Consider the following 72,089-nt stretch of genomic DNA (forward strand, 5'->3'; position numbering starts at 1 on the left):
TCTAAATTGTGTTTTTATTATTTATTCTATTATTTAATTGGTTATCTATTTACTTATTTATTTATTGAAAAATAAATAAATAAATAAATATATAGTAATATTGATTAAATAAATGAATAAATAATTATGACTTTTCAAAATCTGGGTTCAACACCAAGTATTTCTTTCTTAATTCGATTAAATCATTCTCAATTTGATTTGAGTATTTTCCCAATTAAGTTTAATGCTAAAATATTTTCTTAAACAAACACGAAAGAAGAAGATTTTTGGAGTCTCGCCTTCCTTGAATCTTAGAATTAACGCTCTCGAGGCACACGTCTTGGATTAGTCGTTCGTTCACTCGTATTTCTAAAACACTTAACATAAAAACTTGGACGAAAGGAGGGGTCGTTGGAGTCTAACATTTCAGTGGAACCTTTGAGCAATCTTGTTGAATGTTTGTTGTCCATCAAACAATTTCATAAATACATTGAACGAAAAAGAATCATTGGAGTCTAGCATTCCAATAATACCCCGAATAATTGGTCTTGAGGCTCACGTCTCGTTCTCACCGAATATTTGTCATTCACTTAAAAAAACACACAACACATCAAATTTATTCTCTCGCCCCAGTGCGATTGAAAATCTTTCACAAGAGAACATTTGTTTAATCATTTCTAATGTGTATACAAACTAGCGCTTAAGTCTCCTCTGCGAGCATGCAAGTAAACATTTAACCGTTAGAATGCGATCTAAACATGTGCTCACCATAACAAACTTTAATCAATTAAATCTTTTCAAAAGAACATTGCTTAATAATATCTAATGTGTGTACAAACTAGCGCTTAAGTCTCCCCTGCGAGCATGCAAGCCCATGTTTAACCGTTAAAGTAAAATCTAAACACTTGTTCATTAAAAAACACAAACAAAAATTGTTCCTCATTGTACTCGAGGATACGTAGGAGCGAGACCCGCAATCTCGTCAAGCACCTAAGTAAAAAAAAAATTGCGACCCCTTTTCTTTTCCTTCTTACACTTTCATTACTCGAAGACCCCACCTAGGATAGACATTTTCGTCATTCTCGTTATAAAACAACTAGCATGTTGCAAGATGTTGATACGATTAGAGTCCATGACCTTGGGGACCTTACCCATCAATGTAGAAACTAATATGTGAGTCATTTATGGATATAAAAAAACCTAGAACTATCCATTGTAAAGTCTAACTATTAGGTTGTTTGGAGTTACTTATGATGCCCTGGATCCAAACATCATGCATTCATAACATTTGCATAAACATCATGACACTCATACAAAAAAATTGTTTTTAGGAAATCCTTTGTATCCATATTTGTTAGTGTAACACCCCGTTTTCTACCCCAAAATACTTAACATATAATCAGAGTAAATAAGCACGCATATAAACAAAAAGGCGTCACATCGACGTTTTCAAAAACTAAAAGCTTTCAAAAACCAACATCATCCATCATCAATGTACAATACACCTGGTCATTTCAAATAACACATCTCATTTATCATGAATATTCAAGCATATGCGTTCGCAGTGAAAAATAATGAATACTCATGCATTTCATCAAATGATCCATATCCCATATCATGATCATCTCTCAATAATCTCTTCAAATAAAATAAAACAAGTAATAACATAATATTTATCCAAATAGGATACGAGTTCAATACTACTAATCTACCCAGTGTTACATGACCATAGCATTGACTCATTACCTAGTCTTCAAACTAAAATACGGAAACTCTTCGGCTAATCTCGAGCGAGCTACCGTCCACTTACTTCAATAATACTACTCCGGAGTATCTGCACGATACCCATGTAAAGGTAACATTCAAACAGAAAGGGTGAGAATTCCAATCATTATGAAGAAGTATAATAAGGCACAATGATTAAATCAACAATTAAAGGAATTCATCGCACTTCGTATAACCATGTAAATAATATTAATCAACATTTATTTCATATGTCTCAAACATCCATCAAAACTCAAGGAGTACAATATTAAAATCCAATACTATATTCCCAAAAATACACATAACTACAATTATCACATAATCACATACTTTGCCAAGTTATGTATCCAAACATCATCAAATTCAATTACCATATCTCATACACACATCACACTCACAATAATGCATACACTCAATTATCACCTAACTCTAATGTGACTCAATGCAAGACATGTGACTCTATGCATGTGGTACCTCAATGTGAACCCAACGTTTCACCGCTTTCCGATTCAATATCTAGAATCCAAGCCACGCTTCCGATCCGGACAAGATCAAAGCCACTACTACGCCTATTTCCAATTAAGGATCAACGTATGCTACGCCTATTTCCAATTAAGGATCAACGTCTATCTACCACGCCTATTTCCAATTAAGGATCAACATGTGCTACGTCTATTTCCAATTAAGGATCAACGTCTATCTACCACGCCTATTTCCAATTAAGGATCAACGTGTGCTACGTCTATTTCCAATTAAGGATCACCGTCTATCTACCACGCCTATTTCCAATTAAGGATCAACGTGTGCTACGTCTATTTCCAATTAAGGATCAACGTCTATCTACCACGCCTATTTCCAATTAAGGATCAACGTGTGCTACGTCTATTTCCAATTAAGGATCACCGTCTATCTACCACGCCTATTTCCAATTAAGGATCAAAGTGTGCTACGTCTATTTCCAATTAAGGATCGTCGTCTATCTACCACGCCTATTTCCAATTAAGGATCAACGTGTGCTACGTCTATTTCCAATTAAGGATCACCGTCTATGTGAACCCACAGTTTCACCGCTTCCACTATGAAGCCGACCATGCCATGAATGAATGTACAAATACCAACACATATGCAATTAAGATCATCTCTACCATCTTAACATTCCACATATCACCATAATTCAACTCTATGAATTATCCACCAATGGTACATATACACATTCATAACAATATATCATTCATAATCCACCAATGGTACATACACACATTCATAACAATATATCATTCACAATCCACCAATGGTACATATACACATTCATAACAATATGTTGGTGTAAGCCCTAGAGGCCAATACTTTTGGTACTTGTATCGAATTATTTATTAATAAAAAAGGCTTATTCTTTATTATGGTTGATTAATAAAGTCCCTGGAATAGATAGTCCGTTTAATGTATCAAGTGTGACTTGATCATGAGAGCACATTAAACATAGGGACACTATTCTTAAAGTATCCGTAGTCGAGCTTTGTTGTGAAGTGGGATAACATTAAAGCATTAAGGCTATTATGTTTGTAGACTGATGATCACATCTCGTGGATCATGGATAAAGAGTTATCAAGTCTTAAACATAGGTATGAATATTAAGAGTAATATTTATACCGGATTGACCCGCTATGAGAATACTATATAGAAAGTTATGCAAAGTGTCATAAGTTATTCTCATGGTGATAATGGTGTATACCACTCTTCGACCTGAAACCACTATGGATCCTAGATGTAGACTCGAGTACTTTATTGCTGATCCAACGTTGTCCGTAACTGGATAACCATAAAGACAGTTGATGGGTACTCCACGAAGCATGCTGAGGGACATGAGTGACCTAGATGGAATTTTCCCATCCTGCGTAACAGGATAAATGTCTATGGGCCTAATATTGAATTGGACAAGGATGACACGGTCTATACCTTGTGTTCAATATAGACATAAGGGAAAAGGGGTAATTATACACATAACTATTATCACAGGAGGTTTTGTCAGATCACATGACATTTTCGTGTCTTGGGTAGCAGTGATGTGTTGCTAGATACCACTCACTGTTTATTATGTTAAATGCGTGATTTAATATAATTGCCAACGTCACGAAAACCTACAGGGTCACACACAAAGGACGGATTGATGAGAGATAGAGTAACTAAGGAACATCGTAAGGTACGGTGCACTTAAGTGGAATACGAAATATGGTAAGGTACCAAATACTTAAGTGATTTTGGCATATTATGAGATATGGGTCAAAATACACTTAAGTGGGCTTTTTAGCTTGAAGCCCACACAAGTGGTTCTATAAATAGAACCCCTTGGGTAGAAGCATTGTCACTCCACTCAGACTGAAACTCAAGTAAAGACTTGGAATTTTGTTTCCCTCTCTCTCACTCAAAGCCTTCATTCGTACCAGCTAGCACTGAGATTGAAGGAACCCGTTCGTGTGGACTGAGTAGAGACGTTGTCATCGTTCAACGTTGGTGATCGCTCCGTGGATTTGTATCCAAGATTTTGATCGTTACAAGAGATCTGCACCAAAGGTTTGAATCGCCACAAGAGGTAACGATTCTATCACTGATCATGCCCATTCGTAAGGATCACTAAATGGAGAAATTTTTAAATTCCGCTGTGCCTTGGATGGCAATTCTCCTTCAGTGGTATCAGAGCCACTTACGAAACCATGAATCTGATAACTGTTTTTGTTCTGTAATAATATGATTAAAGACAGAATGAATCAAAGATTAAATTGAGATCGATCAAGTTATATATATATATATGATATATGTAATCCTGATGCAAAATATATTATATACGATATAGTGTTCTCGTTTCGTTCATTCAAACACTCAATGATTGTTTTCCTTTGAGCGATCAATGGTCGTTTGCTTCTTGATCCGACATTAGTATGGTGAAGCAATGACGTGTTGATCAATCATACTGAATTAACAATGAGATGTGTTTGACGGTCTGAAATTGGTGCATCAGGGTTAGTGACGGCATAAGGGTTGTGTTGTCAGAGCGTTATGTGATTGGGGTTATGACTGCACAAGAGTTGTGCTTTCTAAACACTTTTTGGAACAGTGTTAACCGGTTAACGCGTATGGTTAACCGGTTAACGCAATACGAAATAAAATTTTGAGTTTTTCAAATAGTGTTAACCGGTTAACGCTTTTGGTTAACCGGTTAACGCAGGATGGAAAACAGTTTTCCAAGAGATTTTCAAACAGTGTTAACCGGTTAACGCATTTGGTTAACCGGTTAACGCAAGGCAGAAAACAATTTTTTAACAGATTTCAAACAGTGTTAACCGGTTAACACATATGGTTAACCAGTTAACGCAAGGCAAAATTCACTAACTCAGTGCTTTAAAGTATCAAGTGTTGATGCGAAAAGCAACGTCGATTTTAAATGAATTGTTCATTAAAAATTTCAGCCAGGGGCGCTGCCCCTTCAACACTCGTTCCCGCTGACCGGGCAGCGGACCCCCGGCTAACTCTGCGTAATGTGATCGGTCGTCGAAATTAAATTTGATTTTAATTAATTAAAGGAATTAATAATAATAATAAAGTGTTTATTATTGTCTTGTGGTGATCGGTTATGGCCTTAGTTTTCCTTTATTCTGATTTGGGTTTTAAAATACGACCTGCGTGTCGTGCCTCTCTCTTAATCTCCCATATGTAACTTCTTTTCTCATCTCACTCCCTCGTATGTAAAACGAGTTTCTTTATGTAATGTAATGTTATGAAGAAAGCAAAGAAGTCAGTGCCAAAGGAGGACAACCTTGGAGATCTTGCTTGGAGAAGCTTAGATCGCTGTTAGGTTAACTTAGGTTCTCTCATTGGCTTGGGAGAACAATTGCGCTAGGGGCCATAACTGTTTCATTATGTATGTATGTATGTTGATGCATGTGAATGTATGTTGATGCATGTGAGAGGCGATTTATATGATAAATAAGCCGGTGAGATCAGAAAAAAGAGCAATTCCCTCAAATTAAATATTAAGTTTATGCTTTCCAAGTTTTAACACTCATCAAGACTAATATCGGATAATGTAGGTTTCGCCTACGCGAGGTGCATGATCTATATATTAGTAAGGTGCGATGGGATAATTGTAATATCCAACTGTTAAAACAATGGGTCAAACTTAACTAAAAAAATTATGAGAATATTATATATGTTTGCTTTCCAAGTTTTAGCACTCATCAAGACTAGTATCGAATAATGTAGGTTTCGCCTACGCGAGGTGCATGTTTTGTATTAGTTAAGGTGCGATGGGATAATTGTAATATCCAACTGCTAAAACGATGAGTCAAACTTAATTATAATTTTATTATATATGTTTAGAAGTAAGAGTTGGGAATGATCCATATGATGGATTGGAATAAGGAGTTATTCACCCAACTGAAATTTTCGAGAGTTGTATGAGATACAATTGGAAGGAGTTCCTACCTAAATAACCTAGTTTTGTGTAATCCGCCTACGCGACTTAGAACGAAGTGAAATATGGATCTCGACCCACTAGAAAATCTTCCAACGGGATTTTCCGAATCAAATGATGAGGGTCATTTGTTTTGAGTAAAATAGTGGGAGCATATTTAATTAAAGGCCTAATTAAATATGTCAATGATACTTATATTTTCATTAATCCTTGTGTAGATTACCATGACAGCAAACACCTCTAACAACATCATGCGATCAATCCTTGATAAGGAAAAATTGTCTGGGACAAATTTTCTGGATTGGCACCGAAACGTGAGGATTGTCCTCAAACATGATAAAAAGCTGTATGTCTTGGAGACACCTATTCCTGAAGAGGAACCTCCTAGTTCTGCACCTAAGGCAGAAAGAGATGCTTATAAGAAGCCTGTCGATGATGCCAATGAAACTGCTTGTCTCATGCTAGCTACCATGAACTCAGAATTGCAAAAGCAACATGAGAACATGTCAGCGTTCGATATGATCGAACACCTGAAGATGCTCTATCAAGAGCAAGCAAGGAATGAGAGGTTTGAAGTTTCAAAAGCCCTTTTTTCAAGGCAAGTTAGCTGAGGGAGCCCCTATAGGTCCCCATGTGCTCAAGATGATTGGGTATGTGGAAAACCTTGAGAGATTGGGTTTTCCCCTCGAAAAGGAACTTGCGACTGATTTGATCTTGCAATCGTTGCCAAATGGATTCAGTCAATTTGTCCTGAATTTCAATATGAATGAAATGGACAAATCTCTTCCTAAACTGCTCGCCATGTTAAGAACTGCCGAGTAGAATCTGAAGTCAAAAGGGAAGTCCATTCTGATGATCGGAAGTGGAAAGAGACAGAACAAAAGGCCCACTAAGCAGGGTGATAAAGGGAAAGGCAAGGAAGTTGCCAAACCCAAACCCACCGTTGCTGCTTTAAAGCGTAGTGGAGGCATAGCAAAAGAAGGCACCTGCTTCCATTGCGGTAAGACCGGACACTGGAAGAGGAACTGCCCAAAGTACCTGGAAGATAAGAAGAATGGAGTAGAGACTTCAACTTCAGGTATTTTTGTTATTAAAATTAATTTATCTACTTCTGCATCATGGGTATTAGATACTGGATGCGGTTCTCACATTTGTACAAATGTGCAGGGACTAAAAAGGAGTAGAGATTTGGCAAAAGGTGAAGTCGACCTACGAGTTGGAAATGGAGCAAAGGTTGTTGCCTTAGCCGTAGGAACTTATGTATTGACTTTACCTAGTGGTTTAATAATTCAGTTAGAGAACTGTTATTATGTACCTGCAATTAGCAGGAATATTATTTCCATTTCTTGTTTGGACAAGTTTGGTTTTTCATTTACAATAAAGAACAATTGTTGCTCAATTTATTTGAATGATATATTCTATGCTACTGCACAAATGAACAATGGACTATATGTCCTTGATCTTGAAATGCCTATTTATAACATTAATACTAAAAGGATGAAACCTAATGAGTTAAATCCAACTTACCTTTGGCATTGTCGATTAGGCCACATAAATGAGATGCGCATTTCCAAGCTCCATAAAGATGGACTCTTGGACTCTTTTGATTATGAATCATATGAGACATGCAGATCTTGTTTAATTGGAAAGATGACAAACTCTTCATTCACAAGAAAAGGTGAAAGAGCTAATGATCTTTTGGCCCTCATACATACTGATGTATGTGGACCACTGAACATACCAGTCAGAGGAGGTTTTCAATACTTCATCATATTTACTGATGATTTCAGTAGATATGGTTATGTGTATTTAATGAAACACAAATCAGAGTCCTTTGAAAAGTTCAAGGAATTCAAGAATGAAGTACAAAACCAACTAGGTAAGAATATTAAAACTCTTTGATCAGATCGAGGTGGTGAGCATTTAAGCCTAGAGTTTGATGACCATCTGAAAGAGTGTGGGATCCTATCCCAGCTTACTCCTCCTGGAACACCCCAATGGAATGGTGTATCTGAGAGAAGAAATCGAACCCTGTTAGACATGGTCCGATCCATGATGAGTCACACCGATCTTCCAAAATCCTTTTGAGGACATACACTATTGACATCAGCTTATACACTTAACCGTGTTCCATCCAAAAGGTTGAGAAGACATCATATGAGATATGGAGTGGTAAGAAACCACATATGTCTTACATGAAGATTTGGGGTTGCGAAGTTTATGTGAAACGACAAATTTCAACTAAGCTTGAGCCCAAATCTAACAAATGCTTATTTGTGGGGTATCCTAAAGAAACAAGAGGGTATTACTTCTACAATCCTTCTGAGGGCAAAGTGTTTGTCGCTCGAACTGGAGTTTTCCTAGAAAAGGATTTTATTTCCAAAGGAACCAGTGGGAGGAAAGTAGAGCTTGAAGAAATTCAAGAATCACAAAGCATCGATACACCTATGGAGGAATTAGAGCAGGAAACACAAGTGGTTGTGGAAGAGCAACCTGCTCAAGTAGAACAAGACCAACATAGGTCAAGCAGGATACGTCACCTACCTGAGAGATATGGATATCTCATAACAGATCAAGGTGATGTATTACTCATGGATCAAGATGAGCCTGTGATCTACTCATGGAATCTTCATTTTGATGAAACAGTAAAACAATATGGATTCATCAAGAACAAAGATGAGCCTTGTGTCTGCAAGAAGGTTAGTGGGAGCATGATCGTGTTCCTGGTATTATATGTAGATGACATATTACTCATTGGAAACGATATCCCTACCCTGCAACAAGTAAAGTCTTGGTTGGGGAAATGCTTTTCTATGAAGGACCTAGGTGAAGCAACCTATAAATTAGGAATCAGAATCTATAGAGATAGATCACAAAATGCTTGGCCTAAGTCAGAGTACATAGACAAAGTGCTGAGACGCTTTAATATGAATGGTTCCAAAGGTTATGTGTTTTGCTTAAACGGTGGCGTTGTAAGCTGGAAAAGTTTAAAGCAAGATACAGTTGCTGATTCTACAACCGAGGCCGAGTATATTGCTGCCTCAAGTGCAGCAAAGGAAGTTGTTTGGATCAAAAAGGTTCATTAGTGAACTTGGCATAGTCCCTAGCATTGTGGATCCCATTGGTCTCTATTATGATAACAATGGTGCTATCGCACAAGCTAAGGAGCCTAGATCTCACCAACGATCCAAACACATACTCAGGCGTTATCACCTCATTCGAGAGATAATAGATAGAGGAGATGTGAAAATATGTAGAGTACTAACACTTGACAATATTGCTGACCCACTAACAAAGCCTCTTGCGCAGCAGAAGCATGATGGCCATACTAGATCAATGGGCATTAGGGGTATGCCTGATTGGCTCTAGTGCTAGTGGGAGATTGTTAATGTAAGCCCTAGAGGTCAATACTTTTGGTACTTGTATCGAATTATTTATTAATAAAAAAGGCTTTTTCTTTATTATGGTTGATTAATAAAGTCCCTGGAATAGATAGTCCGTTTAATGTATCAAGTGTGACTTGATCATGAGAGCACATTAAACATAGGGACACTATTCTTAAAGTATCCGTAGTCGAGATTTATTGTGAAATGGGATAACATTAAAGCATTAAGATTATTATGTTTGTAGACTGATGATCACATCTCATGGATCATGGATAAAGAGTTATCAAGTCTTAAACCTTGGTATGAATATTAAGAGTAATATTTATACCGGATTGACCCGCTATGAGAATACTATATAGAAAGTTATGCAAAGTGTCATAAGTTATTCTCATGGTGATAATGGTGTATACCACTCTTCGACCTGAAACCACTATGGATCCTAAATGTAGAGTCGAGTGCTTTATTGCTGATCCAACATTGTCCGTAACTGGATAACCATAAAGACAGTTGATGGGTACTCCACGAAGCATGCTGAGGGACATGAGTGACCTAGATGGAATTTGTCCATCCTGCGTAACAGGATAAATGTCTATGGGCCCAATATTGAACTGGACAAGGATGACACGGTCTATACCTTGTGTTCAATATAGACATAAGGGCAAAGGGGTAATTATACACATAATTATTATCACAGGAGGTTTTGTCAGATCACATGACATTTTCGTGTCTTGGGTAGCAGTGATGTGTTGCTAGATACCACTCACTGTTTATTATGTTAAATGCGTGATTTAATATAATTGCCAACGTCGCGAAAACCTACAGGGTCACACACAAAGGACGGATTGATGAGAGATAGAGTAACTAAGGAACATCGTAAGGTACGGTGCACTTAAGTGGAATACGAAATATGGTAAGGTACCAAATACTTTAGTGATTTTGGCATATTATGATATATGGGCCAAAATACACTTAAGTGGGCTTTTTAGCTTGAATCCCACACAAGTGGTTCTATAAATAGAACCCCTTGGGTAGAAGCATTGTTACTCCACTCAGACTGAAACTCAAGTAAAGACTTGGAATTTCGTTTCCCTCTCTCTCTCTCTCACTCAAAGCCTTCATTCGTACCAGCTAGCACTGAGATTGAAGGAACCCGTTCGTGTGGACTGAGTAGAGACGTTGTCATCGTTCAACGTTCATGATCGCTCCATGGATTTGTATCCAAGGTTTTGATCGTTACAAGAGATCTGCACCAAAGGTTTGAATCGCCACAAGAGGTAACGATTCTATCACTGATCATGCCCATTTGTAAGGATCACTAAATGGAGAAATTTTTAAATTCCGCTGCGCCTTGGATGGCAATTCTCCTTCACAATATATCATTCACAATCCACCAATGGTACATATACACATTCATAACAATATATCATTCACAAATATAGGTTAATCATCAACTACACATACTTAGATTGCACTTCAAAATAAATACAACTTTTAAAATCTCAATTCTTAATTTTTCAACAGTGGTAACCGGTTAACGCTCGGTGAGTAACCGGTTACTGTAAAACATATTTAACAGATTTTTAAGCAAGTAACCGGTTAACGCTTGGTGAGTAACCGGTTACTGTAAAACAGAATTAACAGATTTTTAAGCAAGTAACCGTTTAACGCTCAGTGAGTAACCGGTTACTGTAAAACAGAATTAACATATTTTTAAGGAAGTAATCGGTTAACGCTCGGTGAGTAACCGATTACTGTAAAACAGAATCAGATTTTTTTTGCGTTTTTCATCGTTGGAGGACTTTCGGACCTCCGATTTCGATTCCGTAAAAAGCCAAACATTCAGAAAATTATGACTCATACAATACTCTAAGTATATAACGTTAATTTGCAGTTTAACACAATCAAATCACCACAAATCAAGAATATTCATCAAACCTAACAATTTCAAACAACCATACAAAATTAGGGATTTTAACCTAAACATACATCTACTTATTGCTCCATTTATACTAACCCATAATAATAAGGATTCCCCCCTTACCTCTTCAATTTTCTGGAAACCCTAGCTCTTCTCTGTACTTTTCCTTTCCTCTTTCTCTATTGTTGTCAAATGCTCAAATGAATCTTAATTCTCACTCTTCTCCCTTTTATATACTAGTATTCTATTTGGGCTTAAAGCATAATACCTATCATTTAATTAATAGGCCCAATAAGACTTAATATTTAAATATTTCTAATTAATTCATTAAATTAAACTAACACAATATGCACACCAAGTTAATTAATTCAATTATTCATTATATCTCATATCAACTAAATAATTAATTAACACACCAAATCAATTAATCTAATCAATTATTACTACCTAACAATCAATTAATTAATTAATTAACACTCCAAATAAATAAAATAAAATATAGTAATAATAATATAAGAAATAATTACTAAAATTGGGTTGTTACAACTCTCCCCAACTTAAAAGATTTTCGGCCTCGAAAATACCTCAAACGAACAACTCCGGATACAATTCCTTCATCTTATCCTCGAGTTCCCAAGTAATATTGCCATTGGCGACTCCGCCCCATATCACTTTCACCAAAGCAATCTCTTTACCACGAAGCTTCTTCACTTCTCGATCTTCAATTCGCATAGGTGATGTATCAACCGTCAAATTATCCCGCACTTGAACATCATCTAATGGAACAACATGCGATGGATCCGCAATGTACCTCCTCAATTGAGACACGTGGAACACATCATGAAGATTAGAAAGTGATGGTGGTAATGCAATCCGATATGCCACTTCACCTATCCTCTCGGAAATCTGATAGGGACCAATGAAACGCGGTGTCAACTTACGCGACTTTAAAGCTCTACCAACACCCGTTATTGGCGTAACTCGAAGAAACGCATGCTCATCTTTCTCAAACTCAAGAGCTTTCCTCCTCTTATCATGATAACTCTTTTGACGACTCTGAGAAGCCTTCATCTTCTCTTGAATCATCTTAATCTTATCCGTAGTCTCTTGAATCAACTCGGGTCCAACCACAACACTCTCTCCCGATTCGTACCAACATAAAGGAGTTCTACACCTTCTGTCATAAAGAGCCTCAAAAGGTGCCATTCCAATACTCGAATGGAAACTGTTGTTATACGTAAGCTCGATCAAAGGCAAGAAACTATCCCAATTTCCTCCTTGTTCCAAAACACAAGACCTCAAAAGATCTTCAAGTGACTGAATAGTCCTCTCCGCTTGACCATCAGTTTGCGGATGATACGCCGAACTCAAACGCAACTTCGTACCCAAAGCACTTTGCAAACCTTCCCAAAATCTCGAAGTGAACCTCGGATCTCTATCCGAAACAATGCTCGACGGAATACCATGCAAACACACAATCCTCTCGATGTACAACTTAGCAAGTCTCTCCATCGAATAATCCATCCTTATCGGAATAAAATGAGCATATTTCGTCAACCTATCCACAACGACCCAAATCGCCTCACAATTACTCGATGTTCTCGGCAAACCCGAAACAAAATCCATAGAGATACTATCCCACTTCCACTCGAGAATAGATAACGGTTGCATCAAACCAGACGGCTTTTGATGTTCAATCTTTGACTTTTGACAAGTCAAACACGAATACACAAATTCCGCTACATCCTTCTTCATACCTTGCCACCAAAACATCTTTCTCAAGTCTTGATACATTTTAGTAGCACCAGGATGAATACTCAGACCACTTCTATGTCCTTCCTCAAGAATCCTCTTTCTCAAATCCGGAACACAAACTCGATCACGACACCTCATGATACCATTCTCATCAATCCGAAAGTCACCACCTTTGCTTTGATTAATCAATGTCATAACATCGACTAATTTCAAATTTGACTTCTGACCTTCTCTAATCTCGTCAAGAATGCCACACGTAAGCTTCAACATACCAAGCTTAACACACGAAGACGTCGCTTCACAAGCCAAACTCAAATCTCTAAATTGCTCCAACAATTCAAATTCTTGAATCATCAACATAGACATGTGCAATGACTTCCTACTCAATGCATCGGCTACAACATTCGCCTTTCCAGGATGATAATTCAAACCAAAATCATAATCTTTCAAGAATTCCAACCATCTCCTTTGCCTCATATTCAATTCTTTCTGGTCGAACAAATACTTCAAACTCTTGTGATCACTAAACACATCAAATCGCGATCCAAACAAATAATGTCTCCAAAGCTTCAACACAAACACAACGGCGGTCAACTCTAAATCATGTGTCGGATAATTCCTCTAATGAACTTTAAGTTGCCTTGAAGCATAAGCTACCACTTGCCCTTTTTGCATCAAAACACCTCCCAAACCCAACAAAGAAGCATCACAATACACAACGAAAGTTTCTAACGGATCCGGTAAAATCAAAATAGGAGCCATAGTCAATCGTCTCTTAAGCTCTTGAAAATTCGCTTCACACTGCGAAGTCCAAATGAAAGCTTGACCTTTCCTAGTCAACCGCATCAACGGTAACGACAACTTAGAAAATCCTTCAATGAACTTCCTATAATAACCAGTCAAACCAAGGAAACTTCGAATCTCAGCAACAGACTTAGGAGCTTCCCACTGAGATACAGCTTCAATCTTCGTAGGATCCACAGAAATACCACCACTCGAAATCACATGTCCAAGAAAACTTACTTCACTCAACCAAAACTCATATTTAGAGAGTTTAGCAAACAACTTCCTCTCTTTCAACACCGATAACACAACCTTCAAATGCTCGGCATGATCCTCTTTACTCTTGGAATAAATCAATATATCATCGATGAACACAACAACAAACTTATCCAGATAATCATGAAAAATCCTATTCATATACTCCATAAATACACCAGGTGCATTAGTCACACCAAAAGGCATCACGGAGTACTCGTAGTGACCATACCTTGTCCGAAAAGCAGTCTTTTGAATATCCTCAACCTTTACATGGATCTGATGATATCCAGACCTCAAATCAATTTTGCTAAACACACAAGCTCCAACCAGCTGATCCATCAGATCGTCAATCCTCGGAAGTGGATACTTGTTCTTAATCGTCACTTTATTCAGTTGTCTATAGTCAACACATAATCTCATAGAACCTTCTTTCTTCTTGACCAACAGAACAGGTGCACCCCACGGCGACACACTAGGACGAATAAACTTCTTCTCGAGCAAGTCTTCAAGTTGACTCTTCAACTCTTTCAACTCAGAAGCAGACATTCTATAGGGAGCCATCGATACAGGACTAGTTCCAGGAACTAAATCAATCGAAAACTCAACCTCACGTTCCGACGGTAAATCACTTATATCTTCCGGAAATACCTCCGCAAACTCACGAACTATTGGCAATTCTTCAATCGTCCTCTTCTCACAAATATCCAAAGTTGCCAACAAAATAAACAACTCGGCACCATCTTGCACCGATTCATCAACTTGCTTAGCAGACACAAACCAATCTTCCTTAGCACCAACCTCAGGAAAAATAACCGTCTTCTCAAAACAGTTGATATACACCCTATTAAATTCTAACTAATTCATACCCAAAATCACGTCAAGTTGCTCTAAAGGAAGACAAACTAAATCAATTCCAAAATCCCTACCAAAGATACTCAACGGACACTTCAGACACACATAGGAAGTAGAAATAGAACCCATAGCAGGTGTATCAATAACCATACTTCTACGCATATCAGATAATATAAGATTCAATCTCTTAGCACAATCCAAAGAAATGAAAGAATGTGTTGCACCGGTATCAATAATGGCAGTCAAAGGTGTACCATTAATAAAGCACGTACCTTGGATTAGCCTATCATCGGTAGTGGCCTCCGCACCAGACAATGCAAACACCTTCCCCTTCGCTTGCTCCTTCTTCGGCTTATCACATTGGGTACTAATGTGACCTTTCTCACCATAATTGTAACAAGTCACGCTCGAACCAACTCCACAATTGTTTGCTCTGTGACCACTCTTGCCACACTTGAAACACGTCACAGAATCCTTACTACAATCAACAGCACGATGACCTTCAACGCCACAGTTGAAACACTTAAGTGGAGTAGAATATCCTCCCCCACTTGGCTTCTTGCCAAAACCAACTTGTCTCCTCTTGTCATCATACGGTTTCCCACGATTCTGGTTTTTCCCCTTCAAACTCTTGTAGAAATAAGCACTTTCCCTACTATCCTCATCATAAATTCGACTCTTGTTAACCAATTCCGCAAAACGAGTAATCTGTTGGTACCCAATGGCCTTCTTGATATCTTGTCTCAAGCCATTCATGAACTTCAAGCATTTAGATCTCTCAGCATTAGCAGTATTGTAATGAGGACAATACTTGATAAGCTCCTGAAATCTAGCAGCATATTCCGCAACAGTACCATTTCCTTGCTTCAATTCAAGGAACTCCACCTCTTTCTTCCCACGACAATCTTCTGGGAAATAGTTCTCCAAGAAGACATCACGGAAAAGAGCCCAAGTAACCTCAATGTTGTCTTCTTCAAACCTCTGAAGAGTGTTATTCCACCAATCTTCAGCTTCCTTCTCAAGCATATGAGTACCAAACTGCACTTTCTGAGCATCAGTACAGTTCATGACTCTAAAGATCTTCTCAATTGCCTTCAGCCAAGCTTGAGCTTTATCAGGTTCATGCCCACCCTCAAAGACAGGAGGATTGTTCCGCTGGAATCTCCCCAAAGTACGGAACTCATCATCATCTCCATTTCGGTTACCATCATTCGCTTGAGGGATCTGACCCATGGATTCAGCCAACATCCTCAGCGCCTCAGCAATGGCATCATCATTCCTGCCTGCAACCATCGTCCTGAACAGTCCGAACAATCAGATAAACAGTATCGATCGTGTCAGATACACAAATCAAATACAACAGGATGGAGAACCCTAACGACTATTGACCAACTGGTCGACCATGCTCTGATATCACTAATGTAACACCCCGTTTTCTACCCCAAAATACTTAACATATAATCAGAGTAAATAAGCACGCATATAAACAAAAGGGCGTCACATCGACGTTTTCAAAAACTAAAAGCTTTCAAAAACCAACATCATCCATCATCAATGTACAATACACCTGGTCATTTCAAATAACACATCTCATTTATCATGAATATTCAAGTATATGCGTTCGTAGTGAAAAATAATGAATACTCATGCATTTCATCAAATGATCCATGTCCCATACCATGATCATCTCTCAATAATCTCTTCAAGATAAAATAAAACAAGTAATAATATAATACTTATCCAAATAGGATACGAGTTCAATACTACTAATCTACCCAGTGTTACATGACCAGAGCATTGACTCATTACCTAGTCTTCAAACTAAAATACGGAAACTCTCCGACTAATCTCAAGCGAGCTACCGTCCACTTACTTCAATAATACTACTCCGGAGTATCTGCACGATACCCATGTAAAGGTAACATTCAAACAGAAAGGGTGAGAATTCCAATCATTATGAAGAAGTATAATAAGGCACAATGATTAAATCAACAATTAAAGGAATTCATCGCACTTCGTATAACCATGTAAATAATATTAATCAACATTTATTTCATATGTCTCAAACATCCATCAAAACTCAAGGAGTACAATATTAAAATCCAATACTATATTCCCAAAAATACACATAACTACAATTATCACATAATCACATACTTTGCCAAGTTATGTATCCAAACATCATCAAATTCAATTACCATATCTCATACACACATCACACTCACAATAATGCATACACTCAATTATCACCTAACTCTAATGTGACTCAATGCAAGACATGTGACTCTATGCATGTGGTACCTCAATGTGAACCCAACGTTTCACCGCTTTCCAATTCAATATCTAGAATCCAAGCCACGCTTCCGATCCGGACAAGATCAAAGCCACTACTACGCCTATTTCCAATTAAGGATCAACGTATGCTACGCCTATTTCCAATTAAGGATCAACGTCTATCTACCACGCCTATTTCCAATTAAGGATCAACGTGTGCTACGTCTATTTCCAATTAAGGATCAACGTCTATCTACCACGCCTATTTCCAATTAAGGATCAACGTATGCTACGTCTATTTCCAATTAAGGTTCACCGTCTATCTACCACGCCTATTTCCAATTAAGGATCAACGTCTATCTACCACGCCTATTTCCAATTAAGGATCAACGTGTACTACGTCTATTTCCAATTAAGGATCACCGTCTATCTACCACGCCTATTTCCAATTAAGGATCAACGTGTGCTACGTCTATTTCCAATTAAGGATCAACGTCTATCTACCACGCCTATTTCCAATTAAGGATCAACGTGTGTTACGTCTATTTCCAATTAAGGATCACCGTCTATCTACCACGCCTATTTCCAATTAAGGATCAACGTGTGCTACGTCTATTTCCAATTAAGGATCACCGTCTATCTACCACGCCTATTTCCAATTAAGGATCAACGTGTGCTACGTCTATTTCCAATTAAGGATCACCGTCTATGTGAACCCACAATTTCACCGCTTCCACTATGAAGTCGAGCATGCCATGAATGAATGTACAAATACCAACACATATGCAATTAAGATCATCTCTACCATCTTAACATTCCACATATCACCATAATTCAACTCTATGAATTATCCACCAATGGTACATATACACATTCATAACAATATATCATTCACAATCCACCAATGGTACATACACACATTCATAACAATATATCATTCACAATCCACCAATAGTACATATACACATTCATAACAATATATCATTCACAATCCACCAATGGTACATATACACATTCATAACAATATATCATTCACAAATATAGGCTAATCATCAACTACACACACTTAGATTGCACTTCAAAATAAATACAACTTTTAAAATCTCAATTTTTCATTTTTCAACAGTGGTAATCGGTTAACGCTCGGTGAGTAACCGGTTACTGTAAAACAGAATTAACAGATTTTTAAGCAAGTAACCGGTTAACGCTCGGTGAGTAACCGGTTACTGTGAAACAGAATTAACAGATTTTTAAGGAAGTAACCGGTTAACGCTCGGTGAGTAACCGGTTACTGTAAAACAGAATCAGATTTTTTTTGCGTTTTTCATCGTTGAAGGACTTTCGGACCTCCGATTTCGATTCCGTAAAAAGCCAAACATTCAGAAAATTATGACTCATACAATACTCTAAGTATATAACGTTAATTTGCAGTTTAACACAATCAAATCACCACAAATCAAGAATATTCATCAAACCTAACAATTTCAAACAACCATACAAAATTAGGGATTTTAACCTAAACATACATCTATCCATTGCTCCATTTATACTAACCCATAATAATAAGGATTCCCCCCTTACCTCTTCAATTTTCTGAAAACTCTAGCTCTTCTCTGTACTTTTTCTCTCCTCTTTCTCTATTGTTGTCAAATGATCAAATGAATCCTAATTCTCACATCCTCCCTTTTATATACTAGTATTCTATTTGGGCTTAAAGCGTAATACCTCTAATTTAATTAATAGGCCCAATAAGACCTAATATTTAAATATCTTTAATTAATTCAATTAAATTAAACTAACACAATATGCACACCAAGTTAATTAATTCAATTATTCATTATATCTCATATCAACTAAATAATTAATTAACACACGAAATCAATTAATCTAATCAATTATTACTACCTAACAATCAATTAATTAATTAACACTTCAAATAAATAAGATAAAATATAGTAATAATAATATAAGAAATAATTACTAAAATTGGGTTGTTACAGTTAGCATTAAAAGTTATGATGGGTTCAGATATAAGGAAAGCTTTGTAACTCAAGGCCAAAATATCATACGGCGTCTTTCTATTGAAGTGTTTGGAAGAACTTCCCCCGTCTATTTGAAAAAAAACTCAGGTGTTGGTTTAATGACTTTTACAATTTGTGTCGGTGTTAATTTAATAGCTTGTTACAATATCACATGTACCAATTTTAAATTTAAATTCCATTAATAAGAATGTGCCTAATGGTAATGGTGAAAGTTTGAATCCTAAAAGTGTAATTCTCATTCAAATCTCATTAAATCATTTATGTGTTGAATCACAAAAAAAATCTTGAAGTTTAATAATCCTTCCTTCTATGTATATCTTTAAAGTTTAAGGACAAATCTCATCGATACACATTCCGGTACCTCCATTTTTCCTCTACATGTTATCCCTTAATATTTAATTTTATCTGTAAAGGTCGACAATAACTCTTATACATTATATCTCAATCGATAGTTTTTCAATCTTTAATCTATTGGAATATGTAAGTTTCAAAATATATTTATGTCAATCTATTTTTATCTAGTTTTTTAAATTTTTCTATAATAAAGATTTAAATATCCATTTATTATAAGTGGAAGAAAGGTAACAAATGATTACTTTCTACTAGTATGTTCAACTTACAAATTTCATAATATTTAGAGGAAATTACTATCACTTCTCTGAGATTTATTAAAACAATTATGAACTAACTTTTCTTGTAGTTTATTAAAAAACTATCGACACCTCCTCTAATTTTTAGTAATTGAAAAAAAAACATAAATATAAATAATATTTGTATAACTTAAATTAAGGAAGGTTAATGCATACTTTCTTATGTCATGTAATTATCCCATAATATTTATTTAATATAATAATTTATAAATCTTACAATAATTCAACAATTTCTATGGTTCCATAGCCACAACCTATGTCATCTTTATATTTTTGCATCTGAAAATTTTCTTACACCAATTATATATTAGTATCTAGTTAAACTTTCTTATTTAAAATTTTATAAGCAACATTATGATTGCGTTAAGAGCAACAAATAAATTAGAGACATACCGTATATTAACTCAAAATTTTAAAGTGATAGATGTATAAATTCTCTCCATTATAAATATTCAAACCTTTATATTTATAATTAATGTGGATCTCCAACTTACAATTGACTTAGATATCGTTTGTCCGGATTTTTTTCAATTGTAAAAGTTACTTTTAAATTAAAAATAAAAATAAGAACTTTATAAATAAAGTTATTTGATAATACTTATATTTTTCAAACTTCAAAAATAATTTTAAATTAAAACACCGTGTAATATATATCTATGAAAATAATTTATTTAATATATGAATGAACTAATATAAGAAAATAGGAAAATAATAAAATATGATTTTCGTCCTGAAGTGTTTGTTGTAAATTATTTGCAGGTGAAAGTCCTGTTTTTTATTCATACTTATAAAAATAATAAAATATTATATATACATATAAAAAAATTCTGCAAAAATGGATACAAAATTAAAATAAATACTACTATAATACTAAAAGATATATTATAAGAAATAAATAAATATTTAAAAATATATGTGAATAAATCACTAATTAAAACAAAAATAATTTACATGGAAAAAATTAATATTTTTAAAATGTATATTGGTGTAAAGAATTGGAAATAATTTATAATAATTTGATAGTATAAATAAATATTTCGAAAAGTTATTATGAAGTTCATTTCAATATTTTTAAATTATATTTTTATTTTTAATAGAAAAACCATTCTATAGAGTTTTTTCTAAATATTGTTCGTTCTTACTTTTTCTTTAAAATAGAAGATAATTCAACAAAAAGTCAGGCCAAACGATACCTTATTATTTTTAACAGTCCCCCTTAAGTGTGAGTAAACAATACTCCCTCTCAAATGGAAATCACTTTGCCCACACACTTGTACCGTCGTTGAAATCTCTTCATGGACATTTCAATTTTAACTAGACACATCTTCCCACACATTTCGATACAAGTAAGTCGATCTCTATATGAATCAAAGACTTATGATACTATTTGTTGGATCATGAGGAGAATCATCAATATTGGACCAAGAGCAACCCACAAGTGAGAGGCACCACATATTCACCCAAAATCTAAAGGTGATAATGTGTGAATTTTCCCACTTATAAATATTTGATAGGACTCTAACTCATATTTGACTTTTTATTTTGAACGATTATGTCTCATTTGTTTAATTACATAATTCTATTTTTCTTTTATCATAGAAATTGCAAGAGGAATTTGGTACATTTCTTTGGAAACGGGATTTTCATTCTCTCTCTTATATGAGTATAATGTTTAAAGCAATCCATACACTACTCAACATTGAAGACTAGTACCAAACAATATTAGCTTACGGATGAAACTATTACCGAATAATATTAGCCTACAAATAAAACGATTTCTGTGAATTCGAATGAAATGACTACCAAACTATATTAGCCTACAAATGAAACGACTTTTGTGAATCTAACCACTTTCAATCAAGAGACAAAATACAGATGTGATTATCGACTTCTTTTATAAAATTGATCTCAAATTTATGGTCAATATCATTTAACAATAATTTACAATGTAATTAGAATCATCTAATCTCAAATCAATAATAAGGATTAACTCGAGTATCTGCATGATAATTTTATTGCAGAGAATCAGCATCTAGAAGAATAACTATCAAACTAATTTTCAATTAACTAAACCAATTTTAGAAAAATTTCAAAATTAAAAGTTTCATAGTTGATAATGTTTATATTTTTTATATTTTAATTTGTTTCTAAGTTTATATTTTTGAACACTTCACAGAAGTTGTTTGTATAGGGTAACTATTGGTATTTGTAAAATTGTAACACCTTGAAGCTAGTAGGAAGCAATCATTGAACATTGGAGATCATTCAGATTGCAGTACAAGAATTCTGCGTGAATCCCACAACACTCTCATGGAACCCAACTTTCTTTCAGCTTCTGCAAATGAAGTACCAGTAGCTTCTGATGTGAAGGGTAACTTCATCCCTTTATCAGCATGTAGCTCGTAAACATCCATAACATAGGCTCCTAATTCCTCCAAGCTCTTTCCATGCCACTTGCCATTCACCTGAACTACCTTCCCTTTGCCAATCTCCTCTCCTCGCATGTTTACAAGCACGGCACTCTGACCAATATTGCAACGGACGATTTCTAGAGGATCTGCATCAATAAATTCAACAATTTTAGGTTCGGAATTATCACCAGAAGTTGTTATTCTTATGAGATTGAGATCTTTTCTTGCTCACAGAGATTGTCAGGTAAGTCAGAGGATACTCTTAATGGCCCTTTTTGCTTATCTGGCGCTGGATTATCTTTGGCTGTGCGGGCCCGCTTAGCTTTTCGATTGTTTAACCTGATAGCAAACATGAAGTTCAACAACAATATTCAGAAGTGCAAATAAACATTTAATGTGAGAAGAATGAGGGTGTAGTCTCACCAATTTTTAAGCTGAGAGGGTGTAACTTCAGAACCCTGGAAAACATAAAGCAGGAATGTCTTAGAGAAGAAACTGAGTCAAAATATTAAATGTCGGTTTAGCTGAATTTACATACATGGTGACTTAATTTTTCAGCCCATGATTGAAGAGAAGCTGCATTTCGCTGCATTTCTGGCTCATTCAAGAGTGCCCTCTCCATCAACTCCACCATTTTATCATTCATTATAGTTCGTCGCTTTCTCTTTTGTAGAGGTTCAACCTTTTCATCTTCTAGCTCATCCAAGAGTGCACTCTCCATCGATTCCGCCATTTTATCATTCATTATAGTCCGCTTTCGCTCTCTTCTTTGTAGAAGTTCAACCTTTTCATCCTCTGGAGTTTCATCAACTACAACCTTTCTAAGATGCTCCATTGATTTTGATTTGCCGATATCTGCATGATTAAGGACATTTTTTCCTTTTGCAGAACTAGTATCTGAACCACTTGTTTCAGCGTTCTGAGCATCCTTGTATGTACCTCTTGCTCCTGTTAACACAGTCCTACTAGCCATACTTTTACCTCCTACCTGATGTGGTCTATTTAAGTCCTCGCCTAATTTTGTGTTTTCAACTCTAATATTATGCTGATCTATGCTTGGAAATGCAGAATTCTCGGACATTCCTTCCTTCAAGTTACCAAGCTTCTTATCAAGTTCAGCAGGTTCTTTTACTAGTATATGTGTCGGGTGGACCCCCATACGCTGAGCCTCCTACAGGGAATCAAACTTTATGGTTCAAGCCATTACGTAAATGACAAGCAAAAAGCCTAAAACTAAGTAATCAGAAAAGCTAGTTTTGTAAGGTTAAGCTAGGTTTAATCCAAATTTCAAAAAAAAAAACTAATCCCATGATAATGATTCCTCCAATTTTCTATCCTGAATTTCTCCAGCATAACAGAAGCCAAAAGTTTTAAAGAAAAGAGCCTAGAAACAAATGATATAACAGCTTGGATTCAAAGAAAAAGATTTACTTGAACACGATTTTCCCCAGAGCCAGAAGACATAAATTGTGTTTGCATTTCGCTAAAAAATACCCTGCAAGCAAATTTAAAATATATAAGTTTCAACAACATGATAGTACAAATATAAATAAAACTAATTCCACAACCAATAGGAAAGAATGTGTTAGACATAGTTCTTTTAGATATTATCTTGCTAGCACTTTTCGATTTTTAAAACGCATGCACAAATTTGACAACAACAAAATAACAATAAGTCTTATTCGGCTGAGTGGAGTGAGCTACTTGAATCAATTTGCGCCATAATGTTTTATCAAATACCATATTTCTATTCAACTCGTTAATCTCGAGACCAGGTATAAATAGATGACTGTACTTAATTGTCATAAAAAAATAATCTAAAAAATTAGTTTTTTTATAGCAAAATCAATTAAAACCTAACCTATGATTAAATAAATGAGGCCCTAGACAGTAGCCTTGTTGGCCTACCCCTAAGGCCGGACCGGACATGCCCAAACCACCTAAGTCTATTTTCAACACCCTATCTAATATTGTCATTTCTAATCTTATCTCGCTTAGTCTTACCATGCATCCAACGCATACACAAATTTTAACTTTCATTAAATCTTGTTTGTGCCATAGATAAAATATAAATTTGCAAGTAGATATTTAAATTATATTGTCAAAGTTTGACTTTAATGTTGGCCTCTTCTACCATGTAACTTTATTCTACATGATTATTGATGGGGAACCAGAACTTGATATGGACAGTGGCATTGAGCTATGCCACTTACAAGATGAACAAATAAAAATTAGAAACTAAAGAAACTATGACTACCCTTTCCGGAAGAAGAACCAACTTCTTCACTCAACCTTTCCTCAAGTTCCTTTCACAATTTCTTGAAACTGATTCTCTTCACTCAACCTTTCCTCAAATTCCTTTCACATCGATATTTTTCATTTCCCCTTTCAATCCTCTCTGTGCCGTGATTATTGAAGCTACAAAATTATTTCTATATTTATAAAGTTGTATAAATCATGAATTTTAATGGTGAGATTTCCAAAAGTAACCCACTCATGTTGAATTCCAATGAGAGGATTCAAATCCACAAACAACGGCAGATAGACAACAACTAGAAGAGAAAGTCTATTCTATTTTCCCCGTTCTGTGGGTAGAAATGTTGCTAGATTGTCCTCCAAACATCTAAAGTACGAAGGATGGGATGAATGTGACAGAACCGTAAACAGAATAGAAAAACAGAAAGAATACAAAATAGTCCTTCTACAAGCGATGAACCCCTTCTTCAAGCGTAATGCTTGCCCTGACCTTTTCCAAAATATTCCTTGCCTCACTCCACCCTTCATTCTCTTCACCTCGCCTCATTTCCTATGATTACAAAATCATACTCCGAATCCTCCGGTATGATATGTCCATGCAGTCTGTTATATTACAAACCATATTGAATATTGTTGAGATATTGTAAATCAGATCAGTATTTGATTAGAATTTTTCATATTAATATCGGTTGTATTTTCGGTATACTTCCCTTTCTTTGATTGATTCTTCCCTTAATATTTAGTTTTGATTACGATAACTCTTGCATATATATATATATATATATATATATATATATATATATATAATATATATATATATATATATATATATATATATATATATATATATATATTTTATTCTCTACTCACATAATTAGATAATCATTCTTCAGTCTTGAGTAGTATTTATAAAAAATCTCATTGTGTCCTCCTAACACCCACGGGTGTAACAATACTCCCCTCAGAAAAGATTCACAATGTGCTCAAGGTGTCTTCTTAACAATATCTCTCAGTCCTTATTAACTATGGTCTCTTATTACAATGGTGGTAATTCATCTTCTTTGCTTGTTGGTAAATCCCTGCATTATAGCTTTGTTGAATTTGTGATTATGTGTGAAAGATGAGAGAAAAATATTATTGATAATCCCTATTTATAAGAATACTAATCCCTATTTATAGGATACAGACTAAATCATATATTAAGAACAAATCTTAATAATAATAACTATAATTAAATCTGATACTAAAAAATAATCTAAAATACTCTAAATTAATATAAATTATATTATAAAATATTTTATTCTAATACATCCCCTCAAGCCGAAGCTTACTAAAACTAATATAATAACCAACGGAAAGAGCAACCAATAAGAAGAAGATAGTAGAGAGATAGAACAACTCAAGAGAGAAGAAGTAGTTGTTGAAGAAATCAAAGGGAGAAACCAACTGACAGAGGAACATTCAAACCAAACCAAGAAGTCAAATCGAACCAAATTAATTTGAATCGAATCATACTGAAACAAACTGAATCAATCTTAATTGAACCAATCTAATCCAAACCAAACCAAACTTAATTAATCCAAATTGAACCATATCAATTTGAATCAAATCAATCATAACATATCAAATCAATTTGAACAAAACATAGTGAAGCGAACTAAAGAAAATCGGATCAAAGGATCAAATCAAATTGAACCAATTGGGGAGGGAGGGAGGGAGGAGAGAGAGAGAGAGAGAGAGAGAGAGAGAGAGAGAGAGAGAGAGAGAGAGAGAGAGAGAGAGAGAGAGAGAGAGAGAGAGAGAGAGAGAGAGAGAGAGAGAGAGAGAGAGAGAGAGAGAGAGAGAGAGGAGAGAGAGAGAGAGAGAGAGAGAGGAGAGAGAGAGATAGAGAGAGAGAGAGAGAGAGAGAGAGAGAGAGAGAGAGAGAGAGAGAGAGAGAGAGAGAGAGAGAGAGAGAGAGAGAGAGAGAGAGAGAGAGAGAGAGGAGAGAGAGAGAGAGAGAGAGAGAGAGAGAAGAGAGAGAGGAGAGAGACAGAGAGAGAGAGAAGAGAGAGAGAGAGGAAGAGAGAGAGAGAGAGAGAGAGAGAGAGAGGAGAGAGAGAGAGAGAGAGAGAGAGAGAGAGAGAGAAGAGAGAGAGAGAGAGAGAAGAGAGAGAGAAGAGAGAGAGAGAGAGAGAGAGAGGAGAGAGAGAGAAGAGAGAGAGAGGGGAGAGGAGAGAGGAAGAGAGAGAGAGAAGAGAGAGGAGAGGAGAGAGAGAATCATATATAATTCAATCATGATCTTCCTGCACACAAAAATGGGAGACAACCCGAGAACAATTTAGCAATTCAACATAAGAATTTTTGCTTCTTCAATAAACTTATCCTTATAAAATCAAAACAAACACATTCTCAAATTTTTGGGAACTCAATAGCGGAAGCAACAATTAGTTCAAGGAGGATCGAACCAAGCTCTAGATATCATGTTGAATTTGTGATTATGTGTGAAAGATAAGAGAAAAATATTATTGATAATTACTATTGACTTTTTATAAAAGATTCAATACTAATCCCTATTTATAGAATAAAGACTAAATCATATATTAAGAACAAATCTTAATAATAATAACTTTAATCAAATCTAATACTAAGAAATAATCTAAGATACTCTAAATTAATATAAATGATATTATAAAATATTTCATAATATTCTAACAAGTAAATTGCCAAAGTAGACCAATCTGAATGTAAGAGCCAGTCTGATTTTTCAACCCTGGATTTTTCAAAGTCCACCGTCAACACCAAATAAGAGCTAGTCCGATTGCCACCCACACTGCCTCTCCAAGGTTCTCCTCTGAAGTTTCCACGGCATCAAAGTGCTTCACAATATAAATCAACCACCAACAGTAAGCATCTTTTTCTCCATTAAAAATGAGAAGTCTTTTTCTCAAAGTACCCCTCCTTATTCTCATCACTTCCAATCATGTCATCTAACTTCCATTTTGTTTAAACACCAGAAACTCCAAAGACCTTAGTTATGAAGTTTGACACCAATTTTGTAGAACTAGATATATATTATTAAGAAATGTGGTTGGGTCTAACTCAACCCTACAAAACCGGTTGGTAGAGTGAGGACTGCCCCCACTTATAAACACATGTTCAGGCCATATATTATCCGATGTGGGACTCTTAACACATTCTCATGCTCAGGACTAGACAACTGGAGCGTGGAAATAAATGGTGGGTGACCCGATAGCAGAAACCATAATAGATGGTCGACCGGATCTTAAACGGGGCTCTTGATACCATATTAAGAAATATGATCGGATCTAACTCAACCCTACAAAACCGATTGGTAGAGTGAGGACTGCCCTCACTTATAAATGAAAATACGGATCTATGCTCCTTACAATCAAAAGACAAAACTGAAAACACAAAAGAGAAACAAAAAGAATGCAAAGACAGGTAATGAGAAAATAAAAGATGAACTCCTCCCTTAATCTTAGTATATTATCATTATCAATAATATTTCACCAGTGTCATTCAAAGTTCTTATTATTTATCTTCTTTCTTTTATCAGGTATGCCTAAAAAAAGTATGAACGATAAAGTTCTCGACTTCAACCTCTCCTTTTCCCACATGTGTAAACTGAATAATATATTTCAAGTAAAAAATGTACAAACACTAATCTTTTATATAGACTATTCTAATCTAATGGGCCTAACTAATGGACTAAAGACCCGAATATAAATTACTCCTAACAATAGTAAAAATAACTACAGTAAAAATAAAATATTCACAACACCACCTAACAACATTTACTAGATGACTGCCTAATCCATAACCATGAATCCATCTTTCGGACCATGCTTGAAACTTTGTCAAAACATCTGCCAATGCCATTTATAATATAACAATTTTGTCCAATTTCCGCAGAATAAACTTTGGAAAAATCTAAATTTTATTCTAGCAGCATAAGGAGATGCCATTAACACCATGCTGATCAAACATTATTCATTATATGTGTGGCTGACAAACAACCAAGCATCAAAATAACTGTTCCATATTAGGCTACTACAGTTAACCCTACAAAGAGAACTAAAAGAGGGACAAGTTACCTTAGAATTTGTACATCCTCTGGGTCTAAAAAATTTGGCATCAATGATTGTGCATGATTTAACAAAGAGCCTACAAAAGAAAGTTACTTGTATGAAAGTAGGAATATATTGCAGATAAATCAATTATTTTTTTAGAACAATCATTACGTAGATTCTTGCTAACAGTATCCCCTTTAGGAGTATCAGATGCGAAAGAAAACCCAGGAAGCAAATTAGATAGATCCATTTGCAGGCACTCCAGGACCTTTCGAACGAAAAGGTTTCTCTCCTTTTCTGTGGAGTAGATTTTAAATGGAAAAAAAATGAAAAAAATATTATTTCAGGAAATATATACAGCTCTCAAAAATCAAATTTGAAGTAAACATTAGCAAGCATTGGCGAAGAATCAACCTTCGCAACGGTCGGGAACAAAACAATGAAGATTTGCAATGACTTTGACAAATAATGAAGTCCTATGATGTGCATAAGAAGCAGAAGGCATGATGTTACGTTTCATATTCAATTCCAAGACTGTTGAATTCTGTAGATCCATAGATGAACTATTATCCAAAATCCATCCAACTGTAGCAAATATATTATATTCAACACTTGCATCCTCCACTGTTTCTGAGAGATTAGACGAACACCAAGTGGATAAAAAATCCATATGGGAGAGTGATAGTACTGCTGTCAGAACTTTAGTCTGGAATCACATGCAAAGGATCCAATCAAATCCATAAAGCTGAATAAACATTTGAGAAATCAAAGAAAAAGCAGATAATGCACCAACGTAATAAATTGAAAAATGAAGGGTCATTAATTGATTGTTTCTCACACAAAAAACTCATCACAAAAATCATTTCAGAGACAGAATGAAAATGAACTCTACGACACTAAAGCAAGTTATCCTTAATATTCACGTAATGATAACTTACAAAATAAACTATGATGCAAGATCGAAAGTATGTATCATCAGAGAAAATGTCAGCTAGGCGCATTGCATTAAGTTGTAAAAGCCCAATTGGGTGTCTTCTACGTTGTAAAAGCCCAATTGGGTATCTTCTATGCGTAGTAGTGAGATGCCCAAGATTTCTTCCAAAAGCAGTCTTCAATAAGTCCAATACCTGCATCATCAAAACAATACGAGAATTCGGAACTGATAGGAACCAAAATTTGAATGGGTCATACTGGATTATATTGACACCAAATAACTAAACCAGAGAAATAAATCCCTATTACATAACTGTTAAGAGTCTCACATCGGATAATATATGGTCTGAACATGTGTTTATAAATGTAAGCAGTCCTCACTCTACCAATCAATTTTGTAGGATTGAGTTAGGCCAAACCACACATTCTTAACATGGTATCAGAGCCTCGTTTAAGATCCGATAGGCCACCCACCATTTATTTCCACACTCCAGATGTCCAGTCCTAGGCGAGAGGGGGTGTGTTAAGAGTCCCACATCGGACAATATATATCATGAACATGTGTTTATAAGTGGGGACAATCCTCACTCTACCAACCGGTTTTGTAGGGTTGTGTTTATAGTTGTAACCAGACTTTGATACCATGTTGAAGTACAAGAGACTAAGAGACATTTGAATAAATAGTATGTTTTGAAAAGTGCAGAAATGATAATGTCACTCAAGCAGTGTTATCGAATATCGGCCATGGCGGATATATGTGGTGGCTTTTGGGCTCACCTCTATTGCGGGTTTTTCCGTCATAATTCGCTATGACAGTGCCACCAAGCGACTGGTATGGCGGGATTTTGGCTCTCCGCCATGGACTGCTCTCGAGAAGAAAGAAACCCCTTACTGAGATAAGAACCATCCCTACACCCAGCACCCACAATTTCCTACTTCATATTTCTCATGCCCTTTCTTTTTTATTACCTTACCCTAAATTAGCCATGATGCTATTTCCTACTTCATACTTCTCTTGTGATTCCCTCTTGGTCCTTACTGATTTTCACATTCATTTGCAAGCTAACTCATCGGACAATATATGGCATGAACATGTGTTTATAAGTGGGGGCAGTCCTCGCTCTACCAACCGGTTTTGTAGGGTTGAGTTAGGCCCAACCACATTTCTTAACATGGTATCAGAGCCTCGCTTAAGATCCGTTGGGCCACCTACTATGGTTTCCGCTATCGAGTCACCCACCATTTATTTCCGCTCCAGTTGTCTAGTCCTGAGCGTGAGGGGGGTTAAGAGTCCCAATATGACTTGAGCATGTGTTTATAAGTGGGGGCAATCCTCACTCTACCAACCGGTTTTGTAGGGTTGAGTTAGGTCAAACCACACATTCTTAATATGGTATCAGAGTCTCGTTTAAGATCCAGTGGGCCACCCACCATTTATTTCCACGCTCCAGATGCCCAGTCCTGGGCGTGAGGGGGGTGTTAAGAGTCCCACATTGGACAATATATGGCCTGAACATGTGTTTATAAGTGGGGGCAATCCTCACTCTACCAACCGGTTTTGTAGGGTTGTGTTTATAAGTGGGGGCAATCCTCACTCTACCAACGGTTTTGTAGGGTTGTGTTTCTAATTGTAACCAGGCTTTGATACCATGTTGAAGGACAAGAGACTAAGAGACATTTGAATAAATAGTGTGTTTTTGAAAAGCACTACGGAGACTTTATTACATATAGAAAGATTACAACTAATTACATGGTATAGTCGATGTGGGACTATTCGATATATAAATACTCTTAACACTATATTTACAAATATCAACAATAACAATTGTAAGGTCCTACAATGAAAAAGGGGATGGGGATAGCTGTAGAAATGATAATGTCACTCAAGCAGTGTTATCGAATATCGGCCATGGCGGCACTATGGCGGATATATGTGGTGGCTTTTGGGCTCGCCTCTATTGCGGGTTTTTCCGTCATAATTCGCTATGACAGTGCCACCAAGCGGCTGGTATGGCGGGATTTTGGCTCTCCGTCATGGACTGCTCTCGAGAAGAAAGAAACCCCTTACTGAGATAAGAACCATCCCTACCCCCAGCACCCACAATTTCCTACTTCATATTTCTCATGCCCTTTCTTTTTTATTACCTTACCCTAAATTAGCCATGATGTTATTTCCTACTTCATACTTCTCTTGTGATTCCCTCTTGGTCCTTACTGATTTTCACATTCATTTGCAAGCTAACTCTTGTCGGCAGCATTAGCATCATTACCTTCATCACCATCTGAGCAACTTCCATCTGGTGATGGTAGCGCCGCTGACATGTTGGGGACCCATGGCTCAATAACCCTCCTTCTCTAGCAGCGACCCCAGGTTAGAAGAACCCATGGTAGGCTTACATCATTCCAGCTTTCTGGCCAAACTATCTTTCTAGTGATTCTCTATGACTTTTCAACATCCCTGAGTTGTCTTCTCAATCATAAAACAATATCTCATGATGACTTGATTTTGTGTTAGAATATTTGGGTTTATCTCTTAGGGTCAGTTTCTAATCTTGAAGTATCTTAGATTATCCCTTAGGATATTTTTTCATATTTTTTAGTTATTATCATGATTTACCTCTATCAAATAGGGATCAGTGCTTAGTCTTTAGCATGAAGTTAGTATTCAGATATTATCATTAATATTCTAAGTTCTTGGTATTTCTCTCCTCCTTTTATCTAAAACACATATATTCAACAAATGGGATATAGGACATATATACCAAGCCTTCCTCAAAAAAAAAATCAATGTGCCTAACAATTTCAACGTGTGTTGTCTATCATGTTGTATTAGGTTACGAGCAATAGTAGTTTACTTGTTGTCAGAACAGAGTTTCATAGGGTCCTTTGAGTCGCTTTTTAAATCATCTAGAATAATCTTCAACCATAGTAGCTTTGCATATTCCTTGAGAAATAGATCTAAATTCAGATTCTTGCAATAACCAGGAATAGATCTTCTATTCATCAAGGATCTAGCATAATCAACATCATTGTAGGATTCCAAGACCAAAGGATTGTTCCTTTTCAACATAATTCCCTTCCCCGGCCCTCCGTTTAAGCAATGTCATACTTGATAAGCGGCATGAAGATGAGATTTTCTTGGATTGTGCATAAATTGACTTAATACACTCTCTTAGTTTGTAATATATGGTATTGTAGGAGCAAGTTAGATAAACATCCCCCGCCAACCTTTGATACATTTGCGTTGATTCAACGGCTGGTTCCTCTTGGGCTTCTCTCAATTTGGTATTTTTGTTGAGATATGAATATCCCGGGAACCTTTATACACCCAACAGCCCGGGAACCTTTGATACATTTGCCTGTCAACGGCTGGTTCCTCTTGGGCTTCAAAATATGCTTGGATCTCAACCCCAAAAGGTAGCTCAAAGAATAAGGTTGTCCTCAAATATTTATACACCCAACAGTCCGGGAACCTAAGCAATGTGGGACTTTAAACAAACTCCAACATCACAACTACCAACTTCAATACCCACCCTCACGCCTAACGTGGGACTTTAAACAAACTCCAATATCACAACTACCAACTTCAATACCCACCCTCACGCCTAACGTGGGCCTCGGTCAAATGTCCACATTGCAGTCCTTAACCAGGCTCTGATACCATGTTAAATATGTTTGGATCTCAATCCCAAAAGCTAGCTCAAATGGTGAGGTTGTCCTCACATATTTATACACCCAACAACCCGGGAATCTAAGCAATGTGAGACTTTAAACAAACTCCAACATCACAACTACCAACTTCAACAATCCCTTAAGTAGAATATGCACCTCAATACCAAAGAAATATTTAAGTTTTTCCAGCTTCTTTATCTCAACCTCTTATTCCAGTTTTTTCTTCAATTCATGTCTGTCTCATCATTTTCGGTTATCATGTATTAGAGATATAGATTAGCTAGTTTATTTTAGCTAGTATTATCGTTACCTAACTGATAACTAACTCTACAAGTTAGTTATCCCAGTTTCTAAGGTGACTGCCACTTGTCACTTCGTAATAGGGTAACCTGCTGCAGCAGGTAAACAGTTTGCAATTATAGATGCAAACTGTTTCTCTCTCCTGTAACCAATTTTTTTAATAATGAAAAACAATTTTTAGAAGAACTGAATACTCTCTCTATCGATTCTATTATGGTATCAGTTTGCTAAGTTCAGTCCATGGCAGTTTCGTCACCACCGTCGCTATCTCCACCTTCTTCCGCCCAAGGACCATTGGTTCCTCCATCGGTGCAATCCACTAGAGTTGACGATTCACATCGCCTTCAGTTTTCACTTAACATTTCAGAGAAATTAGATGAAAAGAACTTTCATATATGGCATCAACAAGTTGAGCCATACATTAACGTGCACAATCTCACTGAGTTTGTGGTGTGCACTCGTATTCCTCCACAATTTATGGATGAAGAAGCTCGTCGTACTGGTTTGGTTAACCCTGCATATATGTTATGGCTTCGACGTGATCAAATGCTTTTGTCCTGGCTTCAATCAACTCTTTTTGGTGTGATTCTCTCTCATGTTCTAGGAAGCACTCACGCTCATCAACTGTGGGATCGTCTGTTAAACTATTTTCATTAACAAACTCGTGCTAGAGTGCGTGTTAGACACTCCTGAGGGATCGTCTGTTTAACTATTTTCATTAACAAACTCGTGCCAGAGTGCGTGTTAGACACTCCTTCGGATTCACGTTAAACTTTTACCTAATCGGAGGGAGACATTGTTAGTTTCAGGGAGATTCAGAAGACTGGTTGGAAAATTGAGCTATCTTGCTGTCACCCATCTTGAAATTTCTTTTGCATTGGTAAACTAGTTCTTAAATTATCCTTGTTAGAACCATTGGTATTTTGTGATACGAATCCAAGAATACATCAAATTTACTCAAAGAAAATGCCTCATTTATGAAGATAAAAGACATATTCAAATAGTTGGTTACTCGTATGTTGACCGGCCAGGCTCGCTTATTAACATGCGACCCATTTTTGGGTATTGTGTACTTATTGGAAGCAATTTGATATCCTAGAAAAGTAAAAAATCAAAGTTCAGATGCCAGGTCCAGTGCATGAACTTAAAACAGGATCATGGCATTGGTGACTTCTGAATTTATTTGGCTGAAACAGTTACTCAAAAAGCTACAGTTCGGAGCAACTTGGCTGATAACGCTAATATGTGATGATAAAGAAGAATTGCATATTGTCTCTAACTCTGTTTTCCATGAGATGACCAAACATATTGAGATAGATTGTTATTTCATCAGAGAGATTATCGCATCGTGAGACATTACCGCGAGTTTTATCAACTCTAATGATCAATTGGAAGATACCTTCACCAAATCCCTAAGAGGTCCTTGAATGAGTTATCTTTGTAACATGTTGGGTGCATATGACAAATATGCTCCAACTTAAGACGGAGTGTTGGAAATTGTTAAGAGTCTCACATCGGATGAGATATGGCCTAAACATATGTTTATAAGTAGGAGCAACTTTCGCCTTACAAGACGGTTTGTGTTAGGTTCAACCACACTTCTAAGATGGTATCAGAGCCTATTAAAGATTTGTTGGACCACATGCTATCAGATTTTCGCTATTGAGCCATCCACCATTAATACCCACATACCAAGCTCAAAAGCGTGGGGCGCAAGGGAGTGTGTTAAGAGTCCCACATCAAATGAAATATGGTCTGAACATATGTTTATAAGTAGGGACAATACTCAACTTACAAACTGATTTTGTAAAATTGTTAGGTCCAACCATAATTCTAAGAAAAATATATTAAGATCTTTCTATTTATTGTATAGACAAAACATATCATGTAAATAGGAATAATATCTCCAATATTTATTTGTATTTATTGGCTTGAGTTGACCCCATATAAAATTGACTCCCTTATGTGGTTGAACACACAATTTCATAGCATTGTGCCTCTATTTTCTCTCACTCAAACAAAGTTAAACTATTGCGGGCAACAATTTCCATCACCAAAAACTAACCTCCAAGGCAACAGATTTAGCCAAATCTAAACTTTGTGAAGAGGTGGCTACTTGATCGAGATAAGAAATGTTTTCTGCTTCACACAAACTCAACAGCTGCAAAGAAAAAAGTGGTGACAGTGTTATTCTTTTATAACATACGGCCTTACCCCCATGACAGAAGAATATTTCCATAGCAAGAATATGTGACCATCAAGTAACATGGCAGTAACCTAACAGTTTTGCCAAGTCTTATCCTCTAACTTGTACAAATTATGTAAGAGATTAAATTCAAAATCAGGCATATCTGTATGATTTTACACATGACTCACAATGGATAGTATTTTGGCTTTCAGCCTTGAAATTCCTGCCTCGATCCTAGTTGGAAAAGATGATCGAATCTTTAACTTCAAGATAGATTGAGCGAGGAAAAGAATGCTTCCCTTGCCACATAGTTCCTGTAATAAAAAATAAATCATACAAAGTTCATATATGAATGTATAAAGGGTAATTCATTGCATCAACCAACCAAATAAGTAGAATGATATTAATCATCTATTCATCTTTCATAGTTTCTAGATTGCAAGTAGCCAGTTCATCAAATGAAGTACTTGGCACCATGAACTCCAGCTTCTCCCCTAATTATACATCCCTATTGGTGTGCCACCTTTAACTTGGTCAGTTGATTGATCAGCTTTCAACAGGGCAACAAAAATAACAAGGGCTTGAGTTGAGATCGAAGAATGTCAAGCATTTTATGAAAAGTGGCATTCTGGATGAGCCCGAGGAAACAGTTGAAATGAAAATAGATTTACAAGCCCAAAAATGTTAAAGATGGAAAGGAGTAGACTTTGCCCTTCTCGCAAAAATAAAGATACAAAAATGGGCTCTTAGACCTCCCACATGTCAAAGTAAAAACACAACCGTTGGAAAGAAAAAACATTGATAGCTTGAACATAATCTATGACGACTATTGACTACCTTTCCTGAGCAAAGTATATTTATATCACCTGATTCAAATCAAAAGAAGGAATTCCTCGAATCAGCTATATATGTAACAAGCTTGGTGCATATGATTTATATGCTCCAGCTTGTGGGGAAGTGTTAAGAATAAATTTAAATTGTGTTTAATAAGGATAGAATATCATATACTTAAAATTAAAATATCATGCAACTAGGAATAGAATATCATGTAATTATTTGCATTTATTATGTCAAGTCTATATAAAGAGACTATGTTGTGTAGTTGAAACATAAGGTTTTCTGCATGTCTCTCATATTCTCAATAAAAACAGCTTTGGATCAATGTAAATTTATAGACCTGAATAGCAGAACTTTTTATCTAACTGGATTTCATGGGAAAGTCATCCTATGAAAAGTTATTTGTTAGTATAACATTGATTTTGATTTAAACCAGTGTGTTACGCCAAATTTCGATACACAGATTTAAAGACATAATCACGTCTTAATGTGCTACTCCAAATCTTTTAAAGAAGTCTAGTTTGGAAAACCTTATTATTGAGCAGGCGCTCCCTAAACAATTTCTGCTGGCACAATGACTGAATAAACTGTAGAGAAGCCTCACATTGCTGGCAGAGAAAATATACTACTGGTTCAGATGAAAGATTTGATTCCATGGAAAAACCTTTGTAGCAAGCTATCAATGTAATCTCAAGACACCTAACAACCACGCGAACTGATCCAAAAGCTGCGTCCATAAATAAGTCAACCTATCACAGAAAGTTTCATAATTAGCTACAGTATAGATGTGATATATTATATAATAACATTGAATTTGTGTCATGAGAGCAGAGATTATGCAAGAAAAATAATTAACTGACTGGAAAACAATTCTATATGCAGGTATTATGTCCTTTTCAGGATAAAGAAAAAACTTTTAACACCAAAAGTCCCTTTTCATAGTTCATCACATTGAGAGATAAGTAAAAAGATTTTAAATCATTACCCATAAAAAGGATTTAAAAAGTGTAAATGCTTAATATATTATGAAAATCATTTTCTACAAGCCATGCCGTGTCTAATGGACACTAACAATAGTAGTTTTAATCTAGCAACTAAAGCAACAAGTACAGGTGAACTTGTACCTTCGGGTGTGCAAGCAAAACATTGGCAATATCTTGAAACTGTGTTGATATAAACCCTGTTATTAGATGTAAACTGCATGCTAGGAGAGCAGAATGCGAAAGGTACATAAGTCTAAAAGCATGATCTTCCTGCAGCACAAGCGCAATTTCAATACAGATAAACAATATAGAGCTAGGGTACAGATAAACTCAATACATTAAACTGCAGAGATAAGAACTAAAGAAAACCTGTCTGTAGGTGCTAAGAATAGTAAGGATGTATAAAACCAAATCAATCAGTTGTTCCACCACTTTCACATCATGTAGAAAAATCTGTAACCATATTCCATGTGCAGAAATCAGACTCTATTACTTTCCAAAATGAATTTGTATGCTTTAGCACAAAAGATCATTAATATCCAATACCGAAAACATAAAGAGATGGTTAGTGGACGAGTATTTAGCACACAAGATATTTTTCAAACTTTGGAGGAATTTCGATTGTATTCATCTTTTAGATAACATGTCTTTCCATAAATAAAAGCAAACAAACCCAGAAAACCACAAGCAAATACAATAGATGTTAATAAGACCATAAGGATTATTACTGCTAACCTGATCAAACTTAGGATGTCGAGAGGCTAAATCACATAATGAATGCAACAGACGAATACCACATAACACGTATTGGAACACATCTTCATCTCTTCTAGAAAAAATTAGTATTGTAGTAAGATGCAATGGAAGAGATCGTGCAAGCTTGCCCATATCAACCTGTGTATTCAAATACAATTAGAAAGAACAGTCTGATATAAATAAATAAAATAAAATCAAGATCCTAAGAATGAGACGACCTTCAGAAGCACTCCTTTTTCAGTAAGGTAGTGAACAGATAAATTTCCACTTCCAGAATCCTTTATTAATCTATAAAGGTCCCGAGAGTTGAGTTTATGCAATTCCTTTAGTGTTGACACCAAGTTTAATGTCTGTTCAAGCAAATAAATGGAACTTATTCAAATTAATGGTTGATGTCGGGAAAAAAAATAGTATCATGGATCCTAGTCACATTCATGTGGTTACACTTGCCTGCTCACCACTGCGGGGCGGTTCTTCCTTAGCAATCCTCATTCTTGCAAATTATCATGAAAACAAAAAGAACCTTGTGTCAGCATAATAGATCAGAAAAAATTGAGGTGTGTATATATAGCACAAATAATCAATGATCCAATATGCGTGCGTAAGCATAAGACAAATGTTACTTTAAGCATTGGAAAGAGAAGCAACTAGTCTATGATAGTAGACCTACAATACATCAGAAGACATAAGTAGGGCTGTATCTTGGAGGGACTATTTAATAGGAGAGTTACTAGGTTCCTCAGACACTTGGGTACCACTACCATTGTTAAGATGTAGTAAAACCGTTCACAAACTTTTGAGATAATTGCTTCTAGATATGCTATTAATTAGCAAGTGGTCTAGAGTTCAATCTTTGTCGCACCCATTCTTCTAATTAAAAGAATAATTTCTTCACAAGATGATTTGACCTGGGCATGAAACGTATGATTTACCTAGCAACAGAATAGCATCAGAAAGTGATATCTATATCCGACCAAGTCCACTGTTCACCTTCAAAGTTTAAACTACTACAAAAGAAGAAGAAAAATTACATACTCCCTACTTTGCTTTTATTGAGCTACCTAACCTTGGAATGTGTAGCTAAAATGTTGGTTCAAATTAACCAATAGGTTGCAAAATCTCATCCATTATCCAGAGGTGTAGATTAAAAAAATAGGGGGCTAAGTATCAATATTTGAGAATCATAACTGCTACAGCAGCCATTAAAAACATCACTCATTTTTGCTTAAGAAATACTCACTTCCCTTCTATCTGCATATCAGTGGTATATGCATCTAAGGATATTAAAGGTAAATGCTATATGTGGAGATGTTTATGTCAAATCATCCCAACTGCTTCAAGGAAAAGTCAACAATAAATACACTGTCAAGATATTTTCCATCTATTTAAGTGGCTTTTACGTAAGGTTATTACAAATTTTAACACAATAAGTAAAATAATATTTAGTATGAGAAGAAATTGGACTTGTCTATTACTGTACAAAACTTCCTATTTCTCATCTCTGAAATTCTGCTAGGTGATGTTACCATGTCCCCTTGTGGGTTATCAATTAAGTACGGTGCCCGCACATTTAACCAATTAAAAATAAGACTTTGGCAGAATCAGTAGCCTCATCATTATTTTATTTTCTTGGCAAAACCATTAGAAGGCTATGTGTCGAATGTTTTTAAAAATCTCTGGCAAGCTTATTCATGTCCGCCATTCCTAACCAAGCAGATTACGCAAATATCTTCTTTTTCTCAACAAATAAAAGAAGATCATACAAAAAAGAATGAAAGGAATGTGATCATATTTCTTAATTCAATACCATAAAACCAAAGTTTAGCACAAAGCAAATCACAGGAAGTTCACAATTCAGATTAGAAAAAAGTAACCCTGGGTATTGTACATCATTTGCAACGTGGTCGCCAACAAAATATAATACGGCTGCGCATTTAATGTTTTAAAAAATCTCTGGCAAGCATTCATGTCCTCCATAGAGTTTCCTAACCAAGCAGATTACGCAAATATCTTCTTTTTCTTAACAAACAAATGATCATACAATAAAGAATGAAAGGAATGTGCTCATATGTTTACCACTATTTCTTAATTCAATACCATAAAACCAAAATTTAGCACAAACCAAATCACAGGAAATTCACAATTCAGATTGGAAAAAAGTAACCCTAGGTATTGTACATCATTTGCAACTTGGTCGCCAACAAAATGTAATACTGACCTGGACGCCATAGATTAGCTACTTGTTCATACAGTATCTGCCTGTGTTGTTTTGAAACCGATTAACATGTGCGGGTAGGTAGAGAGAGAGAAGGGGGTGGCTGGAAGAGATATATGGGTTAGTCCAAATGGCATAACTAATGCAAAGGTTTTATTGAGTTTTCAAATACCTAACATCTTTACATATGCCCGCACACGGGTTTTACCATATGCCCGCACACGGGTTTTACCATATGCCCCGCACACGGGTTTTACCATTTGACTACAACTAGTCCCACCTTGTTTTCAATAAACATACACTAAGATTCTTCCGCTAAATCAGACATATGAAGTGATGTGTTTCATAAAGATGGGTGAAAAATCACTTTCCTATTTTTATGATCCACGTGTCGCATTATATACTTAACCATTGGCACATTTTAGTAGGTTAAGATTTTAGGCTACATTAAATCAACTATATATATTAACTTGACACGGACACTATGTCGTCATTTTATCCAAAGTAATTGACTTTATATTTTGAGAAAAGGTGCTTATTAATGTGATGTACATTAGTATGACAAAACATGGTTGGTTTTTTAGGTGCCTGCAACATACAAGCATACTCTAGTCATATTTTAAAGATTTCATATTAAACAAAAAACAAGAAAAAGAAGAAACCGGGGAAAAAGGGGGGAAAAAGGGGGGAAAATCCCCCTCTTTAAAACGATTGAAAATGGCAGAAAAAGCATGTATATAAAATAATTCACCAATCATTGTGCATATCTACCCAGTAGACTTCTAAAAATAACTCATGTACAATATTGAACACCGAAGAGAAGCTGCAGAAAAAAAAAACTTCATAGCAAGTTTAATGATAGAGAGATCTCCACCTAAATATTGAAGTTCAATTTTCTCTAAATGCATAGTTATTGTAAATGCTCCTAAATCATAATCTAAGCACAAATTTCATTCCATCTAAAGTCCATCCCCATCATGTTGCACATCACTCAAAATGTCAGATTGCACCTATACTCATATTATGCACCATAATGAGCCATGAACCTAGTAAAAGTGCACAATCAGGTATTAGTAGAGTTAAAATGATCAAACCTAGTCAGCTCAATGAGACTAAAGCTCATTTTATAGGCTCGAGCTCTAATCACTTCAAGCTCACATGTTGCTCAAACTGAGTAAAACACCCAGGCTTGTATTAGTTTAGCCTTTATGCATAATGAGCTCAGTTTGTATTTATGACTCAACAAATTTTTCTCCCATAACTAATAAAAAGATAATTTGGTCAGGCCAAAAATAAATGAAATGTAAACAGTACATTAACACATTATTATAATTATATTACTCTTGAGTCTTGACACAGAACAAACAAAACTTGAAGCTGTTGAGTAAAAACAACTTTGTCTTAGGTTCTTGGGAAAAATAAGCCATAAAAAAAAACATTTCAATACTTTACCCTAACATCTTCAATATCTAACCATAGGACATAACTATACCATATACAATGTATGTAGAGTAAACAAAGTATAATAACTTCAACCCTCTTAGCTAGTACACATGTTATAGCATAGAACAAAATTTCAGCTTTTGCAAATTGTATTCCCTCAAAAGTAAAAAATTTCAGCTATAAGAAAAACCGGTTCCCTCAAAGTGCAAATTGTATATACTTTCCTAGCTTTTACAAATTGTATTCCCTCAAAGTAAGCCTGAAAATTAACCAGTTCCTTGCTTCTTCCATTCTCTTCCTTCTCACCCATCCAAATGGGCTTCCTATAAAAAAAATTAAAGCATCCTAATATATCCCATCCCGATCGAGTAGAAAAACTATCCCTATTTTTTACACTTCCCCCCCTTCGCAACCAATACTCATTCACCCAACTGTCGCACTAAAGTTGCTCATCTTCTCTATCTATTACACTCCAAAACTGTTTTCAACAAGCATTGCTTTCTAGCATTGAGATTTAAGTCTACATTTGACAACTTATACATTCCCCTTAAATAAGTTAAAAACAATTTGCACTTAAAAACCCCAATTCTTTCATGTTTCGATTTTCGACTACATTCTATTCTAACCCAATCAAATTCCACCAAGCACTTACACAGTGTTGGTATATCATAATTACAATTTGCAAAAAAAAAACAAAGGATTTTTTCAAATACTTCGATTATTACACCAATGCCCCTCTAAATGCCATTTTTAGATACTAATATAAACAAAATCAATTCCAGCAGAAGTTCAATACAATTCTTCAAAGTATAAATTCAACCAATTCAGAGTTAAAACAAAACTTGATTACCTGTGAATGAAGTGTGAAGTTGAACGTGTCGATTTCTTAATCAAATAGTGATTTTGAGATGATAAACTAACTAGAATCTCTCCATGCATGATGATTATAGCAATGAGAAATAGCAACAAAACTGAAGAGAGAATGAAATAATAGTATAACGCAGAATCAAATAATTGTACCTTTTGGAAGTGCGGAGTTTGAAGAGACGCGGTCGATGGTGACGAGAGAGAGAAAGAAGAGGGATGGACTGAAGAGTGGAGAAGGTGAAGAATGGATTTAGAATTAAAATAAGAGATGGATTAATAGAAAGGAGAAAAAATTTAAAATTTATTTATACTTGGTGCTTGTTAGTGCTTGTTAAAGAAGTTGTTGAAGTGTAGTCTATTACTCCATTCTATTTTACTCAAATAATACCGTTTTTTAAAAGAATTTCTAAAATAATTTATTTTTTAAATTAATTCCTAAATTATCCCATTTTTAATGGAAAAAAACGTTAACATCTCAGATGAATTGACGTTTATCCTTAATTTTAAAGAGGAGACGTCAATTGAATTGGCGCCTATGTGTAAAAAATGAGAGAAGACGTCAATTGAATTGGCGCCTATTGTGTAATTTTTTTTATATAAATAGAGGTATTGTGTGATTCATTTTTCCACATCTCTTTTAATTATATTGCAAACATGGTTCGTCTTCGTCGCCGCTATGGAAAAGTGATTTATTCGAAAGACAGAGCTCTGATAGAGATGCTCTTTTAGAACATCTGTCGTTTCGAGCAACTACAGAGGGAGTTGGTTCATTGGTTAGACGGAAACATACCTGAAGGCGAAAAAATTAGAAGTATTAAGAGACTTGATGTCGTAGGTGGATGGGTGCGAGTAAAAAATGATAAGGATGCTATGAAGTGATGTTTGGACCAAATGATATTAGTTTGATTGTTGTAATCAGTTAGAAATGTTATTTTTAAATGTTGTGGTTAAGTATTTTTATCTATTTCGATATTTATTTTATTGTGTTGTTTATTCAGGTTTGTTCGGTTTTAAGTGTGTTTAAGTTGGAGTGATGTTTGTTGTTTATCTTGTCGTAACAAAAAGTTATTAATATATCCAAAATCAAAGGTTAAAAAAATTGAATGGAGGTACTAAATTATGATGCATAGGTTGCTCCGAGATTTAGACATTTTTTTTTATTGTGTCCGGGTTGACGATATATATTATATGATCTTATCATTTTATTAACTGTATTCATTTCTGTTTTAATACGCATGTTATTTGGTCGTCCTTTTTTCTTTCTTCGCATCTCATCGTTGTGTCAAACTATGTTCTCTTGATATGAAATTTAATATTCCTCCATTTCTAGCACTGAGAAGTTTTCATTATAGACATTCATGACGGTAATGACCTTGTAAACATCGAATAGATTATTGTAAGCGTCATGGCGAGTATGTGTGCATGTCGCAATGACATAGGAGCAAGGAATACGGAAGGTCTGGAACTTGCCACAGTCGCACCAACTTCTGTTTAGTCTAACAGCATAGGATAAATTTGGTTTCCCCTCATTGTGGTCCATTGTTTCCTGTACACTGAAATTTTTCCTATGACGGTCAAAGATTATAACCGTGTGTGTGCTAACTTTGACAGTTTCCTCTTTCATCACCTTCATACAGCATTCACTGAATAATTGACCTGGCATTAACACTGCACTTCATCTTTCGCCTTTGGTTGCGAAGGTCGGCGCCAACCTAAAATAGGTTGTTCTAACCAATGCGGTTATTGGTAGATTTCTAATGCCTTTGAAGATGTTGTTCATATAAGATAATGGAAATCGTGTCCTTCTCATTGATCTGAATAGAATATATATACATCAATGTGTAACATTTGGTCAACTATCTAATTATGATACAACATAATTAGAGGAAACTAATTATGACTAATTATAACAAAATATTATATTCTATCACACCCCCACAGTCGAAGCGGGAGGTTCGCAAACGCTTAGACTGGTCCGAAAATCATCAAAGAGAATGCGAGGAAGTCCTTTGATGAAGATGTCTGTGATCTGATGTCTTGAGGGAACATGAAGGACGTGAGCCTGACCACGAGCTACCTTTTCTCGAACAAAATGAATGTTCATCTAAATATGCTTAGTGCGTTGATGTTGCACAGGATTACCAGATAGATAAATGGCACTAACATTGTCACAATACACCAAAGTGACATGAGGAATAGGAAAATGGAGTTCTAGAAGAAGATTGCGAATCCAACACGATTCGGAGACAAGATTGGCAAACCCCCTATATTCGGCTTCACCACTAGAACAGGAGAGAGTTGGCTGCCTTTTGGAAGACCAAGAAATATGGTTGTCACCTAGAAAAACATAGTAACCAGATGTAGAACGTCCGGTGTCAGGACATCCACCACAATCAGCGTCAGTGTAGGAGATAAGCTTTGTAATGGGAGATGGGGATAAGTGTAGTCCAAAATGTAAGGTGCCCTGAACATATCGCAAAATGCGCTTAAGAGCAAGCATGTGTTCCGTGCGAGGGGCATGCATGTGAAGACAAACTTGTTGAATAACATATGATATATCAGGTCGAGTGAAGGTGAGATACTGTAGGGCCCCTACAAGACTCCGATACAAGGAGGGATCCTCATAAGAAGTGTCGGGGGAGGTGCTGAGTTTTTGCTTGGTGTCAACATGAGTGGATGATGGTTTACAAGACGACATGCCAACACGTTCAATGATCTCTGAAGCATAAGTGCTTTGACTGAGAGATATGCCATCAGGATGACGAGATACTGTAATACCTATAAAGTAACTCATAGGGCCCAAATCCTTCATTGCAAACTCATATGCTAAGAGTGACATAATTGATTGGCGGAAGACCTGAGTGAAGGTGATGAGGATGATATTGTCTACATATAGTAGAATGTAGGTCATGTCTAAACCTTGTCGATATATGAAGAGGGAGTAGTATGATGTGCTATGGCGAAAGCCAATGGTGGCGACATAGTAAGCAAAACATTGGTACCATGCCCTAGGCGCTTGTTTGAGACCATACAATGACTTCTTCAACCGGCATACATAATCTGGATGACGAAGGTCGTGGAAACCCAATGGATGATGCATGTAAACAGTCTCATGAAGATCACCATGTAAAAAGGCATTTTGGATATCCAGTTGATGAATGGGCCAAGATTTGGAGAGAGCAATGGTAAGCATTGTTCGAATGGTAGGGGGTTTCACCATGGGACTAAAAGTCTCATCACAATCCACACCTGCAACCGGTGACCTTCCATCACCTACAAGACGCGCCGTATAACGCTCAAAGGAGCCATTCGAATTTTTCTTATGCCTAAAAATCCACATACATCGAATAAGATTAGCATCACAAAAACGAGGAACTAAATCCCACGTCTTATTTCGAATAAGAGCATCAAATTCATATTGCATTGCGGATTTCCAATTCGGGTCTGATAAGGCTAGTTTGGGGTTTTTAGGTATGGGGGAGATGGTGTAGTCAGAGTGAGAGATTGATAAGTTAAATATCGTGTGGGGTTTGACAATGTCTTTCATGCTTCGGGTGGTGATGGTTCGTGTAGGTGAAGGTGGATGTGGTTGAATTGATGGTGGTGATGGAGAGTTTATTGTAATGGGTGTGTTGATCGAAGAGGTAAGAGATGATGAGTGTTGGTTTATTGAGGGTAGTGGTCGGTCAATTGGGATTGTGGGTGTTGGTTGTTTATGTGCAACAGGTGGTGAAATTTGATTTTTCCACTGATGTATAAGGTAGGGGTGAAGATCATCATCTAGGAATTGATAAGAGTGAGGTGAAGGGGAGTGTATCTTGGTGAAGGGAAATTGAGTTTCATCAAAGATAACATGCCTCAAAATTATTAATTTTCTATTAGACAAATCAAAACACTTGTAACCTCTATGATTCGGCGGATAACCCAAGAAGACACACAGAGTAGAGCGGGGTTGTAACTTATGAATGGTAGATGACGGGAATAATGGATAACATAGACAACCAAAGACTCTGAGATGTGTGTAGGTGGGATCACGATGATACATGAGTTGTGTTGGTGACTGATTATGAAGTGTTTTATAGGGAATAATATTTAACAGGTAATTTGCCATGTGGAGAGCATAATGCCAAGACGAGGGGGGAACAGAAGAATGAGCTAGCATAGTATGTATCATATTATTAATGGTTCTTATTTTGCGTTCCTCTTTCCCATTTTGTGAGGATGTGTGGGGACAAGAGAAACGAAAAAACTAGACCATGATCAGTGCAATATTTTTTAAAAAAACTCATTATTATATTCACCGTCATTGTCACATTGAAATATTTTGACTTTTAATAAAAATTGAGTTTGAATGAGTTGAGTAAGTGACTTGAACGTTTCAAACACGTGAGATTTTCTACTAATAGGAAAAGTCCACAAAAAGTTTGTAAAATCATCTAAAAATAAGACATAATATTTATGACCAGTTGAACTTAAAATTGGAGACGTCCATAAATCACTATGTAAAATGTCAAAAGGCATCAAAGTCGTAGTTTGAGAATAAAAAAATGGCAATTTAACCTGTTTGCCTAAACATAATAGTCACAAATGACAGAAGAATTAAAAGGTTCACAACATATGAACTTATTTTTGCGAAAGGAATTCAAAACAGACACGCCAGGATGACCAAGACAACTATGCCAGAGACTGGATGTGAGACCGACAAAACTGGGAGGAGTGGTAACTGGATAAAGATCTCCACGACTGTCACATCTGAGAAGGGTGATCCACGTATGAAAATCAGAGACAGTAAAACCAAAAGGATCAAAGGAAACAGAAACATTATTGTCAGTGGTGAGTCGTATCACAAAAATTAAATTTTTAATAATTTTTTGGGCATGTAGGTTATGGTTAAGGTGAAGTGGTTTGTGAGATGTGGTTATTTATGCGTGTCTGGTGCCGTGAATTGGAATTCCATGGCCACTGCCAACAATGACTTTCTGACTTGAATTACTTACTAGAAAATAAGACGAGAGATTACCTTGTGATGCGGCTGTGTGAGATGTTGTGCCCGTGTCCATGTACCACTGATTGTCAAGTGTGTGGAGTGACATTGTGTGCATAGCGGTCTCAATGTCTGTCAGTATCTGAGATGAAGTAGAGGTTGCATACACCTGAGAACACTGTCCTAGAATGTCTGGCTGCTTAGGAGGACCGACAGGGCGTCTCCACTGAGAGGTGGGACACGGACACGGTGGCATAGTCCATGGTGGTGGAGTCCAACCCCATGGTTTCCAGGTTGGGTACTGCTGTTGTTGTTGCCAAGGAGGAGTGGACCAAGGTGAAGGAGCACTAGGAGCTCCAGACTGCGGTGCACTGCGGTTACCACGTCCCCCCCCCCTCCCGCGACCCTGATTGCCACGGGAGCGAGAACGGTTGCGGGGGCGGCGGTTGCCACGCTGAGAGGTGTCTTTAGTAGGTTTCAACTGAGTGGTGTGCACAACAACATGAGAGTCTGTGTTTGCCATCTTAGTCATACCGACTTCTTCCAAAGTGAGAATGGAACGAGCCTGATAGAATGCCGGAAGAGGATTAATTGGCAAATCAAAGTAGCAACATTGTGGTAAGCCTCTAGGAGACCAGAGGTCAGCTGAAGGACCAGACGATGATTGTTGACAGGGGAGCCGACATTTCTCAACTGATCAGAAAGCATCTTAAGATGCTGACAGTAAGTTGAGACATTGGGAAAATCCTCCATACGAGTGTTAGAAAACTCTCGCTCAAGAGTGACAACTCGAGCATTTTGCTTGTCCTGAAAAATATCTTCCAAGCGATTCCATGCTTCCATTGCAGTGGAGTTAGGTTCTAAAATAGTGGTTAGCAAATCGGTAGAAATAGTGGAATAAATCACTAAAGAACTGTGGCATCAAGAGTGGACCATTGCTCATGGTTGGCGTCGGTAACACTTGATGGCTCTTTTCCGATAGATGGAACAATGTGATACAGGACTCGATGTGAGCGAGCATGGATGCGAAAAAGCTCGGCCTAAGTACCATATTAATCTTTTTCCATCTCAAGAATAATAGGAATGTGGTTCCTAATATTGGAGACGGCAAGAGCAGGATGAAACTCCGATTTGGAACCTCGAAACGTGGTGTTCTTAGGCTGGTCGGAATCACCAATATCGGCGGATTTGTGGGTATCGGTGTCACTGTGTTCTGGATGGTCTGATTCAGACATGGCTGCAGGTGCAATGATGACGGCGCGAATAGAGGCAAAAGGCGAGAGAAATAGGGTGGTTCTCGTGTTCTGCAGCGGCGATACAGAGGACGGTAGTCCTGTTGCAGCGGCAGACTTCAATGAGGGAGAAGAAGCATACGGCGGCGAACTGTAATGAGGGAGAAGAATAAACGCGCTTCTGCGTTTAGTTTTTTTTTAGAGAAAGGGATCGGTTAGGATTGATACCATGTAAGATAATGGAAATCGTGGGCTTCTCATTGATCTGAATAGAATATATATATATATATATATATATATATATATATATATATATATATATATATATATATATATATATATATATATATATATATATATATATATATATATATATATATTATATATATATATATATATATATATATATATATATATATATATATATATATATATATATATATATATATATATACAGCAATGTGTAACATTTGGTCAACTATCTAATTATGATACAACATTATTATAGGAAACTAATTATGAATAATTATAACAAAATATTCTATTCTATGAGTTCATGCATTCCACAAGGTTTGTTATCATGTGGCCCCATCGACATCCTCTGTCAAATTCCCCTGTCCACTGCTCTAATGGTATGTTATCCACCCACCTTCCTGCATCTGTGTTTGACAATCTAATTTCGTCACGATAATGTTGAAATGACAGCTGAGTTAGAGCATTCCCTGCATTCACCACTTTTTTATGAAGGCTCTTGTCTTTGATTGCATGCATGAAGTTTTGTGTGATATGTCTAATGCAATAGACATGGGTAGAAAGAGGATTATGCCATTTGTTAACATGGTTATTATAAGCACTCTCAATAGCAGCATGTCTATCTGAAATCAAACAGAGATTGACTTGTGGAACGACATGTGTTCTGACATGACTAAGGAATAAACCCCAACCACCAACGGTTTCACCTTCAACCAGAGCAAAGGCAATGGAAAAGATATTATTATTGTTGTCTTGTGCAAAATTCATAAGCAAAGTGCCCTTGTATTTTACGTATAACCATTTCCATCAATTTGAATAATAGGTTTGCAGAATGTAAAATCTTTGATGCATGGTTGAAACGCCCAAAAGAGGCGGTGGAAAACTCTATTTCCAGCAACACAAATTTCATTTGGCATAAATGTTGGCAATGTCTCTATAGTTGCCACAGTCCCTCGTGCGTATGTTTTAAGTGCCCATAAAAACCGTGACAATTCTTTGTATGAATCCTCCCAGTTGTTGAATACCTGTTCAACAACCTTTGTCCTTGCAATCCACGTTTTCTTATAAGAGGGGGTATAATTATATTGTGCGACGATATAAGATATTATTATACTCACCTTCATTGATGGGTCTTTATTAACAAGCAGCAAAATGTCTTGACATATCAATTCAACGCTTAATTTTCGATGATCATGTAGAACATTAGTTGCAATGCAACTGTGAGGTGGGTCTATAGAAGCTATCTACCAAGAATCACTTCTCTTCCTGTGAGACGCAACCAACCAAAACTTACAAAGGATGTTACGATATTCGATGACATACCTTCTCGAATCAGTGTGTTTCACGGTGAAATCAACAGAGTTATTCATGTGAAATTTTTTGATAACTCGCACACATTCTTCTTTAGTGCGGAACGTATCTATCACTTTTAACCCACCCTCTGACCGTGGATACGGGTTGTAAAAAACATTGTGGATGTGTCACCGTTATGCAAGTACATGTTTGTCATATGTTGAGGTGGACAATATACATGACTTGGAGGTAATGGCGGACAATATACATTAACCGAATTAATTCATAATGATTTGTTTTTTAATATCACCCATTTTATAATCTAACATATTTTCACATTTCAGTTCATTTGGTATCCATGTCTAAACTTTGATCATGACCATGAAATCAACGAATAAGATGCAGCTGTTTGAACTACATGCACACCGATTATAAGATTCACCACTATGGAGATGCACCATAGTGATAGTGTTAAATTGCAGTTCGGTATGTTTCAACACATCCCAAATTCCCCGACAAACCTCGGAGAATGGCATCTACGAAAGGTTAACGACCAATGGAACTTTAACCCTTGGCAAAGCTTCGTTAGATCTGAGTGTCAAAAATGGAAGCACCGACAAGACCATGTCTTAACTGACGTTGTGATGTCAATCAAAGAAAAACCAACTCGTAATTATATGGCTTGGTACAAATCGGTTGGATTTGAGTTCCTCGTCGAGGATATGTACCTATACGACCCACGCCAGGTAACTCACACACAAGAAGGTTCAGCATCTAACCCCCGACAACATTGCCATACCGGTTACTCACAACCCCATACCCATCAAAAATTTCGCTCCACAAACAGACAAACCTACGACGTTAACATGCCAAACACCCAACCATAATACCAAGAGCATAGCTCGTACCACCGCCAACAAGAAGATCATCATCAAGACACCCAATATATCTATGCACCAAACACATCACCCTATCATAGCCGCCTTAGCCAAAACATTCAGCGATCATTTAACATCAATTGTCTCTTCTCCTACTATAGCCAAGAAGCTCAAACATCACAAAACCAAAACATGCAGCAACCATATGACTACCAAATATCACAACAATCATTTCAACCTTTCCTCGACGCATCATTCACACCAATGTCGCCCTTCAATCGTTCTGGTCGCCCTCCAATAACTCAAACACAGCCCAACTACTCTAGCATAGGTCACGAACTCGACTATGGCGGTAGCACTTCATTGCATACACAGGACTACGTGGATTTGTCTGAATATCTTAGGCAATCTCCCGCGGGTGGTGGTGATGTTCCTGGGCCATCAAATCTCAAACACATGGGGTGAATCATCAACGTGGGCTAGGGCCACGCGTTTGAGTACCTAGGGGATATGGTATCGTATGTCGGTTAGGTCATCTCGGTCAACGACATTAGTCTTTTTGGTATTCGTATGTAAACGCATACTAATATTAATAACAATTGATCTGATTTTGACTTTTACATAGGTGTTAAACCAATTGGCGTCTCCTCTTAAACCTAACACACAAGCACCAATCGGATTGATGGCACTAGGTGCATAAACCAATCCAATTGGTGTCACCTCTTTAACTTAGAGAGCATGCATCAATTCATATGGCACCATCTCTTCAAAGTTTGGGAATTAATCTGAAAAGTGGGATATTTTTGTTTTTTTTTAAAACAGGGTTATTTAAGTGAAAAATTCAAAAATGTTAATGTTTCAAAATGATTATCTTTTTATAATATTCATATATCATTTTTTATTTTTTCCAGTATTATACTCTTATTTATTAATTTTTATTTTTTTAAATACTTTGTTAATTATAATTAATAAGGATATTCTAGTAAATGACACTAGATTTATTATTAAAATTAACTTATCTAATTATTTTTTAAGAACCGTGCATAATTAAAATAAAACATTTTTTATGAGACGGATGGAATATTTTTTATTTTTGCATTTACAAAATAAAATTATTATTATTATTAAAAATTAAAAAATAAGAATGTATTTTTGAATATTTTTAAAATAATCACGCTTTTTAATATATTTTCTTAAATAATCATTTTATTTTTATTTTTTAAAGTACTAATGTTTCAAACAAACAAAATGAGTTAGAGAGTACTTGTCAATCTAATTGGCGATTTCAGTGAATAAATAAGAGGCTAAGCCAATTGAATTGTCAACTGCATCATGCCTAGTTAATTGAATTGGCGACTATGTACAAGTCATAGGAACAAATGTTAATTCAACTGACTCATATGTGTTAGATATTTTTTAATATAATGAATATGAACTACTAATATTTAATTTAAATAGGATTACATACAAGAATATTTTTTACATTAACGACGACGATCCGCTTGATCATACATATCACTGGTTCCACGCCTCCTAGGTACCCTTTCTAATACTGGTGTCTGTTGATCCACCTGGATGTTTGATACGAGTTCCCTGGAACATCACCATCATCAGATTTGCTAATAAGTTATTGTAATTCTACGTAGTCTTGTGTATGCATTGACGTGTTGTCGTAACTGAGTTCGTTGTCCATGTCGTTGTATTTGGGTTGTGTTGTTTAGGTTGATGAAATTATTGGTGAGTGACATGATCGGTTGAATGACGACATTAGTGTTGAATGCTTCGTTGTATAAAAATGCAAAGAAAGACGCATCTAAATTTTATGAATACGTCGTTTTGCTCCAAGCATGGGGTTGGTATAGATTGCTTGTCGACCTAAATCATGTATTCCTTTCCCCAACGAAGCATTCACATCAATGTCGTCATTCAATCGACCAGACTGCTCACCGATAACCCCATTAACCTAAACAACACAACGCAACTACAATGACATAGGCAATGAACTCAATTACTGCATCGCGTCAATGCATACACAAGACTACATAAAATTACAATAACTTGTTATGGAATTTGGTGATGGTGATGTAGTAGGAAACTCTGTAAATATTTAGTGCAACATAAGAGGGGGTGAATTAGATTTTATGAATATTTCTCGTTATTTTGCAAACGTTTTGATTCTTTTATTTTTCGGGAAGAAATGTGATTAACGTATGAATAAACGTGCAAAAAAATAAATGTGTGGAAACAATAAAGAACACAAAGATATATCATGGTTCCCCTTTCCAAACAAGGATAGTTCAGTCCATCCACTCCCCGTGAAGGATTTTCACTATGTTAGATATTTGTAGAGCCTCACACCAAAACTATCTTACAATCTTCTAACACAACACATCAAACCTATGGGGACTTTGAATCTCCCCGATTCAAAGGACTTTTTCCAACAAATAGAAAAAAACACCACTTCCTATTTGCAAACACCTGTAGAAGTACAACCATTTTCTTTGCGGACAATATTACCACACATTTGGTGAATAATTTATAGCTGACAAATAAATTGAATACAAACAGTTTGTATGTTTTTCAACATCTTAAAAATTTAATCTTCTCTTTCAATGAATAATTCAAAAATATATAAACATTAAGTGTTTAATGGTTTATAAAACTTTTTCTCAAATGAATGAAATTTAGGGAGTAAAAGTTTCTATGACATTGTATATGAACACTTGAAAATAGTAAGAATTGTTTGAAAAAATATTATTGAGAGAGGTTATTTGAAATATTAAAATTCTTGCTTTAAATATATCACATGATACCTCTTGAATGAGTAGCAATAATAGGAAAATGATCATGATAATTTAAAATATTTTGGAAAAGGTATCATGGTCATATGTAATGAAGAGGTATGCAATGTTTCAAAATTTTCAAAATATTTCAGGATGTCAATCGATTGATCTAGGATGTCAACTGATTGAATTAATTCCAACATTAAAAAAAATCAAAATCTGCACTGTGTCAATCGATTGAATACGTTGGTTTTTTCAATTTTTCATTTTAGAGAGATCATATTAATTGATTAAGTGTTGGGGGTAAATTGATTGATCTCCTTAGAAACTTGAAATTTTGTCTTTTAAAATTTGTACTTTGAATGAAAATCATGCATGAATGTTTAAGAAATATAGAATGATTTATATGAAAAGATTTTGAGCACTTAAAGCTTATATACATATGAATTGTCATTGTACCTTAATTTTCATGATTCAATCCTTTAATTCCAAAGCTTATTCAATCTTGATACTTGATTTTAATTTTTTTTCTTTGATCTTTCTTCATTGATAAACTTTATGAATCAACAGAGACCGGTACGAGAAAGGGTACCCGGGAAGTGTGGAACCAGTGACATGTATTATCAAGCAGATTATCGTCGTTAGTGTAAAAAATTATTCTCATTTGTAGTCTTATTTAAATTAAATATTAATAGTTTTTATTTAGTTTTTATTAATTAATTGTATTAAAATATTTTAAAAAAAGTATCTAACACATAGGAGCGAGATGAATTGGCGATTGCTCATATAACTTGTACATAGTTACCAATTCAATTGGCTATGCATGATGTAGTCATCAATTTAATTAGCTAGGCCTCTTATTTGTTCAATTGAGTCTTCAATTGAATTGACATGTGTTATGCGTTGCAAAAAAATATATTATTTGAAACATGGATACTTTGAAAAATAATGGGGAAATATGGTTATTTAGAAAATTTTGTTGGAATACATAATTCTTTTGAAATTTTTTTATCTTGGGTTTAAAATTCACTAAAAAATAATAAACGACTAAAAAATTAGTAGATGTAAGTTAATCATTCTTATAGAATTTGTTAAAGCATTCATTATTTTTAGTAGGAATAAGTTATATAATTTCTATGAACAAAATATTATACACAATCTTTGTTCCTAATTATAAGTTGTTGGAACAGTTACACGAGTACATATCAGAGTAAGAGAAACACGTAAAAGCTTTACTCACGCAGTTTGGCCAAGTTGCTTACCTGTGCGATTATAAAGCAGTTATTGTTTCGTCTTATTGATTTGTTCTGAATTACACACAATTAGGGTTTCAGTGTTACAAATATATATAGTGATACTAATGATCCAAATTACAATAATACCCTTAAATCGTATCACCCCTTTCTCATTTGACATTACCTATGAGGAAAACTCAACATAAGTTTTCATTTACAAAATTTGTTTTATATATAAACTTATATGCGGTGTTTTCTTTTTCAAACATCCCTTGTATTAATATTATTGTTATATGCAAGATTTTAAAAAATTGTCTACCTCCAATTCAAGTAGATAGTCAGAAAGAGTTGAATTTAAGGTTAATGTATAAGTCAATATTTTTATAAAACATGTGACTATCAACAATAATGAATCGTTAAAAGTGAAGAAACTCGATAAATAAACTAGGTTCAGCAAAGAAATTCTAAATACATAAAGGTTTGAATGTGTGTCGGCTAAAAGAAAGTTTTTTCTATTATTAGATTGGTAAAACTCATATGAGTGTGACTCATTATTCAGTATAAGTTTAACAATTGCAGGCTAACAACAACAAAAGATAAAGTGTGTGTCGGTTAAAAATGTGTGTATATCATGAACATAGTTCAACAAAGGTATCTACCAAGATTGTGGTAAGTCATTGAATTATCAGATACTTCGTTTATTTCATCTATAAATAAGATTTCTTATTAGAAGACTAGAAATCATATACTTACTTTTACAACGCTCCCTCATAAAATCTCTTTCACCTATAACCACAAAGATGTTACAATTACAAGTGATCCTAAAACTTTCCCAACTCCCTCAACCTACAGCTAACTTTGCCACCAACTTCAAACATGATTTATTGCCTCCATGCACCTTTTACTCCACCAACCAACCCAAGAAAACCTTTATGACATCAAATAAAATCCCACGCATACACCAGACTCACTCTCCCCGCCATTACCATCCAAAATGACAACATTCTTCATTTTTCCAACACCCTAAAGGCCTACCTCCTCTAAGACCACATGACCATCTCATCCTTCTTGCACCCAGCACTACCCCTGTTAACGTTAAGCCTTACTGATACCCTCACTCTCAAAAGGAATCTATGACTACAATCATTAATGACATGTTGCATGAGGGAATTATTAAACCCAACAATAGCCCTTACTCATCACATATTTTGCTTGTGCGAAAAAAATATGGAACATGACACTTTTGTGTTGGCTATTGCGCATTTAATGCACTTACAATTCGTGACTGATTCCATATATCAACCATTGATGAACTATTTGATGAACTAGGTTATGCATCTACTTTTACTAAGATTGGCCTCCCATCAGGCTACCACTAAATCTGAGTCTCACCATAAGACACTCACAAAATAGAATTCATAACCTTTGATGGGCACTATGAGTTTTTAGTTATGTTGTTTGGTTTGATTAATGATCTTAGTAATTTTCAATCAGTAATGAATGATCTGGTTATACCTTATTTGCGACGGTTTATTTTAGTTTTTTTATGATATCCGTATTTATAGTTCTTGCTTAACTGATCATGTGTGTCATGTTACTTTCATCTAATCATTTTCTTGCTACGTTGTCAAAATGTGTTTTTGATGTTTCAAATGTTGATTATTTAGGCCACATTATTTCGTTGAATGATGTAACCCCGGACCCGATAAAGATTTAAGCATTATTAGATTAGCCAAAGCCATGTTCACTCACGACGCTCAAGTGTTTTTTAGGCCTAATCGGATTTTATAGACAATTTGTCCGCCATTATGCCTCACACGCAAATCATTGGTACAATCTTTGGTCATGATTTGATTGCATCATGGTGTGGTTGATCTTGAAACTCTTTTTTTGTGTGATCATGTTCATATAAATACTTAGTGATTGATAAGTGATTATTAGTTGATTCATGGCATGCATTCAAGGCAAAGTTCAAGTTCAAGAGTTTGAATGTTCAAAACTCAAATATCAAGATCATGAGGGAAATGCATGATTACTTGGAACATAAGTTACAATTCTTTTCAAAGGCTATTTCTTATTACAAATCATCAAGTTTACATTTCAACCATCCATTTCAAGTCCATACAAAATTACACAAAGAAAACCCTAATTTTGACCTAGGTTAACTTTTGGTCAACTGTTGACTTTTTGGTCAAACAGTTGACCAAAGTCAACTACCTATCTTGAACCCTAATTCTCATTATTCTCTGTAGCCACCCCCTTTTGTCCAAAATCCTTCATAGATCTTCAAGTCATCAATGTATCTTCATGAAAGCCTCTTGATCCATGCCTTGCCAAATCTACATGTCATGCAAAGGTCACTTCATTTCATGCATATCAACCCTACACACACACAAATGTAAGTCAGAACACATGATCCACACAACAAGGTTCATCGTATTTCCACAATAATACACTACAATCAATTTTTAGCTATGCTAACATGAAGCTTGATAAACAACTACATACCAATGCAACACCTATAAACCATTACCATTAACACCATTCAAGCTATGACAGTCCAATCAGAAACCAAGAAGTCTACAAGTATTCACTGACATCCATTTCCTAAAATGGGTTTTAAATTACTACTAATAAAATAGTTATTGCATTCACACTAACTCAATCATGGAAATCTCATAACAACACTCATGCATATACAAAATACCATTTCATTTTTAGTTCAGTGCCATAACAATTGGACTTCAATCAACTAACTGCTTTTTTTACCAATATCATTCAGTTCAGACCAAAATTTGATAACGATTCCATTTCATTAACACTAACAATTAATTAACTCTTTTTTTCTAACCTACAAATAGAACTTATGCTAACTGAATCTAAAAAGAAATGAGTTATAACAAGTATAAATTCATCCAATCTCAATCTCCTAATAGTTTCTTTTCCACTAATTGCATCTCTTTAACTAATTGTAACCTTTAGCAGTACAACAGTAGCAAGGATTCAAGTTAACCTAATGCTTTTTTTCACATCAAACTCATTTGCTAATTTCAAACTAGTTTTACCTTAATTCAACAAGTGATTTCAGTTCATTAGTATACTTTTACCTAGTGATTTTAACAAGAAACATTCTTTCACTCAAGTAATTTTAATTTTCAAATCTAACATCAGACCACAAAAACAGTTCCAAGCCATTTTCATGGTAATAACATTCAATATAGCTCAAATAACATTTAACTAACCCTATCCATATTCACAACCACTAACAATTCAACATCAATGGTTTATAATGACAAGTTCTAATGCATTTAGGTCACTAACTTTCTTCATTTAAATCAACATTAGGTTTAGCAATAGCACATAACATTTACTAATTTAGCCTCTAACCTAACTAACTAACAGTTAATCCTGACAATTCCTATTAACATTTTAGTGCATGATATTTAATCAAATCACATTGCCTCATGTTTCAATACTAGCCATTATCATTATTCAATTACTATAGCATAACAACAATTCAACATCCCTATAATTCATATGAATTTATACTTCATGGCACAATAGGGATAACTGTTAAACGGTGTGGCTAGTGATCGAGAGGGGGGGTGAATAGATCACCTCTTTAAAATTAACGGATTTAACGTTTTATCAGAGTTTTCAAAAATGGCGGAAAAATCAGTCCCGAATCGACTTCCGTCTATTCTGAACCGCTACTAGAAAGCCGGACACACAAGTTTAATTGCTGGATTTTAATGAGAATGACAGAAACAATTCACACCAGAATTCTAACAAATTGAATGCGCTTATCCTTAAATTCTATTTCCAATGAATAAAATCTAGCTAACCGTTTTATCAAACAGTTGGTGTGTGTGTGATCGTTAATGAACAACAATGGAGTTTGATTAAAGTTTTCTTGCCACTGCTGTCTTGAACAAGAAGCAATCACCACACACTAACTGATATTGCGAAAACAGTTTGAAAAACGTAAAGAGGAGTAAGGTAAGAATACGATACGCAGAGATTTGGTAAGGAAGTTCCCCACTTCGTCCTCGCGTGTGGGTACGTCTCCCTCTCAATTTCAAATGAAATTGAGAACTTTGATTATCAATTATTGCCGAATCCGTTGATACAAGGTTTTGATACAAAGACAGAATTCTAAACTCTAAGAACCTCTTCTTGTATAAACCTTCACTTGATCTGAGCACGATCAAGATTTTCCTGCACAAAGTTGCAAACAATTCACCGGTTCCACGACCTGCTTGCGAAATCCCTCGATCTCCAAACGCAACGCTGCGGCTGAATATGTTCTGCAAATGGGACTCCCAAACCCTCAAGAACACTCCAGTTCTTGAAGGACAAACCAGTAGGTTTTTCCTAGAAACCCCCTTCAATCTTCGACTCAGCTAGATCCTTGATCGTTCCACTGCAAACCACAGCTAGATCCTTGATCGTACCACTGAACGTTATCTCGATGCTTCTTTAATCCAAAGAACAAGAATGGTTATGTGTAAATGTTCTTGAAGAAAAGTGATTGAGAAGATGAAGAAGATGAAGTCTCTTTCAGGTTTCTAATTGCTCACAAACAATTGCTCCAACACTGCTTTTTGATCTGTGTTCAATTGTTTTCCCTCAATGAATTCGTGTTTTTGCACTGCTGTTGTAACCTGTCTTTTATATGCTGCAAAAACAGTTACTGTTATACCACAAAACAGCTTTATGTATTGATACATGATAGTGTGCATCGATGCATACTGTAAGTAATGTAAATTTTGGTGAAATTTATTATTCATGTATCGATGCAAAAGTCGTGTGTATCGATGCAAGTGCTTATTACACTAGTATGTATCGATGCCTGGTGCGTATGTATTGATACACAGGCTATTTCAATTTGTCATGTATCGATGCAGGGATCGTGTGTATCGATGCATAGAGTATTTTATCTTTCATGTATTGATGCATGGCTCGTATGCATCGATGCATACTGAACAGAAGGGTTTTGTGATTTATTTCATGCTGCATGTATCGATGCAGAGGCTTTATGTATCGATGCTTACTGACATAAAATGCATTTTAATTGATATTTAAAGGGAAATATCAATGTAGGTTTATATGTACAGTAATGCAACAATATAGTGGGATGAAAAACATAATAAATACACATGTATCATGTAATGCAATGCACAACCAACATTTGGATGATGATCACACAATTTGCTATCATTAAAAATTAATTCAAGGTAAATAATTCTCTCACAAACTCCCCCTTTTTGATGATGGCAAATTCTTGGCAAGATGTGTGATACTCCCCCTGAGTTTGTGCATATCTGCAGTTTCTCCCCCTTTGTCAACATCAAAAAGAGGAAGAGACAAATTTATCAAGGTAGCATAGTGTAGCAAGACATGGCAAACAATGGATAACAGGCTATCAATCACAAAGAATGAAGCATCAAAGTAAAGAATCATTCACAAAGAATGAAGAATAAGGGCAATAACAATAGAGATAAACAGAATTGGAAAAGCGTTTTAAAGATACGAACGAGTTTAAGAGTTGCATAAGCTAAACCATAGTGTTTAACAAAAGAAAAACTGGAGCAATATGAGATGAAATGAGATGAAATGCAGGTGGGTTAATTTGGATTGTTGCCACCACAGGACTCCTCATCATGTCTGTCAGGATCTCGGTAGCTTGGCGGAGGCGGAGGAGGAGGCATTGTGTCCGGATTTTGGCCCATGAAGGAGTATTGCCTAAATCGGTTCTGAACTTCAATGCTTCTAAAACTGTCCATAATCCCAGGATTTTCACGGCAGTCATCCATAAAGCCGGACATTTCGTTGTAGAAAACTTGATGCCATTTAACTAAGTCTTGGTGCCAAGCGTGTTGATTGTGATACATCCGTGTATGCTCATCATGCCAGTCCCGATGCTCGTTGTGCCATTCAGATTGTTGAACATGCCAGTACCGTGCTTCTTCATGGCGTTCTTTGTTGACAATTTCCATCTGTTGAAGCATATGAGCAATGTCCGCATTTGGTGTTGGGGCTGAAGTACCACCGGAGAATGGAGGGGCTGTAGGTTCAGGTACGTAGTTGGTAGGAGACCACCTTCGTGGCACCCACTCACCCCAGCCAGTATTGGCTTCAGCTTGTGGTGCATCTGTTTCAGCCGCATCCTGCATCTCTTCATCAGGCTGATCTTCAGCAAGATGGATGCGTTCCGAAGGCACGTCAAAATTGTAAATTCTGGTTTTGGATTTTCTTTCGAAGAAATAGAAGCATTTGCGGTCCTTGTCCCACCGATATCCCATATGCGATAGAGTGGCAGAGTCAAACTCTTGAGCTGCAGATGGAGATAGGAGAGGCACAATAGGTATTGCAACTTTCCAAAACTTAAGAATTTTCATTATCTGAGAGGCATAACCTAAAGCCACATTCTTGGAGCTATCTCGCACAAAGAATAGACGTTTTACAACGTAGTTCGCCCAATTTAGGAGAACCTTATTTTGCAGAATGTAGAGAAGATGTATGCTAGGCCTATCCAACCGAGAGTGTCCGCTGTTTGTTGGACGCAGAATATGTGTGATAATCCAGTGAAGAATACGCGGAGTTTGCTTAATCATACCTGACATGACGTGTTCGTCCTCACTCAACGGTCTATCAATCTTTAGGATAGAAGTTGTAAAGTCCTGTATGTCAAATTCAGGATCAAAATGCAGGTCATGCCAGCACTTGAAAACCATCGACGGAGACGGCATTTGAAATACCGTTTCCCAATCAGAGGCTTCAAAGGTATATGTTCTGACTCCGATAGAACACCGGAACATATAGCCTCTACCAGTTTGTAAACCAGCATAAAAGGCCCGGATGAAATCCTCATGATACTCATCTTTTGTAGATAGAAAGGACCCAAGTCTTTGTGCATGTAAGAGTTCAACTACTTCATTTAGGTGCAGATGAACGACATCTGTTTTATCAAAGATATGAGGTTTCATTACCAACCTGGCCTTGAAGGATTCCTCAAATTCAGCAGCAATGGCAGGATGAAGAATGTCTAAGGCATTTGAAGGAACATCTGGTGGTTGCTGAGAAGTACCGGCTGCTTCCTTTCCCTTTCCTTTTCCTTTGGCTCTGGCTGGAATAGTGCGTGGAGGCATGGTGATGTGAGATTTAGGGTTTTACCAAGTTTGTGAGAGAGAGTGAAGATGAGGAGGATTAGGGTTAGCCACTGGTTTTAGGGTTTTTGAGGGCAGATGAGATGAAGTAATGAGATAGGAAGTGATATGATTGGCTGATGTGTCGATGCATGAGAGAGAAAGAAATGCATTTAATTCAGATAGCATCAGTATGTATCGATGCAGATAGTCATGCGTCGATGCCAAGTATTCAAAATTGTCATGTGTATCGATACATGCGATGGATGCGTCGATGCCAAGTGTTTACAATTGCCCTGTGTATCGATACATGCGATGGATGCATCGATACATCCTGAAGCAGTTTTTGAAAAAATTGAATTTTAGAATATATGGATCGATGCATGCTTCGTTTGTGTCGATGCATACTGATGCTGAACCAGTTTTTTTTATGAATTTTAATGGAGTATGAATATGCATTATGCACTGTTATGATGATTATGCTCAACAGAGATTCAGAAGTCAAATTGTTAGTGTGCACACAATATGGACAGGAGTATATGCAGTCAAATTTTGTATCAACTAGAGTAAGAACATTTGATGTAACATACACAATCACTTAGCAATAAGAAAATTGTAGAAAGGATTGATATTACCTCTGTTGGAGAACTCGTGTGATGGATAATTGACATCTAAAACAACTCTTATTAACCATGGTGAGGCATAATATAATTAAGAGATAACATGCTTATGACATCAATTGAGAAAGATCTAAGATTCCCAATTCGCGACGAATGTTGAAGAAAGGTTCCGTTGCCAATGGTTTAGTGAAAATATCAGCGAGCTGATTTTTGGAATCGACGTGCTCAAAGACAACGTCTTCTTTTTCAACATGGTCACGAAGGAAATGATGTCTAATCTCTATGTGTTTAGTGCGTGAGTGTAAAACCGGGTTTTTAGTAAGGTTTATTGCACTAGTGTTGTCACATTTGATAGGAATACGTTTGAGTTGAATGTTGAAGTCTTGTAGTTGCTGCTTCAGCCATAAAATCTGAGCGCAACAACTACCGGCTGCAACGTATTCTGCCTCTGCAGTTGACAAAGCCACAGAAACTTGCTTTTTGCTATGCCAACTGACCAAGGAGTTTGAAAACAGGTGACATGTACCACTTGTGCTCTTCCTATCTGATTTGCAGCCAGCAAAATCAGAATCGGAGTACCCTACTAAGCTACAATCACTTCCTTTGGAATACCAAAGCCCATATTTAGGTGTTCCGTGAAGGTATCTAAATATGCGCTTTACCGCTTTAAGGTGCGATTCCTTAGGATTTGATTGATAGCGTGCACACATACAAACACTAAACATGATGTCAGGTCTAGAAGCAGAAAGATACAAGAGAGATCCAATCATACCTCTGAACCTTTTGACATCTACACACTTACCATGCTCATCCTTGTCCAGATTTCCGTTGGTAGGCATTGGGGTGTCAATCGATTTTGAGTCATTCATTCCAAAGCGCTTGAGTAGTTCTCTGCAGTATTTTGTTTGACATACTGCTGTACCCTCATCAAGTTGCTTTATTTGCAGTCCTAGGAAGTAGTTCAGCTCCCCCATTAGACTCATCTCAAATTCACCCTGCATAACCTTAGAAAATTCTTCGACCAAGTGTATGTTAGTTGAACCAAATATGATATCGTCGACATAAACTTGAACTAAAAGAATATGCTTCCCTTTGTGTTTAATAAAGAGTGTATTGTCCACTTTACCTCTTGAATATCCATGATCAATTAGGAATTTGCTAAGCCTTTCATACCAAACCCGAGGGGCTTGTTTAAGACCATACAAAGCTCGTTTTAATTTGTAAACATGATCTGGATTTTCAGCATTTTCAAAACCGGGAGGTTGTGAAACATATACTTCTTCATTTATGACACCATTAAGAAAGGCACTCTTTACGTCCATTTGGTAAAGCTTAAAATCCTTAGAACACGCATAGGCAAGCAAAAGACATATAGCTTCGAGGCGAGCAACTGGAGCATAAGTTTCCTCATAGTCTATGCCCTCCTCTTGGTTATATCCTTGTGCTACTAAGCGTGCCTTGTTCCTAGTAATCACTCCGTTTTCATCAAGCTTGTTTCTAAAAACCCACTTAGTGCCTATGATATGATGATCTCGCGGACGAGGGACAAGTTCCCAAACGTCATTTCTTTTAAATTGATTAAGCTCTTCTTGCATGGCCATTAGCCAAAATTCATCAATCAAGGCCTCTTTGGCATTTTTAGGTTCTACTTGTGAAACAAACGCGAAGTGAGAACAAAAGTTACTTATCTTAGACCGGGTCATTACTCCCTTTGAAATGTCTCCCAAAATGTTGTCGATGGGATGGTCTTTTGAGGATCTCCAAGCTGTTGGAAGATCATTCACTTCAGCTGTCTTTTCTTCCTCAATTTCTTCATGACTTGTATCTTCCTCCTTCTCATGGGCAGCTGTTTTGGACTGATCAGTTTCCTCAACAGCTTCCTTGAGTATGTCTTCTGTAGATACACCTGCGTCATCAAAAGAAATACCTTTTCCGACATTTTTTGGATAAGACTCATCAAAAGAAACATGAACCGACTCTTCAACAGTAAGTAAACGCTTATTATACACTCTATATGCTTTACTTGACATTGAGTAACCAAGAAAAATACCTTCATCCGCTTTTGCATCAAACTTCCCAATGTTTTCCTTACCGTTATTCAAAACAAAACATTTACAACCGAATACGTGAAAATGTGACAAGTTTGGTTTTCTTCCTTTCAAAAGTTCATAAGGAGTTTTGTTCAAAATAGGGCGAATTAAGATTCTGTTTAGAACATAACAGGCTGTGCTAACAGCATCAGCCCAAAAGTATTTTGGTAATCCACCCTCATTAAGCATTGTTCTTGCCAACTCCTCTAAAACACGATTTTTACGCTCCACAACGCCATTTTGTTGTGGAGTGCGAGGGGCTGAAAAGTTATGCTCAATGCCATACTTGTCACAAAACTTCTCAAAGTGATAATTTTGAAACTCACCACCATGATCGCTACAAATTGTAACTATTTTGGAATTCATTTTGTTTTGGGACAGATTTGCAAAATTTTTAAAAGCAGAAAAAGTTTCATCTTTGCTATGAAGGAATATAGTCCAAGTGAATCTAGAGTAGTCATCAACTATTACAAAGCCATAGTAATTTCCACCTAGGCTCTTTGTCCTAGAAGGTCCAAAGAGGTCCATATGGAGAAGCTCAAGGGGTCGTGAAGTTGAAATTACATTTTTAGATTTAAAAGACACCCTTGTTTGCTTTCCCATTTGGCACGCGTCACATAGGTGGTCTTTTGAAAATTTTATTTTTGGTAGACCGACTACTAGATCCTTAGATACAACCTTGTTTAGCAAATCGAAGTTAACATGAGCTAAACGTCTATGCCAAAGCCAAGAATCATCATTCAAGGTGACTAGACATTTAGTATTTGTTAACGGTACATCAAACAAGTCAAGCATATAGATATTGTTTACTCTTACACCCTTAAACACAATGTTTTGTTCAGCATGTTCAATTATGCAGCAAGTTTTTGTAAACGAAACTTTATAGCCCATGTCGCATAGTTGACTTATGCTTAACAAATTGTGTTTAAGTCCCTCAACTAAATGGACATTTGAAATAGTAGTGGTGGAGGGATTACCTACACTACCTTTGCCGAGTATAGCTCCTTTGTTGTTGTCTCCATAAGTAACATATCCCTTTTTCTTCGCCTTGAAGTCTATAAAAAGCGATATGTCACCGGTCATGTGCCTTGAGCAGCCGCTGTCAAGAAACCACCTTCTATCTACGGAGGCAAGGCACTCATCCTACAACATCAAAAGAGAGAAGTTGGTCCCCAATTTTCATTAGGTCCAAGAGGGTAAGTGTTAACATGGTTGCCTTTTGGCTTCCATTGATAAATACCTTTAGGGACTAGAAATCTCCTAAATTTGCATTTCTCAATGGTATGGCCAGCACGACAACAATAATGACATAAACCATGATGATGTGTTTGTTGTTTCTTGTTCATTGAATCCTTTAGAATAAAAGAGTATTTTGCATATGGAGGATTCAATGACTTCTTAAACAACTTGGGGTCAACGGCATAAGTAATTTTAGGTTGTAGCGCTTTCTCTAATTTGACCTTAAGAGTGTTTACCTCTTTTTGCCAAACATAACAAGCGTCACAATACCTAACTCTACTACATCCGTCAATGTCCATAGTTTTTGAATTTTCTGCAATACTAGTTTTCAATGCTTCTAAGTCAATTTCAGCTTTGTTTACTTTACCTTCCAAAAAAGAGAAAATATGTTTGTCGGAAGATAGTCTTTTAAAAGCATCTACAGCTTCGTTATGCAGTTTTTCAAAAGCTATTTTTAGTTCCGAAAAAGACATAGAGGAGAAATTTTTGTAATACGCTTGTTTTACCTTTGTGTCATTGTTTTTCTTCTTGTGGTAGGACAGATTTTTTGTGTGAGCCATAAGGCACAGATTTGCAGCTTCATCATCATCACTTGAGCTTTGTGTGCTTGATGAATCACTATCACTTTCCCATGCAATATATGCTCTTCTTTGTTTGCTGTACCCTTTTGGCGAATCTTTTCTTTGATCCTTATATTTCATAGGGCAGTCCGTTTTATAGTGTCCGGATTTACCACAATTAAAACAGGATCCTCTTCCTCTACTCTTCTTGTTTTCTTCTTGTTTCGAATTTGTAGATTGTTTTCGAAACCTCATGAGATTTTTGTCGGAATGCTTGACTCCATTCTTTCGAATGAATCTATTGTATCTCCTTACAAACAGTCCCATTTCTTCATCATCCGAGTCTTTGTCACTACTTGAATCATTGTCGCTTTGCTCTTTTCGTGAGGACTTAGAGCTAGAGGCCACAAGAGCTATTGGCTTCTTCTCTCCCTCTTTGTCTCTTTTCTTCTCCTTTTCCTTCTTACTTTTATTCTCATATTTTTCAAGACTTTCCAAAGCTTGCTGATGTTCTTCCAGCTTTCCAAATAGAGTTGTAATTGTAAGTCTTGTAAGATCGTTGGCTTCCTTGATTGCTGTAACTTTAGGTTGCCACTCCCTGCTAAGACACCTGAGAATTTTATTAGTAGCAATTTCATTGGAAATAGGTTTTCCAAGAGCATTCAATCGGTTAGTTAGATGGGTGAATCTCTTTTGCATGTCGGAGATGGATTCTCCTTGTTTCATGCGAAAGAGCTCAAACTCTTGATTGAGTGTGTTAATGCGGGACTGTTTTACTTCAGTAGTACCCTCGTGGGCAACTTCTAAAGCGTCCCACATTTCTTTAGTTGTCGTGCAATGGGATACTCGATAATACTCATCAACACCAAGTGCTGAAATTAACATGTTTCGAGCTCTCCAATCACACGACCACTTTTTCTCATCTTTCTCATTCCAATCATCTTCTGGTTTAGGTACTATGGCGCCAGCCGCATTTGTCATAGTGATTTGAAACGGACCGTTTTCAATGGCAGCCCATACTAACCTATCCACAGAATTTATATGAACTCGCATGCAGTCTTTCCAGTAGCCATAATTTTCACCGTTGAAAATAGGCGCTCTATTATACGCCCCCTTTGGTTCAGAATCCATACTGTTACAGGCAGCCACAGAGCACTAGCGAACCGGCGCTCTGATACCACTTGTTAGACAGTGTGGCTAGTGATCGAGAGGGGGGGTGAATAGATCACCTCTTTAAAATTAACGGATTTAACGTTTTATCAGAGTTTTCAAAAATGGCGAAAAAATCAGTCCCGAATCGACTTCCGTCTATTCTGAACCGCTACTAGAAAGCCGGACACACAAGTTTAATTGCTGGATTTTAATGAGAATGACAGAAACAATTCACACCAGAATTCTAACAAATTGAATGCGCTTATCCTTAAATTCTATTTCCAATGAATAAAATCTAGCTAACCGTTTTATCAAACAGTTGGTGTGTGTGTGATCGTTAATGAACAGCAATGGAGTTTGATTAAAGTTTTCTTGCCACTGCTGTCTTGAACAAGAAGCAATCACCACACACTAACTGATATTGCGAAAACAGTTTGAAAAACGTAAAGAGGAGTAAGGTAAGAATACGATACGCAGAGATTTAGTAAGGAAGTTCCCCACGTCGTCCTCGCGTGTGGGTACGTCTCCCTCTCAATTTCAAATGAAATTGAGAACTTTGATTATCAATTATTGCCGAATCCGTTGATACAAGGTTTTGATACAAAGACAGAATTCTAAACTCTAAGAACCTCTTCTTGTATAAACCTTCACTTGATCTGAGCACGATCAAGATTTTCCTGCACAAAGTTGCAAACAATTCACCGGTTCCACGACCTGCTTGCGAAATCCCTCGATCTCCAAACGCAACGCTGCGGCTGAATATGTTCTGCAAATGGGACTCCCAAACCCTCAAGAACACTCCAGTTCTTGAAGGACAAACCAGTAGGTTTTTCCTAGAAACCCCCTTCAATCTTCGACTCAGCTAGATCCTTGATCGTTCCACTGCAAACCACAGCTAGATCCTTGATCGTACCACTGAACGTTATCTCGATGCTTCTTTAATCCAAAGAACAAGAATGGTTATGTGTAAATGTTCTTGAAGAAAAGTGATTGAGAAGATGAAGAAGATGAAGTCTCTTTCAGGTTTCTAATTGCTCACAAACAATTGCTCCAACACTGCTTTTTGATCTGTGTTCAATTGTTTTCCCTCAATGAATTCGTGTTTTTGCACTGCTGTTGTAACCTGTCTTTTATATGCTGCAAAAACAGTTACTGTTATACCACAAAACAGCTTTATGTATTGATACATGATAGTGTGCATCGATGCATACTGTAAGTAATGTAAATTTTGGTGAAATTTATTATTCATGTATCGATGCAAAAGTCGTGTGTATCGATGCAAGTGCTTATTACACTAGTATGTATCGATGCCTGGTGCGTATGTATTGATACACAGGCTATTTCAATTTGTCATGTATCGATGCAGGGATCGTGTGTATCGATGCATAGAGTATTTTGTCTTCCATGTATTGATGCATGGCTCGTATGCATCGATGCATACTGAACAGAAGGGTTTTGTGATTTATTTCATGCTGCATGTATCGATGCAGAGGCTTTATGTATCGATGCTTACTGACATAAAATGCATTTTAATTGATATTTAAAGGGAAATATCAATGTAGGTTTATATGTACAGTAATGCAACAATATAGTGGGATGAAAAACATAATAAACACACATGTATCATGTAATGCAATGCACAACCAACATTTGGATGATGATCACACAATTTGCTATCATTAAAAATTAATTCAAGGTAAAGAATTCTCTCACAATAACAAACAAGTTCAGTTGAGTTTCTAACTAGTTTCAACTGTAACATTTCCTAACAGAATCCATAGTTATAACTAATTCACATAACTAACAACTAACTCAGGTTGATCTAAAATTTTGCCTAACATAACTCCAACTGACTTTTAACTTACACTAACTAACATTTCATCACTTAACTCATTCTAACACTAAGTGAACCACTCTAACATCATAACTAACTAAACTGATCTTAATAGAGTTAACTAACAGAGTTTGGTAACATCCAACTAACTTACATTGTGAAATCTAACAGATTAAACATTGCCCTAACTTCTAACTGTGATTTCTTGAGCTACCCATTTCAGTTACATTCTCAAAGCCCTATAAATTTAATCATCATTAATCATTGAAGGGGAACAATCATTACATAATCACATTTAATCTGAACTTCTCACAGAAATATTTGAATCTCTTAATTCCTCTCACTCTGCATCACCTCACTCTCTCTCAATCTCCATCATTCATCTCTCTTAACAATCACATAGACACAACAATAACAACTAAATTCAATTCTATATGTCTTACATAATCAACACAAAACCTAGAGGCTAAATAAGAGAATGAGAGGAAGGAAAAATTTGAGCAAAGAAGAATTAAATTCAAATATTACCTGTAGCATTGAGCTTCTTCCATTCTTCATATTCATTCTTCGTCAACTCCTACGACTCTGGGGCAATTATCCGCCTCGTCGATGAGTGCTTCGATTTCTTTGCCAGAATGAATTGATTGCATTACCATGATGTAACTTGAGACTCGAGGAATCAAATCCCTAACACTATAGGCTTTGACTCCTCCTTCATGCCTTTTAATCTCTGATTTTCCATTTTAGGGTTCATATGGTGTTGGGTTCGATTTAGGCTCTATATTAGGAATTAAGAAAAATCAGTTTGATATTAAGGAAGAGGGAGTGGAGACGATCATGTCGGTGTATATGGGAGGTCATTTGGACCTCCGCCGCCGCCAGAGGAGATTTCTAGCGCGATGAGGTTGTGTCTCTGGTTGGATTGTATGAGACAGGCATGAGGGAGTTTGAACATGAAATGATCCTTCTGATCCTCTCCCCCTTTATTGGATCCTCAATGTGGGCTTGTCCAACAATTAGGCTCATACTTTTCTATCCAATAACCATTCCCCTTTTTCACACCCCCTGAACTAAAACAATAATCCAAGTGACTTTGGGCCTCTTCAGTCAGGCCCAACACTATTGTCCTTACAATCCATATCTACTGAGCAACGCACACCCCTGGTATAATTATTTTTTTTCTCTCTCTTTTGTTTTAATCTTTTTTTTTGTTAATCCATTAGTTTTTTTTTACATTTTAGGCAATAAGCATTTAATACCTTTTTACATTTTTGTTGATATGGTTACTTAGAAAATTTCATGTTTTTGTAATTAGATTCAATTAATTTTAATCCAATGGTTCATGGTCTTAATTGTAAAGTCCTTAGAGAATAATCATACACTTAGGCTATGTTTGGATAATTTAAAACTAACAGAGCGGAGCGGAATAGAACAGAATGGAATGGAGCGGAGTGGAACGAAACAGAACATAAACTTCATTCCACTGTTTGGATATTTTACAATGGAGCGGAACTAATATTACATTCCACTGTTTGGAAATTGGACGGAGCGGAAAGGCATTATAATTTTTTATTCTATTTATACCCTTAAACACTTAACACTTAAAATAATACATATAATGATTTAAAAAAATTCATTCCACTGCAATATTGATAGATCCAACATTCACACAATAAAATAATACATATAATCATAAAAATATCAACTTAACATTTCAAAAATAAAA

The 72,089-nt window shown here is 36.1% G+C and overlaps 2 protein-coding genes and 1 long non-coding RNA gene across 3 annotated transcripts; all 3 read right to left on the bottom strand.

The window, feature by feature from the left end:
- Positions 1 to 22,174: 22,174 nt before the first annotated feature.
- On the bottom strand, positions 22,175 to 43,383 carry LOC127103820 (nodulin homeobox). Its single transcript, XM_051041063.1, has 19 exons — positions 43,217 to 43,383; positions 40,757 to 40,856; positions 38,989 to 39,031; positions 38,757 to 38,888; positions 38,518 to 38,676; positions 38,152 to 38,235; positions 37,924 to 38,052; positions 37,330 to 37,548; positions 36,151 to 36,276; positions 35,840 to 35,935; positions 29,808 to 29,996; positions 29,284 to 29,575; positions 29,041 to 29,166; positions 28,894 to 28,963; positions 23,972 to 24,035; positions 23,079 to 23,711; positions 22,964 to 22,998; positions 22,773 to 22,879; positions 22,175 to 22,686 (listed from the first exon to the last, which is right to left on the bottom strand). Exons 2-19 carry the CDS (start codon positions 40,765 to 40,767, stop codon positions 22,391 to 22,393), a joined length of 2,811 nt encoding a protein of 936 aa, XP_050897020.1. The 5' UTR covers positions 40,768 to 40,856; positions 43,217 to 43,383; the 3' UTR covers positions 22,175 to 22,390.
- Positions 43,384 to 47,985: 4,602 nt separating this feature from the next.
- Positions 47,986 to 48,890, bottom strand: LOC127104492 (uncharacterized). Its single transcript, XM_051041677.1, has 2 exons — positions 48,702 to 48,890; positions 47,986 to 48,612 (listed from the first exon to the last, which is right to left on the bottom strand). The coding sequence occupies exons 1-2, from the start codon at positions 48,888 to 48,890 to the stop codon at positions 47,986 to 47,988; spliced, it is 816 nt and encodes a 271-aa protein (XP_050897634.1).
- An 8,878-nt stretch (positions 48,891 to 57,768) lies between these two features.
- Positions 57,769 to 71,331, bottom strand: LOC127104647 (uncharacterized). The gene is made up of 2 exons (XR_007794850.1): positions 70,892 to 71,331; positions 57,769 to 58,102 (listed from the first exon to the last, which is right to left on the bottom strand). It is a non-coding gene; the product is annotated as an uncharacterized LOC127104647 (long non-coding RNA).
- Between the last annotated feature and the right edge of the window lie 758 nt (positions 71,332 to 72,089).

The sequence above is a fragment of the Lathyrus oleraceus genome, chromosome 7, assembly GCF_024323335.1.
Source record: "Lathyrus oleraceus cultivar Zhongwan6 chromosome 7, CAAS_Psat_ZW6_1.0, whole genome shotgun sequence".
NCBI lineage: Eukaryota > Viridiplantae > Streptophyta > Magnoliopsida > Fabales > Fabaceae > Lathyrus > Lathyrus oleraceus.

Bases quoted from the DNA above. Each gene is read 5' to 3' on its own strand.
- LOC127104492 (XM_051041677.1), bottom strand. From the start codon at position 48,890: ATGGAAGCATGGAATCGCTTGGAAGATATTTTTCAGGACAAGCAAAAT. The intron at 48,613-48,701 runs GTCCTTCAGCTG...GCATTCTATCAG, and splicing joins CTGTCAACAATCATCGTCTG to GCTCGTTCCATTCTCACTTT.
- LOC127103820 (XM_051041063.1), bottom strand. The intron at 37,549-37,923 runs GTACAAGTTCAC...TTTCTGTGATAG, and splicing joins TTTTGCTTGCACACCCGAAG to GTTGACTTATTTATGGACGC. The intron at 24,036-28,893 runs GTAACTTGTCCC...ATTTGCTTGCAG, and splicing joins GAGGATGTACAAATTCTAAG to GGTATTTTTTAGCGAAATGC.